Here is a 72089-nt window from a genome sequence, read left to right as displayed (position 1 = left end):
CACACATACCCATGCACGCTTGCACGCACACACACACACTGTTTCCACCATATTTCTTCCTCAATCACTGTGGAAAGGAAAGGTCCTGATTTGCATGGCGGTGCACGTAGTCTGTGCTATTGGGAGAGTACTACCCTCTACAGTGACATTGGAGTGATCGTTGAGAACAGACTGACAAAGCAACCCAACACAACATCCAGGCCAATTCTGTTACGGTAATAAAATTGTAACGATCAGTACTTTCTTCTCTTCTAATTGCCCCCAGCATCAACATCTCCTCTGAGTTAGGGTCTGATGACCAGTTGGCAGAAAGAACATTTAGGAGATTACTTAGAAACATGAGTTGAGGTGAATAGAAGCCAGATGGAGAGAGGAAGAGGGGGAAAGGTGAGAGAGAAAGAGAGAGAAAAGAGGGGGGGTGAGAGAGAGAGAGAGAGAGAGAGAGAGAGAGAGAGAGAGAAAGAACAGAAGACAGAGGGGAACACCTTCTCCAGTTGCTCACTAACATCGCAATAATCTGGTAAAACAAACCAGGTTGTGGATTACATTACATAAAAGGTGTATGTGTTTTTCCACGACAGATCACCTGTTGATTTATTTATCATGATTAAATTCCAACGCCACCCAGGAAAGATTAATATTTATAGTGTAATGATTGCGTTGCCCTACTCATGGAAGGTCAAGAGGAGTGATAATGTTTGATCTTTTCTGAAAACAACCTCTAACGTCCTCAAACAAAGTCAATGGGATTATGTAAGGACGTCCAGTTCCTGGTTTGAGATATGCATGCCAAACTCAGTGTTCCCTAATGCAAAACGTTCAATGAAATCAAAATCACGTAATTATTTTCCACATTCATGCTTAAGTATGATACCTCTTTCTACCCCCTTCCACCATGTCGGTGTATGTCAAGTCAGAAAAAACATGTTATTTCCTCAAGTAATAAAACACTGATAACTAGATTTACATTAGATTTGTGGCAGTTAACAGGGCAATAAATTGCTCAGTAACAGAAACAGGCAGGTGATTAATTTAATCTGATAGACTTAGCCACAAACCCTGAACAGTAACAGAACGCTACTCTGTTAGCAGAGTAAAGACGGCTCAGATCTGGCCCAAGTCTGTTTTCTATGTGTTGGCTTTGTTGCCATGAAAAGTCCAGACCTTGGCCTGCATGCGGACATGGCCCAGGTCCTAACCACTTTTATACCAAAGAGGGCCCAGTAGCTACAGGAGCATATCAGTGCCCCATTCCTCATACTAGAGTTGGCCCACAATTGCCAACTCTCAGTCAGGGCTCTCAGTCAGGGCCCACACCATGTCTGGCACATGTACATTTAACAGATGCCTTTATCCAAGGCGACTTACAAGTATGTTTGTCTAAAGTAAGTGAATCATCTATACACCTGTCATCATAAGAAAAACAAATCTATGGTCTGGTCTTTTCCATAATAATAGGCATACTGTACAGTGCCCATATACAGTATGTGAGCATCATGAGATACAGGCAAAGAACTATTCATAATTTGCGGCCATTCGATTGAAAAATGATATTCTTGGTTATTATTATTATTGTCCTGTACTATAGATCATTTTGGTCTCCTCCTCCAACTCTTGGAGAATATCCAAAATTAACTGAGTTGGGATTTCTCTCAGTCCTGTTACAGTCCAAGTTTTCCAAGTCTGCAGCAACTCTTCAATTGAATTAACCATGAATTATTTGACCTTTCAGATGTTTTCTGATGTTTCAAAGACACTGGTTGAATAAGCATTGATTTAACTCATTTCTGATTTGATGCTGATGTGGACCACATGACTTTTCCACACAAAATGGAAGCTACAGTATATGACTTGATTTAAAAGGAAAGATTAACAATGTTGAATTACAGTACATTACATTAGTTGGCGTCATATAATACTTGCCATTTCTGGGCACTCAGCCATATGGACCTGTCTGCAGCCTTCAACACAGTAAACCATCCTCTCAGAATTGGGTATCTCTGGCTCTGCACTCTCCTGGTTTGCATCCTCCCTGGCTGGTTTCTCTTACCAGGTGATGTGGAGAGGATCACTGTTATTACATCTCAATATACAACTACACAGGAGTAACATTCTTTGGCATTGGTTCCTCAACATTGGCATTGCAAGATCACTGTCCTCCTCACAAGCCCTCACCACTGGGGTCCCCCAGGGCTCCGTCCTAGCATTACTTCTTCTTCTTCGGCGTATGGGTAGTTGTTTTTCCTCTCCACTCCACCAGGCTCGGGGCCGAGGGGCTACCCTTTTACCACCCCGAGACCTGGTTAAGGGGCTCACCCGGGCTATATTTCTGGACACCCCTCCAGAAGCCACGTCATCGTCTCGTCATCTAATACCGACAGACCATATCTTGTAATGTAGATAGTAATAGTTATTTGTCTGTATTATCTTGTAGATAGTACTAGTTTTTTTTTTTTCCTGTCTGTCTTACATGTAACGATGAATTGAAAATCAAGGACCCCAATTGAAATAAGCCAGTGGCTTTCTTGGGTTTTTATCCTTTTAGTTGACCTTGTATGTAATATGTACTTTCATGTACCTACTTCTGCAAATCTTCTAATAAAGTTTTCAATCAATCAATCAAAACCATGCATCCCGTTGGGTGGGTGGTACACCGGGCAATCCAGGATAATATGGTCTGCGGTTTGGTCCTCTGCGCCACACTCGCACGACGCATTACTAGCATTACTGTTCTCCCTCTATACCAAATCTCTTGCTCTGTAATTTCCTCACATGGTTTCTCTTGCCACTGCTACGCAGATGACACTCAACTCTTCCTGTCTTTCCCCCCTCTGACTCACAGGTGGCAACACGCGTCTCAGCGTGTCTTGCCAACATTTCTGCTTGGATATCAGCCTACCATCTCAAGCTCAACCGTAACAATGCTGAGCTACTCTTCCTCCCTGGAAAAGCTTGCCCTCTCCCAGACTTCTCCATCACAGTAGAGAACTCTATGGTGACTTCCTCACAGACGATCAAGAACCTTGAAGTGATCCTCAATCCTTGACAACCACTCATCCTGTGCAGCGAACATCACAGCGACGGCACGCTCCTGCAGATTCTTCCTCTACAACATCAGGAGGATACGTCCATTGCTCACCAGAGAAGCAGCTCAACTCTTGGTCCAGACACTGGTCATCTCCTGCCTTGACTAGTGCAACACACTCTTGGACAGGCACCCCGCCTCCTCCATCAGACCTCTGCAGCTCATCCAGAATGCTGCGTCCCGTCTGACAATGAAGGCAAATCCCAACAGAAAGGCTAAAAAATGAAATTTCACCCAGTGTAATTCTGCCCAACAGTTCTGCCTAACAAACATTTAACAATATATGAAACTAGGCACTCGTATCTGCCCAACTGAGGCATCGAAAACGGCATCAGTTTAAACGTAATTTGTCCTACTGTTCACCTTATTATTGATGAGAATACATTTCATGACATGCAAGTATTGTTTCATAATTACAGATCCAAAATATGTTCATAAATATGTTAATATTTATATAATATAAATATATATGTTATTAAATATGTTTCCCAATTAAACTGTACAACATATTTGAGGAGTTGTTTTGCAAAAACAAATATCTTCATTTGTATTTATTATCCTAAATCTTATTTTTTTGGTGTGCCCAGGGAACTCATATAATCTGTGAGGTAATATTTCTATTTATTTTACACAATGCTAGCAATTTCAAAGCATTTCTCGAGTTTCATCCTTGTGCCATCAGAGTCGCAGTTGCTAATCTCTCCAGTTTATGTGCGTATGTAACAGAGTTGGGAATGTATGTTTAGTTGTGATGAATGTAGATGAGTTTCGCCGTGCTTTGAGCAGCCCTGGTTGTTGTTGGAGCCCCCCTTTGGAGTTTGGGTGTACTGCAGGTCTGCACGTTCGTTTGTCCTTCTCTTGTTGCCGTACTTGCGGTGGTGCGTCAGAAAATGGCCGCCAGCTTAATGGGTATGTGCGCATGTAAAACGCTCCTCGTGTTTTGTTGTTTGTATGGAGAATCTTGTAATGTAGGGTGAAAATGTTGGTGTAGTACTGTGCTGTTTGTTTTTACATGTATTGTGATGTATTGTGATGATGTGAAACAGAACATTTATTGTATGTTGTTTTGAACGTGCAGATTCACAAGCAGACCAGAGAAGAATTGTGTTCTATATGTCTTCTCTGCAGGTATGTCGCTCCACATGTTGTTTGTAATTGTTATTTGTAATGTTTGAGGGAAGTTTGTGTTCTTTCTGTGAACAAACTGTCCTGATGTGAAATGTACATAGACGGTGGACCGAGAAAATGGCCGCCAGCTTAATGGATTCACAAGCAGACCAGAGAAGAATTGTGTTCTATATGTCTTCTCTGCAGGTCAAATAAACGAATTAAATGAAAGAAGTTTGGCTGTTTGACCATTGTTACACTGGTGCCGTGACACGTCGATCTCAAGATCAGCTGAACGCCGATCTCCGTGGATGCTGCGTGGATGCCAGGTCTTAGTGTGATAGATCAAGTGTGGTCAGAGTATTATAGTAAATGGTCATTCAGTCTGAGGTCTGTGATTATATCAGTTTAAAAAGTGCTTTGATTGTTTTGGTTTTTATGTCCTGCTGTAACTTTAAAAAATTTTTTTAAACATTATTATTATTATTAATTTTTTTCATTCAGTAATATTACACAACGCAAGTCTGTACCACTATGGCTCAGAGGCCAGGTTTTAATGATGAGATTTTTGCCAGTCCAGTGTTGCCTATGGGGAGGGGTGCATGGGGGGCATGTCAGAGCAGAGCAGACAGTGCTGTCATAGACATTGACAGTGACATCGACATTGACAGTGCTGTCAATAGTAGGGAGGTGGGGTGTTCCCAGTTGTTTACTGACAGTGGTAGAGGCACAGGGTCAGGTCAGGACCCAGGTTGTGCTGCTGTCGGACAGTTTACAGGGGAGGCTCCTCCCACATCCACACCCAGTGTTAATGACACTGAAGCTCTTCATCACCTTTCAGACATGATGGGTCAGCTAGGTGCTCAGATTGGCGAGTCCATTGTAACCAAGTTAATTTCAGCTGGTGTAGTTCACTCAAGTAGTATGAGCAGTGCACACCTCAACTGCACATCGCCTCCAGATCCTGTAACTGATCCTAATGTTGTTAGACAGGAGGTTCCGTGCGTTACTGTGAATGTAACATCAGACAGGGAACCACCAATGTTCCGAGGTGATAGTTCTGATAAGTGTTCAGTCCAGGACTGGATTGACATGTCTAAAGCTTATCTGAGAAAGCAGAAATGTCCAATGCATGAACAGGCTGAGGAGATACTGGCAAGGCTGATGGGTAAGGCAAAGGATGTTGTGAGGGTTGGTTTGCGAAGCGATCAGACACTTGATGTGAAGCAGAACCCTGATCTCATCTATGATATCCTTCTCAAGTACTTCAGTGATGTGTCATCATGCCTCCCGTTGTCAGATTTCTATGCCACTCTACCCAGACCCAATGAGAACCCTGTAGACTACTGGTTGAGGATCAACAAAGCAGCTGATGTAGCTGGTGAGGGCCTTCGCAGACAAGGTAGGAGGATGGAGAACGTGGGTGAAGAGGTAGCACGGATGTTTGTCAGGCATTGCCCGGACTCTGGACTATCCCGTATTCTGGAATGCAAGGCTATTGAGGAGTGGAGCTCACGAGACATACAGTTGAAGATTGATAATTATCAGAGAGAGCTGAGAGCCTCTGGCAGGACCGGTAGTTCTGTGCCATTGAAGAGCCATGCCACCGCCCTCCACACTGTGCAGTCTCATCCAGAGCCTTCGATTCAGTCTGTGTCTGAGCAGTGTTCCACCCAGTACCCCCCTGCTCCTGCCCATAGTCCAGTGTACCACACACAGTGTCCGCCTTCTACCCTCATTCCTTCCCAGGACCATGCTTTAGGCCAGCTTCCGTACCACTCCTCCGCGACTGCTGTGGCCCAGAACACTCAGCAATCTGAAGACAGGATTCTTGCTCGCATTATGGAGAGGCTGGAGCAGATGATGGGGAAAGTGCAGCAGCGTGACAGTGCTCCTCGTGGCGGAAGATACCAGGGTGGCGCCCGTGAGAAGGCCTGCCGAGTCTGTGATGACAGTAGACACACTACCATCTCACACTGCATGTCAGAGAGGCTGTGCTTTGTCTGTTTAGCCCCAGGTCACACAAAAGTTGAGTGTCCCACCAGGTCGTCCCGAGCACCTCAGCCTCAGGGAAACTAGGTGGCCTGTATTCAGAGGGAGAAAGTATAGGTCGCCAAGTAAACTCCCATTGTGAGGACGAATCTAGTGCTGAGACAGTGTATATAGCTCTCAAAAGCTCAAGTGATAACTCTGAAGATATTGTTTATCAGAATACGCATACAATTAGTGGTAGTGACAGCCTTTTCTACACACCTGTGACAGTTGGTAATACAGTGACTCTAAATGCTATGCTAGACAGTGGGTCTATGGCTTGTACAATGAGTAAGACGGCAGAGGGAAAGCTTAGAGAGGTTGGAGTTGCTACAGAGCATAACCAGTTCAGTTCAAATGTGGTGCTTGTTGGCTGTGGTGGTCGCCGTGTCAAGCCTGAGTCAGCTTTCAACGTGGAAATGGAGGTGTATGGCTGTAGGATTATGGTTCCCACTCTGGTAGTTGAAGGCCAGCATGATGAGTTGATACTAGGCACCAATGTTATTAAATATATCCTCCGGCAGTATAAGCAATGTGATGGCTACTGGAAGGCTGTGTCTACGCCCTGTCCTGCTGGCGATCCAGAATCTGAACAGTTTCTCTCGATGCTCGCTGGTCTGAACCGTTGGCGAGGTGACGTCATACCTGACAAGATAGGCACAGTCAGGTGCAACTCAGCCGTGTGTCTTGAGCCTGGTCGGGAGTACCTGATGTGGGGCAAGCTACCCAAGTCCACTATTGTGTCTCCTGGTAGCGCTGTGATGACAGAGCCCACATCGTGTCGCTCAGCTCCAAGAGGGGTTCTGGTGGCCAGAGTTGTTACTCCTTTGTGGGGAGACGGATGGGTTCCATTGAAGCTGATCAACTCGTCCGACAGGCCCGTCTTGGTAAGACGCAATGCTAAATTGGCCGACGTCTTCTCCTGCATTGCGCTCGAGGACATGGATGAGACCGGACCTGCTGAGGTCCCACTACTCAGTTGCTGTCAAGTAACCCCGTCCAGTGAAAATGCGGCCCGCACTGTTGATGAGGAACTGAAGTACATGGGATTGAGTGGGCTCGACATACACTCCTGTGACGTGTCTGAACAGTGTAGAAGCAAGATGGCTGACCTGGTTGTGCGCTACAAGGACATCTTCTCACGCCATCACCTGGATTGTGGAGAGGCAAAGGGCTTCATACATCGCATTCACCTCTCAGATCACAGGCCATTCCGGCTCCCATTCAGACGAGTGCCCCCCAGTCAGTATCAGAAGTTGCGCCAAGTACTGAGTGAGATGGAGGAGAAAGATATAATCAGGAAGTCAACCAGTGAATATGCATCTCCGTTGGTTCTTGTATGGAAAAAGAACGGAGATCTCCGTATCTGTACAGACTTTCGCTGGCTGAACAAGAGGACCCTGAAGGATGCTCACCCTCTCCCTCACCAGGCCGACTGCTTAGCTGCACTTGGAGGTAACTCCTTGTTTAGTACTATGGATCTAACCTCAGGGTTTTATAACATGCCACTACACGAGGATGACAGAAAGTACTCTGCCTTTACAACACCTATGGGCTTGTATGAGTATAATCGCCTCCCGCAGGGCCTCTGTAATAGTCCTGGGAGCTTCATGCGTATGATGACTAGCATTTTCGGAGACCAGAACTATCTGAGCTTACTGGTTTATCTGGATGATTTATTGGTGTACGCCCCTGATGAGAGGACAGCTCTGGAACGCTTGGAGATGGTGTTCAGTAGACTGCGTGGTCATAACCTGAAATTGGCCCCCAAGAAGTGTTTTTTTCTCCGGAAATCCGTCAAATTCCTCGGCCACATAATTAATGACAACGGTGTGTTGACTGATCCCAGCAAAGTTGAGAGCATCGCAAAGATGACAAGTGCTGACCTGATGGAAGCGGACGGTGTAACCCCCTCACAGAAACGAATCAGATCTTTCTTGGGGATGATCAATTATTACCAGCACTTTGTGCCTAGCTTCTCCGCTATTGCAAAGCCTCTCTTCTCTCTGTTGACGGGCCAGAAGAGAAAAGGGAAGGTGAAACAGTCCAAACAAAGGTCACAAAGCAGGAAGTTGAAGGTTACTGACTGGACCCCCGAAACGGAGCAGGCTTTCCAGAAGCTGAAAACGGCGCTGGTTGAGACGGCTGTCCTGGCTCACCCTGATTTCAGCCGTCCCTTCATGCTGTCAACGGACGCGTCCCTTGATGGCATCGGTGCTGTCCTGTCGCAGATCCAAGAGGGTGAAGACCGAGCGAGGCCAATCGCATTCGCCAGCAAGTCCCTCTCTCAGTCTCAGAGAAACTACCCAGCCCATCGGTTGGAATTCCTAGCCTTGAAGTGGAGTGTCTGTGACAAGTTTAGCCATTGGTTGAAGGGGCATGATTTCACTGTTTGGACGGACAATAATCCATTGACTCATATCATGACGAAGCCCAAGCTGGACTGCTGCGAGCAACGATGGGTGGCTAAGTTAGCGAGCTATAACTTCGACATCAAGTACGTGCCAGGCCCACAGAATGTTGTCGCTGATGCCTTGAGTCGTGTGCCTTTCGTCAAGCAGAGAGTCAGTCACAGATTACTTGAAGAGCCCTACAAGAATCTCCTCTCCGAAGTCCAGGATGTGTCGAGTGCTTCTGTACAGGACGCCTTCCGGTCGTCCAATGATAGTGGTGACACTCCACGCCAGGCAGAGAGTTACGCTCAAAGTGTCCCATCACCTCTGCATGTCCACGCTCAGTCTATGGAGATGGATGAAGTGTCTGTTGTTCTACAGTCATATGACGATCTGTGGGAGGTCGGAGCAAGAACGCGTGCTGTAGCAGTCTTGCACCATTTGCCTCAGTTAGTCCCAGGTGGTCAGGACTCACTTCCTGCTTACAGTGAGAAGGAACTCCGGGATGAACAGCTCAGAGACAGAACTCTCTCTCGAGTCTTGTACTATGTGGAGAGACATCGGAGACCCTCCAGGAGAGAGAGAGATAAGGAATCAGTCACAGTCATGAGGTACCTGAAGCACTGGGAGAAACTTGTTGTGAGCAATGGGATACTCTACAGAGTCTCGAGGGATCAAGTCGTGAAGTCAAAACGCCGCCAGTATGTGGTTCCTGAGTCTAAGAAAGTTGAAGTTCTGAGAGGTGTTCATGACCATGCCGGCCATCAAGGTCAGTTCAGGAGTCTTGGCTTGGCCAGACAGAGGTTCTTCTGGCTCAACCTCGACAGAGACGTAAGAGACTACGTCCGTAACTGCCAGCGGTGTATTGTCAGTAAGACTGTTGAACCTGCTGCGAGGGCGCCTTTGCAGAGTATCACATCAACCAGGCCACTTCAGCTGGTTTGCATTGATTTCTGGTCAGCGGAGGACTCAAGGAACAAGTCAGTTGATGTGTTAGTTGTTACTGACCATTTTACAAGAATGGCCCAGGCATTCCCCTGCAAAGATCAGTCAGCCAAACAGGTGGCGAGAGTTCTATGGGACAAGTTCTTCTGCGTCTTTGGGTTCCCAGAACGTATCCACAGCGACCAGGGAGCTAGCTTCGAGAGTCAACTAGTGAGTGAGCTGCTCAGAGTCTCCGGTGTCAGAAAGTCGCACACAACCCCGTATCACCCGATGGGTAACGGTAGTGTGGAACGTTTCAATAGAACTCTCGGTAACATGATCCGAGCGCTTGAACCAGAGGCAAAAATCAACTGGCCGAGGCGTTTGCAAACTCTGACGTTCATGTACAATAGCACAGCGCATGAGTCAACTGGCTATGCACCTTTCTATCTGATGTTTGGGCGTACTCCTCGTCTCCCTGTCGATATACTCTTCCGGACAGTCCTGAATGATCCAGCTGTGGTCAGCTACGACAAGTATGTGATGTCTCTCACGAAGGATCTGAGAGAAGCTATGGTCATAGCCCAGGAACATGTCATAAAAGAACAGCACCGTCACACAGAGCTCTACAACAGACGAGTGAAAGGGCCCACCATTGACGTCGGAGACCGTGTGCTGTTGGCGAACAAGAGAGAGAGAGGAAAGAGAAAGGTGGCTGACCGTTGGGAGTCTACTGTATATACTGTGGTGGATAGGAACTCTGAGACTCACACATATAGGATACAAGACACTGTCACTGGACGAGAGAAGGTAGTCCACCGTAATCTATTGTTGTTGGTGAACTTTCTGCCGGTGTATGATACGAGTGTGATCTCTGACCCAGTTTCATCCCTGTCTGCTGTTCATACATCAAATGAGCCAAGTGACATGTCTGTGTCGGAAGTGGAACAGGATTCCTTGCCTGGGGAAGTGAGTAGAGGAACCGCGTTCGAGTCGGAGAGAGTGGATTCCTGTCCTGGGAGTGAGGGAGGGGAGGTTGAAGACATGGAGTATGGGGGTAGAGCTGTTCGGGAGAGGGATGTTCCCTTGACTGTTCCAGAGCCCAAGGATCCCAAGGGAAGAACCCTGGAGTGGGTCACCCAGTTACCATTCCCTGACCACTCACAGACAGAGGCTACTAACACTGTAGTGTCTTCAGTCTCGTTTGCCCCTCAGAGGGTTCCCGAGCAGATGGCTGAGGAGCAAATGGTAGATCAGTCCATTAACTCTGATTCTAGATTTGTGGTTAGCGCTGATGATTGTACTGATGTTTCTGGTAACACGAATCAGATAGATGATGCTAGTGACACACAGCGTACTGACACTTTAGCTTCTGTCACACAGTGTGAACATCCTAGTACAGTCACACAGGTCAAGTCCAAGTTTGGTCGCCTTATCAAACCAGTTGACAGATTGATTTATACTATGTCAGGACAAGACATTATCCAAGACACTAAGTCAAACATTCGAGCTGTTTGTAGGTCAGTGTTTCAGGCTTCCCACAGTTAGATAAGCCGAAGCTCAGTTCAGTGCATGTATACACTGTGCACACTGACATCCTATGACATATAGGTTTGTTCGTTATTCTGATTGTTTCATAAGAGGTTGTGGCCTCTTGAAGGCTAGTAATACACAGTGAAAAAAAAAAAAGGGTCTTGTGGGGTGTAGAACGCATCCTACCGCCAGTAGTTGGTTGGAGAGATAGGTTACCTCTCTTTCCACTTCATCCTTATAGGATACTTTTCAAGTTGGCTGTCCTGTCCTTTGGCGGCCCTATGTAATAGTGTAAAAAGTAAAAAGTAGTATTTAAATGTATAGTTGCTGCTCAAGGTTGGCGAAATTCAGGGGAGGTGGGTGTAACAGAGTTGGGAATGTATGTTTAGTTGTGATGAATGTAGATGAGTTTCGCCGTGCTTTGAGCAGCCCTGGTTGTTGTTGGAGCCCCCCTTTGGAGTTTGGGTGTACTGCAGGTCTGCACGTTCGTTTGTCCTTCTCTTGTTGCCGTACTTGCGGTGGTGCGTCAGAAAATGGCCGCCAGCTTAATGGGTATGTGCGCATGTAAAACGCTCCTCGTGTTTTGTTGTTTGTATGGAGAATCTTGTAATGTAGGGTGAAAATGTTGGTGTAGTACTGTGCTGTTTGTTTTTACATGTATTGTGATGTATTGTGATGATGTGAAACAGAACATTTATTGTATGTTGTTTTGAACGTGCAGATTCACAAGCAGACCAGAGAAGAATTGTGTTCTATATGTCTTCTCTGCAGGTATGTCGCTCCACATGTTGTTTGTAATTGTTATTTGTAATGTTTGAGGGAAGTTTGTGTTCTTTCTGTGAACAAACTGTCCTGATGTGAAATGTACATAGACGGTGGACCGAGAAAATGGCCGCCAGCTTAATGGATTCACAAGCAGACCAGAGAAGAATTGTGTTCTATATGTCTTCTCTGCAGGTCAAATAAACGAATTAAATGAAAGAAGTTTGGCTGTTTGACCATTGTTACACGTACGCATGGATCAGAGTGTGCGTGACATTCTTCCGCCAAGTTTGTTTTTATAAAGTGGCACACGCCTAATTCTGTGCATACACAACCTTTATAAATGAGGCCCTTCAGGCACACACTTGTCTGCTGACTGGGTACTGTACTGTGCTGGAAGTGAAATCTAGGTTGACACTTTCACTCTGGATAGAGAAGGTGAATTTGTAATGCAGTTTCTTCAGTCTCTTATCGTGCCTGTTGGGTTCCTAACTGAGCAACCTTCCTGGCTGGCCTGTGAGCTGTAAGCCATACCACCACCCTCTCTAGCGGTTTAGGCGGTACATATAAGAGGTGTTAATGTGCTTACTTCTGACAGACTCCCCCCAGCATTCTGACTCGGCATTCTTAGCCTATCTGCACTGGTTCTGACTGTCAACACTGCCCAGACCCAGGAATATATAGGACCAGACAGAGTTCAAGTATCCACAGAGAGGCAGCCGCCGCAGACTGTCATGCTCCTGTCATGCTCCTGTCATGCTCCTGTCATGCCTCGGTCTGGCCTTTAACTGTAGGAGAGTCGTGCTTGAGAGAGTGGAGAGAATGTGTAATGTGTGTGTGTGGTGGTGGGGGGGAGGTTAATGACCCCACCCTCTCCGATCTGAGAGGCTGGGGCTCAACAAACCCTTCATCTAGAGTATTTACTGAGGGATCCTAGTATGAAGTGACAGGACAGGCCATGGAGGACATTAAGCTCTTATTGCCCTCTTTAGTCATATCAGTCCTCAGTTGATATCCTCTCCTTCTAAACATTAACCCGGCAGCAGCTGCCTTTATCTCAGGGGCCTGGCAGGAATGTGTGGTGGGGTGGGTTGCTACAACGTTGTTTCAATGTTAGAATAATCTGACCGCAGCACTATGTGACACTGGAGGGTATCCAAAGTGACTCACACCAAAATGCTGCCCTGCATCTCCGCCACAGTTATGTGAGAGTGTCTAGGTTGCGGAAGGTAGTGTGGCGGGGTGGGTGGCAGGTTTGCCATCCTCTTTGTTACACTGCTGCCAGCCAACAAACAACCCCCGCCTTCACCATCTCTAAACCAATCACTGACCTTCGCAACTGTCACTGCCTGGGAAGGTTGACCTATTAGAATGAACCTGTTCATTAAGCAATGACCTTTTTGTGTCTTGTCTGGAATTGTGATCACGTCTGCTGCCCTTTCCGGAATAAGCCACAGGCACCAGACACAGGTGAAATGTTGACATGCTATTGACACTCCTCATTGTCTGTCTCGTGACCAAGCGATCTCTAGAGGACAAGAGTTTTGCAGTGCAGACTATGGTTGTCACCATACCAGAATTGTCCCCTCTGATTCTGATACCAGTTCAGTGTCACAATACTCAATACTGATACAGTACAGCAGAGGGGAAAAAGCCTCAAAATAAGACAAACAATGAATTTATTACAATAGCCTGCATTATATTTCTATATTTCTATTAATCTTTTTTTTAATGTTTTGTTTAGTTGTCTACTACTATACATAGATGGGAAACAAAGAAAAATACCTCACATTAGGCACAAAAGGATGAACTAATTAAGTATTGTTTGTGCCTCTTTAAATCAGACATTATTTGGCTTTCACTCGCTTCTGGGAAGTCACTGAATAATACTATTGGATTCAACCAGTCTCTAATTAAAGTTTGAGAAATCAGCAACATGTGAATGTCACTCTGCAAACTCCATACTGTACCTCTCAACTCAACTTGGACCTAGATGTATTTTCTTTGCCAGTAGCCAATCAGCCAAAGTCATGCATAGAAACATTCTAGTAAAATATATGTTACGGTACATGTGGGAATGCGGTACATGTGGGAAAACTAGGGTTAGGGTTAGGTGCTACGTCGACTTGGTACATGCTGGCATGTCTAACCCTAACCCTAATCCTAACCCTAACCCTAACCGTAGCACCCTAGCACCTAACCCTAACCCTAGTTTTCCCACATGTACCGTATTCCCACATGTACCGTAACATATACAGTATATTGCACTGTTTAGAAATACAGCCCTGGAAGCACAACTTTTGACACAATGTTCACAAATGCAGCTGGCAGTGCGACAATTGTAGCAATGTTGCACTGTGTGTGGCCGTGGCAACAAGACTTTTGTAAAAAAAATGCGTCATACTTTTTAGCACATTCATTACTACTGTAGAATTGGACCGAAAGCTTTTTTTTTGTATCGCGGTACTATTGTGGTACCGGTCCTACACTAGTGCAGACAGACATAAGGTGGCACGGAGAGGAATGTGATCATGTGTGTTTGAGAGTGTTTGGGAGTGACATGTTGAATGCACATGTGTACACACACAATATCAGACACAGTCTTTCAATAACATACATACTGTATATAAGAATGTGTAGTAGATCATCATTGACATAAACACAATTATCTATGTTAACATTCAGACAAACATACCATATTACCAGGAGCCAAAAATGCACTTTTGGTCTCCCAAGTTTATATACAGTATCTCGTCGATGGTAAAATGTATGTGTCGTTGTGTGAGAGCAGAGCTGATAGAACTGATAGAGCTGATAGAACTGTTTATCTTCATGTGTAAAGTGTCCCCCTGTTTGAAAGGAGAGCCAACTTTCCTATTTTGACTCTCGTCATCATGCAGACATGTAGGAGGAGGGCCAGAGCAGGACCAGTCAGACCTACGGTGAGGAGCTTTGGCCGCTGTCCATGGAGCTCTCTCACAGACACCATGCCAATCATGCAAAGCCTTTTTCTACCAGTAGCATTTATAAAGTACACTCACCGAACACTTTATTAGGAACACGATACTAATACTGGGTAGGGCCTCCCTTTGCTCTCAAAACAGCCTTGATTCTTCATGGCATTGATTCCACAACATGTTCCTTTGACATCCTGGTCCATGATGACATGATTGCATCACAGAATTCCTGCTGATTTTTCAGGTGCACTTTCAAGATGGGAATCTCCCGTTCTACCACATCCCAAAGGTGTTCTATTGGATTCAGATCCGGTGACTGAGAAGGCCACTGAAGAACACTGAACTCATTGTCATGTTCATGAAACATGATTAAATGCTTGGATCTGGACACAACCTGACACATCGTTGATGTAATCTACAGTGCTAATAGAAATGTAGGAGATATTTATACATATATCATATACAAACATGACATATTCTCTGACAATAGCTGCTTTTCGACAGTGGTGCCAGTGTGTTCCAAGGTTTACCAGCGGCCAGCAAGTGCTCAAAGTTGGTTCCCGACTTTCACCAGCTGCTGTCACATATGTACTGTGTGTGACCCTAATCTAAGAGTACTGTGACCTGAGGAGGGCAGATGGGATAGTATACCCCTTGGCTGGTGTTCCCTCAGTATTAAGTGAACTACCCCCCTGAACTACCCCCTTGCACTATAATGTCCATCCAGTGTCTACATACAAACACAAAACCCTTCTAACCCTTTCTTCTCCTAGCACGACGACTACCAATGGCCGCTTGCCTGAGCTAGATTACTTTTCCTGCTGCGACTGGTTGATTGATGATTCACTTATTTAGTCAAATGTACTGATTGTAAGTCGCTTTGGAATAAAGTGTCTGCTAAATGCCAAAAATGTAAATGTAACTGACTGAAACGAAACAAAAAACCCCGACTTGAGTTCTCTTTTCCAACGTTCCCTTGTGTTCTCAGTATAACTTTGATACAACTTACATCATAACACCCTTGTGGAAACCATATCAGAAATGTTTCTTGGTATGATCTCATTGTCTTTGTAAATAGCGGTTGATTTCGGACCACTTATAGGCTAGTTCTTGTCTCGTGGTAGAACTTGTGGTGAGTAGACAGACCGACGGACGTCAGAACGAAGGACACTGGATGTCTGCACGAACACGGGATGTAATGCATCAGTAAAGTGTGGCCCACACACACACACACACACATACCCCTCGGCGTCTCAAATATGTATAAATTCTATAGCTCTATAAACACCCACTTGAACGTTGAAAGACACTAATGTCAGTGTGTCAAAGCTGTGGTCAGAATGAGTCATCAGTGTGGTGGCTTGGAGGGAGAGAAGATGTAATTACTGAGTGTTTGAGCCTCATACTGTTGTCACATGGTATTCTGCTTTTCCACATGACTGCTAGCCTCAGTACTCGGATGTCATTCGGCACTACTGTACATGGTTGATCTCATTCATGTAGCATTAGACCCATTCTTATTGGTGGTTCATGGTTGATCTCATTCATATAGCATTAGACCCAGTGTTCGAGTTATGTGGGAGCCAATGGGAGCTGAGCTCCCATAAGGAAGGTCTGAGCTCCCATGAAAGCAGTAAAATCATACATCTGTGGGGGTCGCTAATAATACATTACCACAACCATTATTTGATAAAAAAAACAATGTCAATGTAATGAGTATTATTTATATTTATTTATATGATAAATATTCTAAAATAAACACGTTTTCCAAAAGAACTACGCGCACCATTAATCTCCTGTGAATGACAGTAGGGCTTTGACTGCCTGCACTTTACCACCAAGACACTATGGGGCGCAGTAGAATATTGTGCAACAGCAGAATATGATCGTTGAGAGCTTGCGAACGTGAAAACACGATTATTGAGAAGAAAACATTCAGTAGCTAGCTATCATGTCGCCCCAAAAAAGGCCTCTGCTGCCGACCGAGTCGACAAGCCTGGAAAGTTTCGGGTTTTCATCCAAGAAACCAAACTTGAATTCAGCTGCACCTGTTATGACACCTAACGTTGAAACTGTTGAAATAGCAGAGCTCAAACAAAAGCAAGTGCTTCCGAAGAAAGTAGCAGAACTCACCACCAGTATAAGGAGACAGCTAGCTAGTTCGTTCAGGGCAGCTTATACTGTCGCTAAAGAAAGGATGCCTTATCCAGTCGGCCCTACTCACCGATCCGATCATTCATGTGCCCAGATTGTAGAGCACATTGCACAAGAGATGAAAAACAAATTAATTTCTAATGTCAAATAATCACTTGATTCCCGTATTAGCATAACATTAGATGAAAGCACAATTCATGGACGAGCATACATGATTATTTATGTCAGGTGCGATGTCACTGGAAATAGAGATGTGGACAATGTGTCGTGCTAACAGTGAAAGTGAATGGACTGTATAGCAAAAAACAACAAAATTATTGGCCGAGATACCCGTGACTATCGCTTATAGCTGTTGTTTCATGTGGTGCTGTTGATGTGGTGAAATGAGTAGCCTATGGCTAATTAAAACTCGTAAGTCCCATCGCTGTGTGGGCATGATTCGCGCGCGTGCATGAGTACATTTCGCACTGTTATTTTGGAGACCCCCACAAAGCTCAGCGTATAACTCGAACCCTGATTAGACCCATTCTAATTGGTTGTACATGGTTGATCTCATTCATGTAGCATTAGACCCATTCTTATTGGTGGTTCATGGTTGATCTCATTCATGTAGCATTAGACCCATTCTTATTGGTTGTACATGGTTGATCTCATTCATATAGCATTAGACCCATTCTAATTGGTTGTACATGGTTGATCTCATTCATGTAGCATTAGACCCATTCTTATTGGTGGCTCATGGTTGATCACATTCAAATAGCATTAGACCCATTCTTAATGGTTGTTCGTGTTTGATGTATATATATATATATATATATATATATATATATATATATATATATACTGTAACATTAGACCTATTCTAATTGACCTCTAAACGTGATCTATATCACGTGGCTCTAATTGCTTTGTTCCTTATCTACTGTACCTATAATTTTAGCTTATGGCCTTTGAGTTCAGCTTGAGGTAAAGGCAAGCGATACTGTTCTCAATCTAGCTCGTTGAGATTGCATAACAACGCATTCGAATGATTGACGTGTTGAAGAAATGCTGAGTCGCTGAAAAACTAATCACTTTACTCATTAGATCTCTTGAGAGTGAGAACTCTTGTAGGAATCGACCATAGTGAGAATGGCGACTAAACAAGGGGATGATTGTGGCATTGAGGCTAGGCGGAGCATGAAGCGTACAATATTGCGAGACGCAGCCGTGCAGCACTGCATGTCCTCTGGACTAACTCCAGTAGGGCCATGGGCGGACCATACAGACCACCACCCTCTCTCTCCCCCCCAACATCCCAACAACCCCAGAGAGGTATACGCTGTGGCTGGGCTATTCAGACATAAGTCTTTTAGACTGCTAATGTGTTGTTGTTTTTTTGCCTGGTAGTTAATTTAGCAAGTTATTGACTTTGCATTGACCAGAGAGTTCACTGATTAGAATGAAACAAATGTAAAGTGTTTGGGCCTTCCAGGAACTCGAATGTTGAATAGCCATGATGTCTCATCTAATCCAATCTTTTTTTTTAATCTAAAACAATTAGATGAATCTGAATTTCACAATACCGTTCATGACATCACCGACAGTCATGTCATGACCTCCGTTTTCTTTTCTGACTGATAAGTGTCAGCGGCACATCACCTGTTCCCTCCACTGAATCATTCAAAGTTCAGTCTCAAATCTCTGAAGCGAACTATCAACCGTGCTCACACCCACACCTCAGTGACAGGTACAGCATGGAGGTCTCAGCCTGCCTGTGTGTGTACGGTGTGTGACATCATCATCATCAAGTTCAAGGTCTATTCAGCTGGAGTACTTTGACATCCTTCCTCCCCATATCAAAGCATGCATGCCCTCTGGACTGTGAACGTGTCTTCTGAATCTAAACTCAAAACTGTTTTCGAGTCCAACCCGTCAACTTATCAGTGATTATACGGTTAAATAGCAGCCTCTCTGATTTGCTTCCACTTGTTCTTATTCTGTCATTGAATGAGGGTGTGGCAGAGCTATTCTGTCTGCTCCATTCATAAGAACATTAGCCCAGAAACTGAGAGGGCTGTGTAGTTTTACTAGCATATTCTGCTCCTTAGCAAACACCTTCTATGTTCTATCTAGATGTATTTGTTAGTATACTCTATGCTAGTTTCCCTAACATAGTCGACACCTCACTACTTAGCTAGCATTCTATAGGCAAGACTATAGAGTTACTAGGCAGGAAGCATTAGCATGTCAGGTTTAGCAAGCATAGTCTATGCCTCTTTGCCTAAATGCACTATGCTACTTTGCTGGCATGCTCTGTGCTACTTTCCTAGCATACAGCAGGTTGCTCTTTTTCTGCTCTCTCCACCATGCTCTGTGCAGTTTAGCTAGCCACACTCAGTGTGTCTCTTCTCTGTGACAGAGTGGGTTACTGGCAGGTGGCTCTGACTTTGACCTACTCCCTCCTGCCAGCAGGCAGCTGACGGGCTGGCCTTGTGCCACGCAGGGACTTAAGCCTCTGCAACGTGCAGTGGGTCATGTAGACGTCTGGAGGCAGGCCCAGGCAGAAAGGCAGGACTGGGCCGGGTAGGGCCGTTATAGGAGGGGGTTAACCAAGGCTGTCCACACCACACTGGACTAGACAAGAGCAGCCACTGCTGGGCAAGCCTAGAGCCCCATTCATAAAAACGGACATTTTGAATAATATACATTTCTCTCTGTCTTGTTTTAAAGTGCAAATAATGATCAACAACATTTACATGAATATTATCTGCTTCAGTCCCTCTGGATATGTAGTGACTGGCTGATCAGGCCACCCAGAGAGTGATGATGTGGCTCACAGGAGAAATGTAATGGAATTACTTAACATGCCATTTAGTGTGAATGTTTGTTTAGTCAAGTCCACTCAAGCGTGACACTGTATCGTTATCACAATTGCTTACGTAATGGGTCATCCAAGATGGTTAATTGGTTTGGTTGTACGTGCTATTGGTCAGGTCTGGCGTGTCAGCCTGCATCATTGGCTCCGTTAACGGTTACACTGAAGAACCTGATGTGCCCATTTCCCCTTCAGAGTCCTGTCAATCATTTTATCAATCAATCAATTAATCTATCTATCTATCTATCTATCTATCTGTCTGTCTGTCTGTCTGTCTGTCTGTCTGTCTGTCTGTCTGTCTGTCTGTCTGTCTATCTATCTATCTATATATCTACAGTATATATCTGTCTGTCTATCTGTCTGTCTGTCTGTCTGTCTGCCCAGCTGCCAGCCTGTCTATCTGTCTATCTGTTTATCTATGCATGTATCTACGTACAGTATATATCTATAATATAGATTAATCGCGAGTGTTAACGCGTTGACATTGACAGCCCTAATCTACATATCTTCATCGTTTTTAAACATGGAATCATTTGGAATCTACTCATCACAGAATATCTAACTTCAAGGGGAGAAGGACTGCAATAAAAAAAAAAGAAACCAAATCCACAGATCGCAAGTCTTGTATTTGACACAAGACTCACACCTCCAACAGCTTTGTCTCCCATTCCTCCCTCCTCACCTTTCCCCTTCTCCCTCAGCACACCCCTCTCTCCAGCAGAGGCCCCAATATTTCAACAACATAAAAGGTGTCCGTGAGACAGCGTTCAGCCTGGGTGGAAATGGATGTCAGCTCCGCACCAGCGGGTCTCTAGAAAACCAGCGTGAGAGTCTTTCATCTCGCTTGTACGATCTCACATGGTGACGCACAACCCTTGACCCCCAGCTCCCTGTCCCCCCCCACCCCTCCCTTCCCCACCCTGCCCTCAGACTGAGGGTCAGCTGGGTTGGAGGGGTCAAAGGGCGGAGGGTGAGGTGTGGGTTGGGAAAGGAGGGGGGAGGGAGGGAGGGGTGTTGGTGGTGTATTAAGCGCAGTAAGACACAATGATAGGCTGGATTACCGCAGACGGCAAGGTCACTCCGGTTAAGCTCCTGCGGGAAGTTTTGGATCAGAACGGGGTGATCCGGTGATCCGGTGATCAGTATTCAGGCCAGGAGAAGAGCACACAGAGGCAGAAAGCATTAGAGAGGACACACAATGCATAAGCGCAAAAACAAACAAGCCCTACACAAACAACACAAATGTCCCTGTCATGATAACACCTGGGTCGGCCAGTCTTTCCATCGAATTTGAATCTGTGTTGAACATGAACTCCCCCCATTTTTGTGTACTATGCCAACACTGCAGCCCATAGGACGTTAGAGATACTGCAACCTCAGACACAAGTGCCAAAGCATGGGCCAAAGCATGGGTTTTGGTTTTAACACAACACAGGCATACATTGTGGGAGACATAGCTTTCCATAGAGAAAGAGCTTTAGACCAGGCCATTTAAATACCAGTTCTCCGAAGAATGTACAGGATTTTACTATCTACACAGGTCTTGGCCTGGAAATCACCCAGATGTCCTATATTGAAAACCCCCAGTGTCTTAAGAAATATTGTAAACCGCATGAGATGAGAGGAGGTTTCATTTACGATGGAGAGCTCTGTCAGGATTATTGTCTTTGGCTTATATGAGATGTAATATGGAAGCTACAGGAAAGGATATATTCTAATGCTACGGGTCAGAGATGCGCTCTACTCTGGCAGAGTGTATGTTTATTTTCCCAGGGAAAGGTTCCTTATGGAAGCACCCTTTCTTGCTTAACTCCTTAAGGCTGTCATTTAGCACATGTATGCACACATGCAAGCAGGCGGGCAGGCAGACATGTAGGTATGCATGTATGTATGTATGTATGTATGTATGTATGTATGTATGTATGTATGTATGTATGTATGTATGTATGTATGTATGTATGTATGTATGTATGCACGCACGATGCACACACACACATACACAGACATGTATTTGGTAAAAAATAATAATAAAATAAAAAAACAATTTGCTAACTTTCTTCCTTTCTGGCACTGAGATGAAATGCAGATTAAAAACATTTAGTATTAAAAACATTTAGTATTTAGACAATAAACGTATTTCATCCAGTCACTTTGGATAAAGACGTCTGCTAAATAACACACCCACACACACACACTCACACACACACACCCACACGCACACACAGACACACACACACACACCCACACGCACACACACAGACACACACACATGCACACACACATATACATACTCATACCCAGATACACACACAAACACACCCACACACATAAATACCCCCTAACACACACACACACACACACACACACACACACACACACACACACACACACATACATCCGTCGCACACCCATTTAGTGACTCCAGCTAAAATAACAGCAGGTTTACCCAGCAGCCGGTAGGAATTCCAGTAAAACAGCAGAAAGTCTCAGAAACACCCAAATCCTATTTGCGGACCAGTCTCCTGGTTTATTTGAACAGATGACTTTCCTTCAGAGGCCATAAATAAACGCAGGCCAGGACGCCGCACTATGGCAAAGGCCGCTGAAGGGGCGTAGACCTGCGACAACTAGATTGGTTCATCTTCTTATAGATGATGGGTTGTAGACGTAGGACAACTAGACTGGCCAGTTGGAGATAATAGAGCAAAGACATGGAACAACTAGATTGGCATCCTCTTATACTGTAAATGAAGGAGATGGACAAATAGACAGACTCATCAGCTTATTTGATCAAGTGCATTCATGCACAATGTCACAATGTTCCCAAACAACAGGACAAGGTGGTTAAGATGATGATCCAGCTTTACCTCTTTAGTTGGCCATCAGGTTAATCAAAGTTGTCCCAGCTGATTCTCACTGTTATAACAGTGCTATACAAATAACAGATATTATTATTATTATTATTATTATTATTATTATTATTATTATTATTATTATTATTATTATATTCCTACTCCTCTTCTCTCCTTTCCTACAACAACAGACTTTAATGTGTTTCATCAACCTGCAGTTCCCTGCAGGGAGGAATAGACAGAGTAGAGAGGGAGGCTTTTCTTCAAAGGAGCAGTGTGAGTTGGGATGGCACAAAGAGAGAGAGAGAGAGAGAGAGAGAGAGAAGCTACGTGAGCACAGTCACGAACGTAGTTCTCAATACCAGCCTGTCTCCCTCCCTCGATTCTCTCTCTCTCTCTCTCTCTCTCTCTCTCTCTCTCTCTCTCTCTCTCTCTCTCTCTCTCTCTCTCTCTCCCTCTCTCTCTCCCTCTCTCTCTCTCTCTCTCTCTCTCTCTCTCTCTCTCTCTCTCTCTCTCTCTCTCTCTCTCTCTCCAAATGAGACAATGAGAGGAGTGTTGGATTTCTGAGACGAGAATCCGGACATCGGAAGAGAGCGGAGGGGTTTGATTTCCACATCGTCCCTAATCAGATACTGCACGTGACCAACATCACCGGTGTCAGCCAGTGTGTGTGGGTGTGTGTGTGTGTGTGTGTGTGTGTGTGTGTGTGTGTGTGTGTGTGTGTGTGTGCGCGTGAGTGTGTGTGTGTGTGTGTGTGTGTGTGTGTGTGTGTGTGTGTGTGTGTGTACGTGTACTATATAACTGTCTCAAAGCCTCTCTATAATGATGTTTACAATACAGTGTTTCGGTCTGAACATTTTTACTTGGATAAATGATGATCTATATTTAAACACAAAGGGACCTCAAAGTCAAAGACGGTGGCAGAGTTTAGTTTGCAGAGCAGAAGCTGCCTTTGCCAAGCTCCAGTGGGTTCAACAGAATGACTGACAAACGGCCCCTTCATCTGATCACTGTGTAGATGTGTGTGAGTGGTGTCTGTTTGTGTGTGTGTGTGTGTGTGTGTGTGTGTGTATTTGTGTGTGTGTCTGTGTGTGTATTTGTGTGTGTGTGCGAGCGTGTGTGCATGCGTGTGCGTGTGTGTGTGTCTGTGTCTGTGTCTGTGTTTGTGCCTTCATTTGTCCACTGTGTACGTATGTAGATGAACCAGGAGAGACCGGCCCCTCTCACCAACACAAAGCATTTTCACAAAGTCTCCCTTGCCCTCATCCTACATCAGCAAAATCAATTCTAAATATCCTTCATCATTACCCACATTTTTGGTTTTGGTTTTCAGCACTGTGGGTTGGGGTATGATTCTTTCGTATATTCGGCTCACTTTGTTAACTGACAGAGGCACTGGGTGAAGAGTTTACGAATGTTTGTTGTCTTAGTCCGGGTCCACATGGCTACAGTACAGGGCTTTACACAGCCCAGGGCCGACCCTAACCGTACTGCGCTGGCTTGTTTATTTTCACATCACATCACATTGTCCAGCACTGTTGCAGTAACTACAGCGGATGCGTAACCAGACCATGCCAGTGCAGTAAGCTTGGGTTTGGTTCTGTAGGGTCAGTAGGGTATATGTACAGTATGTATGTGATGCACCGACTGTATGACGAGCAGAGCAGGAGGCTGGGATGGAACTTTGTCGCGCTGAGATTTCTGGTCCATGTTAGGACAAAAGACTCTGCTCTAACGTTTCTTAGTCGATGGTTAAGGAAATGGACATATGATCTTTAACAGGGCTTAACAGGGGCTTTCATTAAAATCCCCCCGGATCAATATGACGAACACCTCAGTGTCAGAAATCCCAATTCACCTTCAAAAATGGTTATGGTTATGGTTTTGGGTATAGGCATAGCCTCTTCCTAAAGCACTGGGTCTTCAGTACAGTCCACCCATACCAGGGCAAGGAATCTCGTCAACCAGGGGAGGCTGGGGAAGGTGGAAATCAGAGGACGGGCTCATTTTAATGCATGGAATGGAATGAGGAATGGTATGGAATGGAATGGTATTCCTCAATCCATGCCTTACAGTGAGCCCGTCCTCTGATTTCTAGCTCCACCAGCCTCCACTGTAGTAAAACAGTAGGCCTACACACATCCAAGCCGAGGCGGGGGCCCCTCTCCCCATCACAGAGCTGCATGGGAACACCTGCGTGACTTCCTCCGTGCAAGACGAGACCTGGGCACCGCATGCCTCCTGTTTTTACGAAGCGGTAAAGAGTGAGCCGAGCGCGGTGGGACGGCGGTAGCGCGGGGTCCGTGTGGCGGTGTGGCGGTGTGTGTCATATGCTGCACAGCGGCCCGGAGGCCCCGTGAGAGCACTCCCTGCTGCGAGGCATCTGCTGCGTGACCCGGCGTTGACGCTTCCTGCTGAGTTCAGGAGGATCTCTGGAGTAAAGTGTAGAGGAGAAGACACAGCTCTCTGTGTTCCATACTGGGAGGATGTGTAGAAGGAGGAGACGTGTGAGATACTGGGTCATGTATGGAGGATGTATGAGAAGTGTTTCAGCCCTCTGTGACTGAGATATGCAGCAGTGTAGCATAGACAGCCCATACACCAGGCCCTCTCATCAGAGGCATAGACAGACATGGTGGAACATGATGGTAAAGGAACACATATTCACACAGTATTCACCTACAGTATATCAGCAGTATAAAGATATTATGTATATCCTGCCTTTGTTTATTGCATGAGGAAACAACCCCATAAAGTAATACACAGAAAAAGCATTGGGACAGTCATGCTGTATATCAAGAGAGGAGACAGGGCGTGCCAGCACCCCTGCCAGTCGAGATACCCTCTTCTCGGCCCCGCGGTGGTGTAGCGGTCTACGCACTGGCCACTAGTGCATGCTGCCCACCGGGGCCGGGGTTCGTATCCCGGCTCGCCAGATCCAGATATGGCCGAGGCACACGGGAAGCGGCATATTGGGCGGCCGCTTCCGAGGGCGGTATAGGAGTATTTCTGGACTAGGATCCGTCGCGCAACACCGCCCCCTGGGTGCCGGAATAACGGTGCTGGGCTCGAGGAGCCAGTCAGCTAGTCTGCCTGGCGGCCTCTTCTGGGACTGCCGGCCACGGGGTCGTGCGGCGGATCCTATGCAATAGGCAGGGGATAATTGGATGCTAGGTTGGGTTCAATTGGCTACCAAATTGGGTGAAAAAGGGATAAAAATCTGAAAAAACAAATTTAAAAAAAAAAGAGATACCCTCTTCTCACATAGGCAGAAACTGAAACAGGGGGATGGCAGAGGAGGAAGAGAAGAAGAGGAACGGGGATAACACTCCTAGGTGAGAAATGTTATGTAAGAATTTGAACTATAAGTGGAGGCCTGTGTTTGTGTGTGTGTGTGTTTGTGCATGTGTTTCCATATGATGTTTGTGTGTGTTCCTTGCATGTGAATGTGTTCATAATATCGTGTGTGTGTGTGTTCATGTGATGTGTACATGTGTGTATGTGCACACTTTATATCTAAGGACACGTGTGTGTAACTCCCAGCATGCTCGCTGTCTCCCTGGTGGACTCATCCGTAAGTGATGGCAGCTGGCAGAAGGGCGCTGATCCCCACCGACCCCGTCCTGACCTTAGGGGGGGCCGTGGGAAAGCTGTGGGTGGACATGGGCCACTTCTCTTGGCTCAGCAGGGCTAGGGGCCAGAGGAGGCCCCAACAGGGCCACAGATAACTGCACTCAGCCGCCCACATTTAACATTGGCACTGGAGACCCGGGTGAGGTGTGGCCAGGCATTTCTACTGCTCTGGATTGAGGCTCTGAAGCATTTTTGCTAAAATAGGGTCTGTCTATATTCAAGATGTGAAATGTTGGTTATGTGCATTAAATCCCAGGTTTGATACTGTACAGTATATGCACATTGTCTTCCAACCCGTCCTTCACTGGACAGTTGGAAGAAAAACATGTGTGATACCATTCCTCATTCCACAATGACCAATCTACCTCCACCAGCCTCCCCTGCTCTACTAATCTAGAGCATGGTATCCCATCCCCCTTTGATAAAGGTGGATAAACCTAATCTATACCAGTATATCCATGCCTATGTCTCAAGGGTAAAGAGAACTTGTTTGAGATGGCTGAGAACCTCTCAGTCTATACTGCTCCCCACTGGCAGAGAATGGTACTGATTGCTATCGATCATCTTTAAAACGCATCTTTTAGCAAAATTCCTAGGCTTATATGTACAGTAATTAATGCGAGTCAATTGATCTTTGCAGGAGGGAAGGATGTTTCTTTTATATGGGAATAAACAAGCTGACAACATGATAGAAAATAATCTTTATAAATCTTTATACATGTTCAAGACATTCTTTACTTGTCCTGGTGTAGCGAGGACATCCTGTATTTCTTGCGGACGTGTGGGTATCGTCCTTCTCCTTCCTGTGACTGGTCATAGTGCATTGTCGGATAGACGTACCACATGACGACTCCAGAGGGGTTGATGGAGACAGTGATCTCTGTGGTAGCTGACAACCCAGTCACTGTTTTCCCTGAGAACACGTCATACGCCTGAGAGAAGGAGAGAGCAAGAAAGAGCGAGAGAGAGAGCGAGAGCGAGAGCGAGAGAGCGAGAGCGAGAACGAGAGAGAGCGAGAGAGCGAGAGAGCGAGAGAGAGAGAGAGACAGACACAGAGTGAATCATGTCCAATGAAACCATTAAGTCATTATCAGTAATGGGTATTAAAGGTCATCCCATCCATCTCAAATAAAACAGCGCTGATGTAAATACAGTTAGAAATCACACACTAATCCACTTTGTGGAATTTCCTCATGCAAAAAGCTTTGATGAAGCTGGAAAGGCTACACACCTCATAGGTACCATCTGCATAGTTGAGTTTGGCCAGGGAGGTGTTGTAGAGGTAAGGCATGTCTTGGCGTAGGCTGAGAAACGCCAGAGCGCTGGCTGAGTTAGAGAGGGGGCGCCAGAACACCTCAATACGACTCTTCTCCTGTCAGAGACACAGGCCGACGCATTTTAGAGACAGACTTTGCAAGACTTGCATAATTCTTGAGTGTAGTAGGACACTCCAAAAAAAAAGTTCCTCAGGTGAGTAATGCTCACCTGTAGCAGGCGTCTCCCCTGGACACCCATTGGGTCCTGGTTGATGGCGATAGCAGGTTTGTTTTGCAGAATGGCCCTGAACTCATTGCTTAGGGATCGAAGGTCATTGGACATGATGAGTGGAGCGGCCATGATGGCCCACAGAGCCATCTGAGAACGTGATTGGTCGATACTCAGGCCAAAGTTGCCGATGATCAGCTGTTTGAGAGATGCCAATGTTATTCATATTTGGTCAGTATGAAACAGAACAAGACAGTGAATGTTGATAAGGACACAGAGTGACATTGGGCCAAGAGAAAAGAAACATTAGATACACGTTATACAGAGGTTGGACAGACCATGTCCGGGTCATTCCAGTGTCCAGGCCCGGCAGCAGGCTGCAGGTCGTCCTGATGGGTAAAGAACCAGTCCATGATGCTTTGCACACTCTCCCACGAGTCCTGGATGTCATCATAGTTACGCCATAGGTTACATATGTCCCCTAGCAGTGTGTAGTTAACCTGAGGGAGAGAGACATTGACAAAAAGAATGTGTGATAAAATGACATGCAGTATATTCATAAGTGTCTCGTAAAATATTGTCTGTTGATAGGCAATCCACTGTGTTTCTATGGGGAAATTACCAGACCTGATGATCTAAGATATGGATCAAAGGGTGAAAGAGCAACAGTTTCTACTTACATCTGGGTAGGCAGGCCAACTACAGGAGTAGGCAATAGGACGACCAGTGGCATTCAAAGCCTTGGACATGAGAGGGTACCCTGTAGGACAGAAGAAACAAACAAACACACACACACACACACACACAAAATCATGAGAAATTCACAGTATTCCCCCCATTTTCATTGCCCCATCTCTCCCTACCCACCCTGGTATTCACTCTCTCTCTCGAGACAGTCTGCCAAAGCTAATATATGCTACCATTTGAGATAGTTACCAGACCCAGATTAAGCCCAGTCCTGGACAGAAGACTGTTCAATGGATCTGCATCTCTCTCACCTTGCCATTGCTCGATAACACTTGAGTAGCAGCCGTCAAACTTCAGCATGTCCACGCCCCAGCTAGCGAACGTCTGGGCGTCAATTTCTATTTTATCCAGCGTGGTACCAGGGTACCCTTCACATGTGTGTGTACCCAGGTTCCCATAGATGCCAAACTTCAGACCGCGGTCGTGGATGTACCTCGCCAGCTTTGGAATGCCCCCTGGGAATCTGTTGAAAAGAGAGGTGACTTAAGGCTTTAGGTCTCTTCATGCTGGGGGGCACATAAGGCCTCTACAGGGTCCCTCATCTGTCTAACCCTGTCCTTGGCTATGTTGGAAGCTAAATGTCTATAAAAAGGCGTTTCCACCCCGAAAGTAGTCCCTTTGCAACAGGTACGAAAGGAAGCTCGCTCACATGCTGAAGTTTGACGACTGTCTATGTTTACAAGTGAATTAACTGACCAATCATGAAGCTTAATTAGAAACTTTAAGTTAAGGCCTCTAGGTCTCATAACTAAGGCCCCAACTCAATGAATAAAAGGTAGAATTAGAGGTATTAATTAACCTTTGAGGGTCGGGCTGCAGCCGACCGTCTTTGTCCCGTAACATGGAGGCCCAGCAGTCGTCTATGATGATGTAATCATATCCCAGCTCCCTCCACCCGTCCTCAGCCAGTCTGTCCGCCATGTCTCTGAACAGATTCTCACTGTGAGGAGAGGGTACCATATTCTTGGTTTAGTGGTCTATCAGCATTATAACAGGTTCTTAAAATAAATGTCATAAAAAAACAACTCTCAATTACGTTGCTGTTACTATATAAAACATCATTGTTAAATAAATGAGACAATTTCAAAATGCCTTTGCTAACAAATCCATCATTTACATCAGGGCCTTATAAAGTAATGTGACTGTTAGTTGTTACCTGGTAGTTATTATAAAGAGTCTGATTTAGCCCCAGGTTAGAGAGAAAGAGTGAAACTGTAACTGAATAGCACTGATATGTATGTTTTTTATTGTGTGATAGTAAACATGTCAACATGTGTCTATCTATATACACAAGAAGTATTGTCAAATGTACCTGATGCAGTTCTTGGAGTCATTCTTACAGTCGATATTACAGCGGAAGCGCTCCCAGGACATCCATCCCATGGGTGGGGTCCTCAACAGACCATTGTCCAGAGCAAAGGTAGCCGAGGATAGTGCCAGCAGCAAAATCACTCTGAACAGCTCCATCTCTAAGGTGTAATATAGAAACAACAAACCTATCAATTAAATAAAAGCAATGTTACCCCATATATCAACATACAAATGTGATGTTACTGTGTTACTGTGTTACGACTATGTTATGTGTTTTCAAGGAGAGCTTGCAAATAAAAATGTCATTAGATTGCCATGCACTCCCCTACATCCCAGTAGGCTACATATTACCATAACACTTATAAATCCCTGCAGCCATACTTTTATATTTTACAGTAGGCTACTGTATCACAATGTATTTTACTGTATTGTATCAACTGTATATGTTGAAAGTGTAATCAGATATGGAATAATTGTGTGGTTTGGCAACTTAACTGTACAACAACAAAACAGACTAGTCAGCATTCACAAAACAGCTATGAAAATTGTAGGTGAAAGAGACTATGATAGATCCTAAATAAACTATATGAAAAAGCTGTCCTGGACAAGGCTAACAAGATAATCGCAGACCCCCAACATCCGCTCTCCACAGAATACGAAGTTCTCCCCCTAGGTAGAAGGCTTCGCATGCCAAGATGTAATTATAAGCTCTTAAAACTATCATTTGTCCCATTCTCCATTAAACTAATCAATTCGCTCAAGCAGAAACGATGATTAGGACATGATCACCAGCACCTGCACTTTATCTTAGACACCACTTGAAGGGCCATGTGCAATATTCGAAAACACCACTTGAAGGGTTATGTGCAATATATATTTATACCAAATGATGCCATGTCCAGGTGGAAACTGCTGCCAATGTCACTCAATGTTTGTTGCTGTCCTGTTGTTTACTTTGTCTACTGTATGTTGTATGTATCGTCTCTGTTGCACTTGAAGCATGAAAGTACCATGCCCAAGACAAATTTCCCCTCGGGGACAATAAAGTATAATCAATCAATCAATCAATCAATCAATCAATCAATCAATTACAATGAAGTCAAAGTGTGTGGCTCAGTTGGTAGATTATATGGTGCTAGCAACGCTAAGGTTGTGGGTTCAATACCCCCAGAACCATACTAAACATGTATATTCTCATCGCTCTGGAAGTCACTTTGGATAAAAGTGTCAACATCAAGAACATGCACCATCCTGCTGGAAGTAAACAGATTTACAGCAGAGACAATTCCACCTAATAGAGAACTTTCAATAGAAAAGCACATCACTAACAATAGCAAATATCACTTTTGTGTCCGTCTCTCACCTGGTATTCTGTGTTTTAAGGTTTGTGGTATGCAAACCAACTAGTTTGGTGCCGATAGCTCTGGTTTGAGTTTCCTGCTTCTCTCTGTAGAAACCTCCCATCTCTTCCTGATAAACAACAGAACTAGAGTCACGTGACTGCTCTGTCACATGACAACCAATGGGAAGGCTTGCTGGCTCACACGCTCAGCATAGCAGAAGCACGTGCTCTTATTTCAGCAGGTGCATTGTATCGTGTCATTCCAAGTTCACTTTATTGGCTACATTATTGGATTTCCAGCATGACAACAATTTAAACTGATCTACTGTAGTCACACAACACACTTTTTAAAAATGACTTATGTTGCATGAGAATAAACAGAGCAGACAACGTAATAGAAAAGGTCTCTATCCAATACATGGGTTTAAAGTGAGGGCATGACATTAATGTCTCCAACTAAAATATGCATATATATTTCAGGATGTGTTACATCCCTGGGAATAATCACTTTGGATCTAAAATAAACAGTTTTCAAAAACATGAATTTCTCTTGGCTCAACTTGATGAGGGGTAACTGAAAATGTTCACCTCATATAGGCTAATGCTATATCAAAGCAAGACAAATTCAACACCAAATTAGTTCTTAAAGGTTTTATTTAAAGATAAAGTTTACAGCTTCAAAGGCTAATCTTCTTCAACAAGTCCTATTTAAAATGTTCATAACAAAATCAAGTTCAAAAGGAAGAATAAAATTGACTGCAATATTCCTCACAGAACCGGGCTACTACTCAACATCCCCCTTGTCAATGATGCAGGGGAATATGAACTTCTGCTCCCTTCTGGCTGTTCCATCGAGTTTTTTGCGGTTTGGGTAGTTTCTTGAGCACATCATCATTCTCTTTGAATACAAAGATGGACTTTCCATCCACAGAACTCCCACGACTTCGCCTCAGAAACGTTGCCTCAACCTTCTCCACCAATCCAATCTAATTATAGGATTTGTTTTTACCCGCAAAGTTCACAATGATGAAGTCACCAGGAGACAGATTCTTGTCACCATCATCATCATCACTCTAATGTACCATTAGATTTTCACTTTGTCATTAGATTGCTCTATTGCACCATAGTCTAAACTCTAAAGAACTAGAACTGAAGAGTACTTCTCCCTTGTAGTTGCCACTGTTACTGAGGAAGGAGATATTTATTAATGTATTTATTTGACAAAATTGTATGTCCTATATATCTATTACAGTAAAATGTCTACCACGACATTTTTGCGTAATTTCTGCACCTGGTTCAGAAGTCCCCTGAGAGACATGAAACTACCTAGACATGGGGAAGTCTGTCAGATAGATTTACATGAGCAATGAAGCATACAGCCACACTGGGCTAAGATGCCTTCAACTGAAAATGAGTTTGTGAAAGGCTAAAAGACTCAGCAATTAGCATTTAGTGTTGGCAACAAATAGATATTTGGCTAATGTACTGTAAACAGTGAGGAGACTGATCAGATATAGTTACTGATTGTATCGTGCTTTTGCTGCGTTGCTTTTTATTTCATTTTGAAAAAGATGACAAAGATGTTCATTCCTACCAGGTGGCTGGAGAGTTGAGAGGCATGGTTTGCATGTTGTTTCATTTCTCAGACTACCATTTAAATGGTTTCTGCTCATCAAAGAGATCATCTTAGATCATCACACCTCCCAGAGAAATCATCAGATTCAACATGAAACCAACCTGGAAACTGTCGTTTGTTTTAGCTTTGTGGACTAAAATGTGAGTTGGATTTAGATTTAGATCTTCCTGGAAAATAATCAATGTTAAAACATAATATGTTGTCTTTTGTGTGTTTTGCTTATTTAAATTAGTTTGTGTGAAGGCATGGCTCCAGAGAGCTGTCAAGGTTAAATTATCCCTTTCCTACACAGCTGTATGGAACCCAGTGGCGGCTGGTGCTAAACATTTTGCGTGGGGCACAGGTTATGGGGGCATGCTCCACGGGGAAGAATATCAACTTTAAAATCTGGATTTACAGTCGATTTTAGCATGAGAATAGCTCTACCCCCCTGTACAGACCTCGCCATCCCCTCTACCCCCCTGTACAGACCTCTTCATCCCCTCTACCCACCTCTACAGACCTCTTCATCCCCTCTACCCCCCTGTACAGACCTCTTCATCCCCTCTACCCACCTCTACAGACCTCTTCATCACCTCTACCCACCTCTACATCTCCTCTACCCACCTCTACAGACCTCTCCATCCCCTCTACCCCCTGTACAGACCTCTCCATCCCCTCTACCCCCCTGTACATACCTCCTCATCCCCCCTACCCCCCTGTACAGACCTCTTCATCCCCTCTACCCCCCTGTACATACCTCCTCATCCCCCCTACCCCCCTGTACAGACCTCTCCATCCCCTCTACCCCCCTGTACAGACCTCTTCATCCCCTCTACCCCCCTGTACAGACCTCTTCATCCCCTCTACCCCCCTGTACAGACCTCTTCATCCCCCCTACCCACCTCTACAGACCTCTTCATCCCCCCTACCCACCTCTACAGACCTCTTCATCCCCCCTACCCACCTCTACATACCTCCTCATCCCCCCTACCCCCCTGTACAGACCTCTCCATCCCCTCTACCCCCCCTGTACAGACCTCTCCATCCCCTCTACCCCCCTGTACAGACCTCTTCATCCCCTCTACCCCCCTGTACAGACCTCTTCATCCCCCCTACCCCCCTGTACAGACCTCTTCATCCCCTCTAGTGAGTGTGTGAGTGTGAGTATGTGTGTGTGTGCGTGTGTGCGTGTGTGCGTGTGTGTGTGTGTGTGTGTGTGTGTGTGTGTGTGTGTGTGTGTGCGTGTGCTGAATACATAAACAAACAAGCTAAAAGACGACAATAGAAAACGTACCATGCTGACGATATTACTAAATGTTTGAAGTAGCTTTTATCTTAGCTGACTCTCTTACCTTCAGGTCGAGTTTGTGTATTCTGGCTTCGCAAAACACCAACAGTAGCAGCCTAACAGCCGCGGAGATTGCGCGGAGATTGCGCGGAGATTGCGACCACAAACGAAGTTTGACTTCGGTAATAGGTCCAGTTGTAATATCCTCAAGCAGGGGAGGCTGGCTCCCCACCAAAGGGAGAAGAGAGAGATTTTTTTTCTATGACTTCTAGACAGTGTTGCTTCTGAATATCATAGTCCAATCAGCTAGTGTTCTGTGGCGTATATCATAGTCCAATCAGCTAGTGTTCTGTGGAGTATGTTCCAATCAGCTTCAAGTCCCGCCCCTTTCGGTGCATGTCCCAAAACCCCATAGACAATTGACCGAATGGCCTGAAGTTACCAAAATAGATTTTACATGCAAGTCTACGAGAACAGCCTAGTGCAACTTCGAGTAGACTGAAAGTTGCCCCGAAAGGGGCGGGACTTGAAGCTGATTGGAACATACTCCACAGAACACTAGCTGATTGGACTATGATATACTCCACAGAACACTAGCTGATTGGACTATGATATTCAGAAGCAACACTGTCTAGAAGTCATAGAAAAAAAATCTCTCTCTTCTCCCTTTGGTGGGGCATTGCCCAATTGCACCTAATGAACCAGCCTCCCCTGATGGAACCTCAAATATGCATTGTAACACAATCACAGATGACTGGCAATTATTATTATGTAAATTATACCGTGGTCGTGTGGTCATTAAACCATTCATTCATTCATTCATTATATAAATCCTGAAAATCATTTGTTTATCCAATCTGTGAGTAGTAAAGTCAAATCCACCCTCCAGTTAATTGATCATGTCCAATGATGAAACAGTTGCATCAACACTCATCCCAACACACTGTGTATTCTGTCATACATGTAGAGTGTCAATATCTATGACATTGATTCCCCTCAGATTGGAATATCATATAAACCAAACTACATCAATAATGTCAATAGAGCCATAAAAACATCTACATATTCAAAACAATATACACATAACATGGAAAACATAATATTGCATTACTGTTACTACTACAACCACTACCAATCCAACTGAGTGATGGTGAAACAGTGAAAACAATTGTGTGTTTGTTTTTTTCTTTCATATTAATCAATAGAAGTTTCCCAAAACGTGATATAGGAAATCATCGGAATGCCTACAGATGCTGACATACGGTAATTTCCCTTTGTTTCATAAATGACTTGATTAGACCAGATTCATTTGCATGCAGTTTTGCTTCCTGTTTCTTCAAATACAGTCCCTTCCTCTGAACACCTCAACAGTCCATAGTAGACCAGACTACTCTAGACTACCACAGACTTCAAGTCCTCCTGTATCTTACTGAGCAAAATGTTACAAACTATTCCGCTCCTCTGTTTTTTAGCTCTGTGGACACAAGGTGAGTCTGATTTAAACTGATTCATGTTCATGTTTTGTCTTTGTACTGTATGTGGATTCTATGCTATGTTATCTTAACTATGAATCTTGACAGAGTTCAACTTCTCCAGCAGTTCATAATTTATACTGTATCATGTCTCTCTTGTTATATCTGCAGGTTCATTGGGGGTAATCACGGTGGACCAGTCTCCTCGAGTCATCACTGCCAAGCCTGGAGACACTGTCAACATCATCTGTACAGCCTCACAAAACATTAAGGATGATATGTCACTGCACCAGTTTAAATTAGGACAGGCACCCAAAGGCCTCTTTCATGACAGTGTTGGAAGGTATTCTTGGACTCCTAGTCGATTCAGTAGCACCTATACTGCAACTGTCACCACCTTCACCATCACTGGGATCCAGGTAGAGGATGAGGCTGTGTATTACTGTCAACAGGACGAAGAACGACCATTCACACAGTGAAATATCGCCGTACAAAAACCTCTGTGATTCACACACAGCAGATCAGTGGGCTCATGCGGTCAAGCTTCAGAGAACTGTTCAGCTTCAGTGATGACTGTCCCACACAGCTGCATGGAATCTACAATAGCTCAACAACAGACTCTATCTCTACTGTACCAAAGATGGACATTCACGTTGAGGAGTATTGCATTTGGATTGACAGAGTATGATTCCTGTGTGGATAATACAGCTGACAGATTTGAGTGTGAAGATTGCCCTCTGTAGCCTAACAGTGCAGAGGGAAGATGCTATATCTCTATTTGTTGTGGAGAGAGGGACATACTGTACTATACAAAGACAGTTTTGCAGTTATGGTAAGCATTTATCATTAGATATTATTGTTGAGATGTCAGGATTCTATTTGCTAAATAATCATCCCCTGTTATATTAATTTATTTAGTATATCAGTTAGTTTCTTAGTTTCTTAGTTCTTGGATGCTTGAATAATTAAGCGTTATCGCGCCTAACAATGATTCTATAATGACTTAGAGGGGTTTTATCTTAAGATAATGGTTTGGTAAAACTCTGTCGTCTGATTTCACAGTGCCGTTCACGCTTCACGGACCAGTGAGCTTCATGAAGGGGAGGTTTTTGTACGGCGTCCTCGTCTGTTTGAATCACTGTGATACACTTTCGGGCAAGGGACCAAACTCATCGTTACAAGTAAGTTGCTGTTCAATTAATGTTCAATGTAATGTTAAATTAAAATGTTAAATTAGATTACAATACGTTTTGAGACTCTAGGCTACTGTGTTATGAATCATTTCATTCATGAATTAATGAATCACTATTAGAAGAGTCCTTAGAAGAATTCCTCTCATATACTGTAATTTAGATTATTTATCAACATTTGCTGCTGTTTGATGTAGTATTTTACTGTGCAACGTTGAATGTTTTTTTCTATGCGCTATCACCATAATTCAATGATTTCTATTTCCATTTGTGACATGGTCTGGTGAAAAGGTCCGCATGCCGGCAATTCTTACTTACTTGACCAAAAAGCTTTTGTGTTTTCTGTTTTTATTCATATTACGAAAGTTTAAGTGTAGAGGAGCCCTCTCAATATGACAAACAACAGTTTAAGAATCACAAAATACTTATCGGATTAATTAATAACTTATTTTATAACTTAAAATTATATAATCTGCTGTCCTGCTTCAAGGCTACTGGGTTAGTTCAAAAGCAAGGACTGTGTGATCATCTAATTAAGCGTAGTTATGTGTTTTTAGCATGTTGATGCTCTATCAGCATGTTGTGATAAATGTGCTAAACATGCAGTTAGATGTTCATAGTGATGTTCTTTCTTAGCTGCTAGCTAGCTACAAACGCAATGGTAGCAAACATGTCTATTTTGATTCCGAACAATTTTGTCCTTTATTTGGTTTGAGGTGTACCAACATTTAAATAAGCACATCTTCTTTAACTAATTTCAGATGTTAATGTATGACACATGCTTACACAAAGCTTACAATCTGCACTTTCACAATCTGTAAAAAAAAAAAAAAAAAAAAAGACTTGGCCCTACGTGGTAACTTTTTCACCAAACCTTCGTCACATTTAGTTTTTTCCCTCAGACCGTGCTCCGTCCCCCCCTCAGGTCAGTATTCTTGCTCCATCTCGCAAGGACCTGTCCAGCACTGGCCACACCTCGCTGGTCTGTCTGATCAACAACTACTTCCCAGATCAACTCACAGTCACCTGGACCATCGATGGGCAGAGCCCCATGGGGGACAAACAGGACGGCCAGTCAGTGCGTCAGTCTGACGGGACCTACAGCACCAGTAGCACACTCACCGTCTCCAGCTCTGTCTGGGAGGCCGGCCAGAACTATGTCTGTCAGGTCCAGCATGAGAACAAGGGGGCACCCATCACTGCAACCCTGCAGAAGAGCCAGTGCCAGATGGAGTAGGATGAGTAGCATCTGAAACGCTGTTGATACTTTCGCCATAGCAAATGGTTTCAGACCAGCTTCTGTTTTCACTTCTGCTTTTCAGTTGAATGGTTTTGTTACTATGATTACTGCATTAGATAAATACATGCTTCACTCTTTAACACCAGGGACAGCGACGGAAACAAGTCACAGACTTTATCCCTCTATCCCTGACAATCACAAATGCCTATGTATTCAATTTTTTTTGTCAATAAATCAAATCAAATCAAATCACTTCAGTATTTCAGGATAAATTGAGATCATATCAATTACTGTATATTTTTGGTTCATTTGTTTAATGTTTTTTCTTCTGAAAATTACAATTTAGAGGGGTATTTCATTTATTGGTCACTATACATCAATGACCCATTATAAATCATAACTTTAAACACACAGCATTCAATCATGGTGATAGTAAGCGTAATCTTTTGAGAATGCACCATGAGATATATATTTTAAACCATACTAATAAACCTTGTGTTCATTTGAAACATTTGGGTTATGTCTGATAAGCTTATCAAGACCACAGTCAGGTCACATAGCAGGAAGTGTTGGTATGAAACACGTTCTACAGCATTGCTTATGAATGTCACTAACACTATACCATAAAAGTTCATACACATGTTTTATTTTCTTTATATATCTTTTTTTCAGTTTATATCCAATGGGTCTCTCATGAATACTACATCACCATTTGACTTGATAACATTTGTTTTTCAATGCTTTTAGGGGAACAGTTAAGTCAGAATTCCTCTTCTAAATGTCTATTCAACACAGAGCCTCATTCCCTTGTTGTGTCCAATTAGAAAGTTGAGAGAGTCTGTCAAAAGGGGTTGGTCATAGCAAAGACATAAGCCACTGGCACCTGTAGTCCAATGTTAACAAAGTGCCACTTCCCCATGCCCAATGCTCCTACCGCCATGCCCACTGTAGTCCCTATGGTCCTGCCCATGAGGACCACCCAAATGCCATGGACGCAGCTGCCCCCACAGACACCCCTGCTGCCCCTACCGCTCCCAACAGTGCCCCCGCTGTCCCCCCCACCCCCAGCACTGGAGCCGAGGCCCCCACCACCATCAGGATGACCCCTGTCACTCCAACTGCTCCCACTACAACCTTCCCCTCGCCCCCCCCTCGGCACAGAAGACCACCCACTATGGCACCTAAACCCAGCTGGCACAGTTTAGCCACAAAGAACCCAGCACCCAACGCCTCCAGAGAAGACCTGTGGTTCATCCTGGTGCTGATGTTCTCCCTGGAGAGGTTCTGTCCTGCCACTCGCATTTTGATGGAATCCGACAGCACTTCCTGGCCGACGTGCACGGTGAGAACAGCGATGGCAAACGTGGCAAACATCCCCATGCAAGCCATGATCATCCAGAAGTTGAAATTAGATGATTTTATCAATATGAAAAACATGAAGAGGACCAATGCTAGAAGGACCGCGAACACAAACCGGTAGCCACCAAACCCGAACATGCCGAACCCCGCTGTAACCATGGCGGTCACAGTCATCGGAATCCCTGAAAACGCCAGGAACTCCACATATTTCACCACTACATTGTTGATCTTCTCCCGAACCGTCCTCATCTCTTCCTCCACCTCTCGTCTCTCTCTCCATGTTCTCTCCATCTCCTCCCTCTCCTTGCCCTGTGCCTGCCAGACAGTCCTGTGCTCCAGGCCCTCTCTTCTCTCTTCTCGCTCCTTCTCCAGGGTGATGATCCTCTGTTCCATCTCCACAGCCACCTTCCCTCTCTCCTCCGTCTCTCTGGCCTCCATCTCTCTCTGCTCTTTCTCTCTGACCTGGGCGCTCTGAGTCTGCCCCAGGATGCAACATCTCCTTGCCTCCATACGAGCTTCAGCAGGAAGTGCAGAGCAGGTTTGAGCATGGTGAATAAAATCAGAGCCCAGAGAAGCCCCTTCAAACCTGAACCCACTGTGATGCCTTCAACTAGGACCCCCAGAATGGCTCCGCTGGCTGTGGTTCCGAAGGCCCCCACCAGGCCTGCTACTATCCACACTCCTATGGACTCTGCTTGAGACGCTCCTCCACCACCACCATGTGCATTAAATCCCAGGTTTGATACTGTACAGTATATGCACATTGTCTTCCAACCCATCCTTCACTGGACAAACATTTGTGATACCATTCCTCATTCCACAATGACCAATCTACCTCCACCAGCCTCCCCTGCTCTACTAATCTAGAGCATGGTATCCCATCCCCCTGTGATAAAGGTGGATAAACCTAATCTATACCAGTATATCCATGCCTATGTCTCAAGGGTAAAGAGAACTTGTTTGAGATGGCTGAGAACCTCTCAGTCTATACTGCTCCCCACTGGCAGAGAATGGTACTGATTGCTATCGATCAAAACGCATCTTTTAGCAAAACGCATCTTTTAGCAAAATTCCTAGGCTTATATGTACAGTAATTAATGCGAGTCAATTGATCTTTGCAGGAGGGAAGGATGTTTCTTTTATATGGGAATAAACAAGCTGACAACATGATAGAAAATAATCTTTATAAATCTTTATAAATGCATGTTCAAGACATTTTTTGCATTGAAAAAGTTTGAAATTGAAAAAGTTATTGCAGAAGTTCAGAGGAGAATCCTTTACTTGTCCTGGTGTAGCGAGGACATCCTGTATTTCTTGCGGACGTGTGGGTATCGTCCTTCTCCTTCCTGTGACTGGTCATAGTGCATTGTGGGATAGACGTACCACATGACGACTCCAGAGGGGTTGATGGAGACAGTGATCTCTGTGGTAGCTGACAACCCAGTCACTGTTTTCCCTGAGAACACGTCATACGCCTGAGAGAAGGAGAGAGCAAGAAAGAGAGAGAGAGAGAGAGAGAGAGAGAGAGAGAGAGAAAGAGAGAGAGAGAGTGACACAGAGTGAATCATGTCCAATGAAACCATTAAGTCATTATCAGTAATGGGTATTAAAGGTCATCCCATCCATCTCAAATTAAACAGCGCTGATGTAAATACAGTTAGAAATCACACACTAATCCACTTTGTGCAATTTCCTCATGCAAAAAGCTTTGATGAAGCTGGAAAGGCTACACACCTCATAGGTACCATCTGCGTAGTTGAGTTTGGCCAGGGAGGTGTGGTAGAGGTAAGGCATGTCTTGGCGTCGGCTGAGAAACGCCAGAGCGCTGGCTGAGTTAGAGAGGGGGCGCCAGAACACCTCAATACGACTCTTCTCCTGTCAGAGACACAGGCCGACGCATTTTAGAGACAGACTTTGCAAGACACTCCCAAAAAAAGTTCCTCAGGTGAGTAATGCTCACCTGTAGCAGGCGTCTCCCCTGGACACCCATTGGGTCCTGGTTGATGGCGATAGCAGGTCTGTTTTGCAGGATGGCCCTGAACTCATTGCTTAGGGATCGAAGGTCATTGGACATGATGAGTGGAGCGGCCATGATGGCCCACAGAGCCATCTGAGAACGTGATTGGTCGATACTCAGGCCAAAGTTGCCTATGATCAGCTGTTTGAGAGATGCCAATGTTATTCATATTTGGTCAGTATGAAACAAAACAAGACAGTGAATGTTGATAAGGACACAGAGTGACATTGGGCCAAGAGAAAAGAAACATTAGATACACGTTATACAGAGGTTGGACAGACCATGTCCGGGTCATTCCAGTGTCCAGGCCCGGCAGCAGGCTGCAGGTCGTCCTGATGGGTAAAGAACCAGTCCATGATGCTTTGCACACTCTCCCACGAGTCCTGGATGTCATCATAGTTACGCCATAGGTTACATATGTCCCCTAGCAGTGTGTAGTTAACCTGAGGGAGAGAGACATTGACAAAAAGAATGTGTGGTAAAATGACATGCAGTATATTCATAAGTGTCTCATAAGATATTGTCTGTTGATAGGCGATCCACTGTGTTTCTATGGGAAAATTACCTGACCTATAAGATTAACATAACAACTTGATCAATCAATCCTGAGCCAGAATGATCTAAGATATGGATCAAAGGGTGAAAGAGCAACAGTTTCTACTTCCTCTTACATTGGGAGGGAGTCCATCTGTGTAGGCAGGCCAACTACAGGAGTAGGCAATAGGACGACCAGTGGCATTCAAAGCCTTGGACATGAGAGGGTACCCTGTAGGACAGAAGAGAAAACACACACACACACACACACACACACACACACACACACACACATTATAATAATAATAATAATAATGCATTTTATTTGTATTGCACTTTTCATTCAAAAGAATCTCAGAGTGCTAAAGAGAAGAAGAAAAAAAAAACGTAAAAACATAATAAGCTAAAAACAAAACAACCTAAAAACATAATAAGTTAAAACATAGTAAAAAAACAAACAAAATAAATCACAAGAATGAACACAGGTTCAGCAGTCAAAGGCCTTTTTGAATAAAATAAAAAAAATAATGAGAAATTCACAGTATTCCCCCCCATTTTCATTGCCCCATCTCTCCCTACCCACCCTGGTATTCACTCTCTCTCTCTTGAGACAGTCTGCCAACGCTAATACATGCTACCATTTGAGCTAGTTTACCAGACCCAGATTAAGCCCAGTCCTGGACAGAAGACTGTGTTCAATGGATAATCTCCATTCAAAGAGCTCTGCAGTCCAGGAGCAGGTACAATCTGTTTCTGGGAATCCTCTCCTTTAACTATTAATGTATACAGGTTGCAATTCACCCTTTAGGGCATCATGTCTCTCTGCATCTCTCTCACCTTGCCATTGCTCGATAACATTTGAGTAGCAGCCGTCAAACTTCAGCATGTCCACGCCCCAGCTAGCGAACGTCTGAGCGTCAATTTCTATTTTATCCAGTGTGGTACCAGGGTACCCCATACATGTGTGTGTACCCAGGTCCCCATAGATGCCAAACTTCAGACCGCGGTCGTGGATGTACCTCGCAAGCTTTGCAATGCCCCCTGGGAATCTGTTGAAAAGAGAGGTGACTTAAGGCTTTAGGTATCTTCATGCTGGGGGGCACATAAGGCCTCTACAGGGTCCCTCATCTGTCTAGCCCTGTCCTTGGCTATGTTGGAAGCTAAATGTCTAGAAAAAGGCATTTCCACCCCGAAAGTAGTCCCTTTGCAACAGGTACGAAAGGAAGCTCGCTCACACTGTCTATGTTTGCAAGTGAATTAACTGACCAATCATGAAGGCTTAATTAGAAACTTTAAGTTAAGGCCTCTAAGGCCCCAACTCAATTAATAAAAGGTAGAATTAGAGGTATTAATTAACCTTTGAGGGTCGGGCTGCAGCCGACCGTCTTTGTCCCGTAACATGGAGGCCCAGCAGTCGTCTATGATGATGTAATCATATCCCAGCTCCCTCCACCCGTCCTCAGCCAGTCTGTCCGCCATGTCTCTGAACAGATTCTCACTGTGAGGAGAGGGTACAGGACATTTTTTGTTTGTTTAGTGGTCTGTCAGCATTATAACAGGTTCTTAAAATAAATGTCATAAAAAAACAACTCTCAATTACGTTGCTGTTACTGTATATAAAACATCATTGTTAAATAAATGAGACAATTTCAAAATGCCTTTGCTAACAAATCCATCATTTACATCAGGGCCTTATAAAGTCATGTGACTGTTAGTTTTTACCTGGTAGTTATTATAAAGAGTCTGATTTAGCCCCAGGTTAGAGAGAAAGAGTGAAACTGTAACTGAATAGCACTGATATGTATGTTTTTTATTGTGTGATAGTAAACATGTGTCTATCTATATACACAAGAAGTATTGTAAAATGTACCTGATGCAGTTCTTGGGGTCATTCTTACAGTCGATATTACAGCGGAAGCGCTCCCAGGACATCCATCCCATGGGTGGGGTCCTCATCAGACCATTGTCCAGAGCAAAGGTAGCCGAGGATAGTGCCAGCAGCAAAATCACTCTGAACAGCTCCATCTCTAAGGTGTAATATAGAAACAACAAACATATCAATTAAATAAAAGCAATGTTACCCCATATATCAACATACGAATGTGATGTTACTGTGTTATTGTGTTACGACTGTGTTGTGTGTTTTCAAGGAGAGCTTGCAAATAAAAATGTCATTAGATTGCCATGCACTCCCCTACATCCCAGTACATATTACCATAACACTTTAATCTTGAAACTTGTAAATTCCTGCAGCCATACTTTTTTACAGTACTGTATCACAATGTATTTTACTGTATTACAATGAAGTCGAAGTGTGGCTCAGTTGAATGAATGAATGAATGAATGAATGAATGGTCTTTATTGTCATTAATACAGTACAGGTACCATACAACGAAATGTAGGAGGGGGGGCTCCCCTGGTACTAGGAAAAAGACTAAAAACAAGAGGGCCAAGGGTAAAATAAAAAAGGGAAAAGAGCTGGTTTACATAAATAAAGGCTATGTACACTATCTACTATACTATACTACTATACTATAAAACACTGTGCTGTACTCTATGCTATACATATCCTAACTTTTTCCTATATCTGAACCTTATGTACACAAGGGTTGACATATTGCACATAATATTTGTTGCACATTCATTTAAAGTGTCGCAGTTTGCAGGTTTGAAATGTTCACAGTTGTATTACAATATTGCACTTGATTACAATCTAGTAGCTGCCATCAAGTTGTCTAGATTGTCCAGGGCCTAGAACCTAGGTCTTTGCTGCGTTGAAAATGCCTTTGCTAACAAATCCGTTGGTAGATTATATGGTGCTAGCAACGCTAAGGTTGTGGGTTCAATACCCCCAGAACCATACTAAACATACATATTCTCATCGCAGTGGAAGTCACTTTGGATAAAACTTAAAAGTGTCAACATCCAAAACATGCACCATCCTGCTGGAAGTAAACAGATTTACAGCAGAGACAATTCCACCTAATAGAGAACTTTCAATAGAAAATCACATCACTAACAATGGCAAATATCACTTTTGTGTCCGTCTCTCACCTGTTATTCTGTGTTTTAAGGTTTGTGGTATGCAAACCAACGTGTTTGGTGCCGATAGCTCTGGTTTGAGTTTCCTGCTTCTCTCTGTAGAAACCTCCCGTCTCTTCCTGATAAACAACAGAACTAGAGTCACGTGACTGCTCTGTCACATGACAACCAATGGGAAGGCTTGCTGGCTCACACACTCAGCATAGCAGAAGCACGTGCTCTTATTCCAGGTGCATAGCTTCTGACATCCTAACAGTATTGTATAGTGTCATTCCAAGTTCACTACATTATTGGATTTCCAGCATGACAACAATTTAAACTGATCTACTATAGTCACACAACACACTTTTTAAAAATGACTTATTTTGCATGAGAATAAACAGAGCCGACAACGTAATAGAAAAGGTCTCTATCCAATACATGGGTTTAAAGTGAGGGCATGACATTAATGTCTCCAACTAAAATATGCATATATATTTCAGGATGTGTTACATCCCTGGGAATAATCACTTTGGATCTAAAATAAACAGTTTTCAAAAACATGAATTTCTCTTGGCTCAACTTGATGAGGGGTAACTGAAAATGTTCACCTCATATAGGCTAATGCTATATCAAAGCAAGACAAATTCAACACCAAATTTGTTCTTAAAGGTTTTATTTAAAGATAAAGTTTACAACGTCAAAGGCTAATCTTCTTCAACAAGTCCTATTTAAAATGTTCATAACAAAATCAAGTTCAAAAGGAAGAATACAATTGACTGCAATATTCCTCACAGAACCGGGCTACTACTCAACATCCCCCTTGTCAATGATGCAGGGGAATATGAACTTCTGCTCCCTTCTGGCTGTTCCATCGAGTTTTTTGCGGTTTGGGTAGTTTCTTGAGCACATCATCATTCTCTTTGAATACAAAGATGGACTTTCCATCCACAGAACTCCCACGACTTCGCCTCAGAAACGTTGCCTCAACCTTCTCCACCAATCCAATCTAATTATAGGATTTGTTTTTACCCGCAAAGTTCACAATGATGAAGTTGCCAGGAGACAGATTCTTGTCACCATCATCATCATCACTCTAATGTACCATTAGATTTTCACTTTTGTCATTAGATGGCTCTATTGCACCATAGTCTAAAGAACTAGAACTGAAGAGTACTTCTCCATTGTAGTTGCCACTGTTACTGAGGAAGGAGATATTTATTAATGTATTTATTTGACAAAATTGTATGTCCTATATATCTATTACAGTAAAATGTCTACCACGACATTTTGCGTAATTTCTGCACCTGGTTCAGAAGTCCCCTGAGATACATGAAACTACCTATATGGGGAAGTCTGTCAGATAGATTTACATGAGCAATGAAGCATACAGCCACACTGGGCTAAGATGCCTTCAACTGAAAATGAGTTTGTGAAAAAAGACTAAAAGGCTAAAAGACTCAGCAATTAGCATAGTGTTGGCAACACATACATATTTGGCTAATGTACTGTAAACAGTGAGGAGACTGATCAGCTATAGTTACTGATTGTATCATGCTTTTGCTGCATTGCTTTTTATTTTATTTTGAAAAAGATGACAAAGATGTTCATTCCTACCAGGTGGCTGGAGAGTTGATAAGGTAAGGAGCTGGTTTACATAAATAAAGGCTATGTACACAATCCACTGTACTATACTGCACAGATAGTCAACTAGGGTTGTCATATTGCACAAAAGTATTTTTTCACGTTATTTAAAGTGTCACAGTTTGCAGGCTTGAAATGTACATGTTTGTGCCTCAGCACTAGCTGCCATCCAATCCGTCCAGACTGTCCTGGGCCCAGAACGTAGACCTTTGCTGTGTTCAGGGCCTTGACGGCCCTGTGGTAGAAGCAGTTCTTCAGTCTGTTTGTCTTAGCGGCCGGGGTCCTGTACCTCCTTTTCGAGGGCAGCCTGATAAAGTGTACGTGCCCAGGGTGGGTCGGGTCCCTGGAGATCTTGGAGGCCTTCCTGAGACAGCGTGTGTTGTACACCTCTTCCAGAGAGGGGAGGGGGGCGCCGGTGATCTTCTGTGCTGTTCTCACGACTCTCTGTAGCGCGTTTCTCTCCGCTGTTGTGCAGCTGTAGAACCAGTTGCAGATGCCGTAGGTGAGGATGCTCTCCACTGCGCCGCGGTAGAAGGCCACCAGTATCTCCTGCTTGTTGTGTTCTTTCCTGAGGCATCTCAGGGTATATAGCCGCTGTTGTGCCCTCTTGATGGTGCCTTTTGTGTTGTCCTTCCAGGCCAGGTCATCCATGTCCCAGGAATCGGAGGGTTGAGACTCTCTCCACGCTCTCTCCGTCGATGAGCAGGGGCTGGATCTCGGACTTTTTCCTCCTGAAGTCTACGATGAATTCCTGGGTCTTTGACTTGTTTAGCAGCAGGTTGTTAACCTTGCACAGCTTGCTCAGTTGCTCTACCTCATCCCTGTACGCCGCCTCCCCCCCCCCCGAGATACATCCCACCACGGTGGTGTCGTCTGCAAACTTTACGATGTAGTTGCTGGGGTGGACGGGGGTGAAGTCGTGGGTGTAGAGGTTGTAGAGGATGGGGCTTAGCACGCAGCCCTGGGGGGACCCAGTGCTGAGGCTGAGGGCTGTGGAGGTGTGGGGGCCCACCCGCACCCTCTGGGGGCGGTCGGTCAGGAAGTCCTTGATCCACGCACATATAGAGTGTGATAGACCCAGGTCTAGTAGTTTGGTCACTAGCCTGTCTGGAAGGATGGTGTTGAAGGCGGAGCTGAAGTCCACGAAGAGCAGTCTCGCGTAGCTGTTTCCCCTCTCCAGGTGAGATAGAGTGGCGTGGAGAGTCGTCGCTATGGCGTCCTCTGTGGACCTGTGGGCTCTGTAGGCGAACTGGTATGGCTCCAGGTTGGGCGGGAGGCGTGTGAGTATGTGATCAAAGAGATCATCTTAGATCATCACACCTCCCAGAGAAATCATCAGATTCAACATGAAACCATTGTTTCTTTTAGCTTTGTGGACTAAAATGTGAGTTGGATTTAGATTTAGATCTTCCTGAAAAAGAATCAATGTTAAAACATATATGTTGTGTTTTGCTTATTTAAATTAGTTTGTGTGAAGGCATGGCTCCAGAGAGCTGTCAAGGTTAAATTATCCCTTTCCTAGGCAAGGCAAGGCAAGGCAAGTTTATTTGTATAGCACATTTCATACAACAGGGGCAATTCAAAGTGCTTTACATACATTATTTAAAAATACAGCAAGAGGAGCATAAGAAAATAAAAATTACAATGAATAAAAGCAAATATAAGAAGTAAATAGATAAAACATTTAAAAAGACAATAGTTAATGGAAAAAAGACATTGATAGAAGTGTTTGTGTTTAATCATAACTGGTGCAAAACATGAAGGTTTTTAGCTTAGATTTAAATATTTTAAGGGTTTGGGCCTGTTTGATTTCTTCAGGGAGTTTGTTCCAGGAGCATGCAGCAGCGTGACTGAGACATCCTACACAGCTGTATGGAACCTGTATGGAACCTCAAATATGCATTGTAACACAATCACAGATGACTGGCAACTATTATTATGTCAATTATACCTTGGTCGTGTGATCATTAAACGATTCATTAATTAATTATTTAAATCCAGTTAATTGATCATGTCCAATGATGAAACAGTTGCATCAACACTCATCCCAACACACTGTGTATTCTGTCATACATCTATATGTATATATATATGACATTGATTCCCCTCAGATTGGAATACCATATAAACCAAACTACATCGATAATGTCAATAGAGCCATAAAAACATCTACATACATCTACAATTCAAAACAATATACACATAACATGGAAAACATAATATTGCATTACTGTTACTACTACAACCACTACCAATCCAACTGAGTGATGGTGAAACAGTGAAAACAATTGTGTGTTTGTTTTTTTCTTTCATATTAATCAATAGAAGTTTCCAAAAACGTGATATAGGAAATCATCAGAATGCCTACAGATGCTGACATAAGGTTATTTCCCTTTGTTTCATAAATGACTTGATTAGACCAGATTCATTTGCATGCAGTTTTGCTTCCTGTTTCTTCAAATACAGTCCCTTCCTCTGACCACCTCAACAGTCCATAGTAGACCAGACTACTCTAGACTACCACAGACTTCAAGTCCTCCTGTATCTTACTGAGCAAAATGTTACAAACTATTCTGCTCCTCTGTTTTTTAACTCTGTGGACACAAGGTGAGTCTGATTTAAACTGATTCACGTTCATGTTTTGTCTTTGTACTGTATGTGTATTCTATGCTATGTTATCTTAACTATGAATCTTGACAGAGTTCAACTTCTCCAGCAGTTCATACTTCTTCAACAGTATCATGTCTCTCTTGTTATATCTGCAGGTTCATTGGGGGACATCACGGTGGACCAGTCTCCTCGAGTCATCACTGCCAAGCCTGGAGACACTGTCAACATCATCTGTACAGCCTCACAAGACATTCACGATGATATGTCACTGCACCAGTTTAAATTAGGACAGGCACCCAAAGGCCTCTTTCATGACAGTGTTCAAAGGTATTCTTGGACTCCTAGTCGATTCAGTAGCACCTATACTGCAACTGTCACCACCTTCACCATCACTGGGATCCAGGTAGAGGATGAGGCTGTGTATTACTGTCAGCAGGACGAAGAACAACCATTCACACAGTGAAATATCGCCGTACAAAAACCTCTGTGATTCACACACAGCAGATCAGTGGGCTCATGCGGTCAAGCTTCAGAGAACTGTTCAGCTTCAGTGATGACTGTCCCACACAGCTGCATGGAATCTACAATAGCTCAACAACAGACTCTATCTCTACTGTACCAAAGATGGACATTCACGTTGAGGAGTATTGCATTTGATTCCTGTGTGGATATGATTCCTGTGTGGATAATACTGCTGACAGATTTGAGTGTGAAGATTGCCCTCTGTAGCCTAACAGTGCAGAGGGAAGATGCTATATCTCTATTTGTTGTGGAGAGAGGGACATACTGTACTATACAAAGACAGTTTTGCGGTTATGGTAAGCATTTATCATTAGATATTATTGTTGAGATGTCAGGATTCTATTTGCTAAATAATCATCCCCTGTTATATTCATTTCTTTAGTATAACAGTTAGTTTCTTAGTTTCTTAGTTCTTGGATGCTTGAATAATTAAGCGTTATCGAGCCTAACAATGATTCTATAATGAGTTAGAGGGGTTTTATCATGGTTTGGTAAAACTGTCGTCTGATTTCACAGTGCCGTTCACGGACCAGTGAGCTTCATGAAGGGGAGGTTTTTGTACGGCGTCCTCGTCTGTTTGAATCACTGTGATACACTTTCGGGCAAGGGACCAAACTCACCGTTACAAGTAAGTTGCTGTTCAATTAATGTTCAATGTAATGTTAAATTAAAATGTTAAATTAGATTACAATACGTTTTGAGACTCTAGGCTACTGTGTTGTGAATCATTTCATTCATGAATTAATTAATCACTATTAGAAGAGTCCTTAGAAGAATTCCTCTCATATACTGTAATTTAGATTATTTATCAACATTTGCTGCTGTTTGATTTAGTATTTTACTAAACGTTGAAAATACTACAGTATTTTACTAAACTAAACAACGTTGAATGTTTTTTTCTATGCGCTATCACCATAATTCAATGATTTCTATTTCCATTTGTGACATGGTCTGGTGAAAAGGTCCGCATGCCGGCAAATTCTTAACTCACGCAAATGACCAAAAAGCTTTTGTGTTTTCTGTTTTTATTAAGGATGAAGCTGCCACATTGATTTAGCAAGCAAAAGTCATTGCGGCTTTTTTTCATTGCTGTCTCTCAGGCTTCAAATCTTGGGGGACGCTGTTTAGTTACTTAATATTACGAAAGTTTAAGTGTTGAAGAGCGCTCTCAATATGACAAACAACAGTTTTAGGATCACAAAATACTTATCGTATTAATTAATAACGTATTATTAATAACTAATAATTAATTTTATAACTTAAAATTATATAATCTGCCGTCCTGCTTCAAGGCTACTGGGTTAGTGGGCTTGTAAACAAATGTGTTCAAAAGCAAGGACTGTGTGATCATCTAATTAAGTGTAGTTATGTGTTTTTAGCATGTTGATGCTCTATCAGCATGTTGTGATGTGCTAAACATGCAGTTAGATGTTCATAGTGATGTTCTTTCTTAGCTGCTATAGCTAGCTACCAACGCAATGGTAGCAAACATGTCTATTTTGATGAACAATTTTGTCCTTTATTTGGTTTGAGGTGTACCAACATTGAAATAAGCTTCTTCAACTAGTTTCAGATGTTAATGTATGACACATGCTTACACAAGCTTACGATCTGCACTTTCATAATCTGTAAAAAAAAAAAAAAAAAAAAAAAAATGACTTTTTGTTTTTTCCCTCAGACCGTGCTCCGTCCCCCCCCCAGGTCAGTATTCTTGCTCCATCTCGCAAGGACCTGTCCAGCACTGGCCACACCTCGCTGGTCTGTCTGATCAACAACTACTTCCCAGATCACCTCACAGTCACCTGGACCATCGATGGGAAGAGCCCCACGGGGGACAAACAGGACGGCCAGTCAGTGCGTCAGTCTGACGGGACCTACAGCACCAGCAGCACACTGACCTTCTCCAGCTCTGTCTGGGAGGCCGGCCAGAACTATGTCTGTCAGGTCCAGCATGAGAACAAGGGGGCACCCATCACTGCAACCCTGCAGAAGAGCCAGTGCCAGATGGAGTAGGATGAGTAGCATCTGAAACGCTGTTGATACTTTCGGCATAGCAAATGGTTTCAGACCAGCTTGTGTTTTCACTTCTGCTTTTCAGTTGAATGGTTTTGTTACTATGATTACTGCATTAGATAAATACATGCTTCACCCTTTAACACCAGGGACAGCGACGGAAACAAGTCACAGACTTTCTCCCTCTATCCCTGACAATCACAAATGCCTATGTATTCTATTTTTTTTGTCAATAAATCAAATCAAATCAAATCACTTCAGTATTTCAGAATAAATTGAGATCATATCAATTACTGTATATTTTTGGTTCATTTGTTTAATGTTTTTTCTTCTGAAAATTACAATTTAGAGGGGTATTTCATTATTGGTCACTATACATCAATGACCCATTATAAATCATAACTTTAAACACACAGCATTCAATCATGGTGATAGTAAGCGTAATCTTTTGAGAATGCACCATGAGATATATATTTTAAACCATACTAATAAACCTTGTGTTCATTTGAAACATTTGGGTTATGTCTGATAAGCTTATCAAGACCACAGTCAGGTCACATAGCAGAGGTGTTGGTATGAAACACGTTCTACAGCATTGCTTATGAATGTCACTAACACTATACCATAAAAGTTCATGTTTTATTTTCTTTATATATCTTTTTTTTTCAGTTTATATCCAATGGGTCTCTCATGAATACTACATCACCATTTGACTTGATAACATTTGTTTTTCAATGCTTTTAGGGGAACAGTTAAGTCAGAATTCCTCTTCTAAATGTCTATTCAACACAGAGCCTCATTCCCTTGTTGTGTCCAATTAGAAAGTTGAGAGAGTCTGTCAAAAGGGGTTGGTCATAGCAAAGACATAAGCCACTGGCACCTGTAGTCCAATGTTAACAAAGTGCCACTTCCCCATGCCCAATGCTCCTACCGCCATGCCCACCGTAGTCCCTATGGTGCCTGCCCATGAGGACCACCCAAATGCCATGGATGCAGCTGCCCCCACAGACACCCCTGCTGCCCCTACCGCTCCCAACAGTGCCCCCGCTGTCCCCCCCACCCCCAGCACTGGAGCCGAGGCCCCCACCACCATCAGGATGACCCCTGTCACTCCAGCTGCTCCCACTACAACCTTCCCCTCGCCCCCCCCTCGGCACAGAAGACCACCCACTATGGCACCTAAACCCAGCTGGCACAGTTTAGCCACAAAGAAACCAGCGCCCAACGCCTCCAGAGAAGACCTGTGGTTCATCCTGGTGCTGATGTTCTCCCTGGAGAGGTTCTGTCCTGCCACTCGCATTTTGATGGAATCCGACAGCACTTCCTGGCCGACGTGCACGGTGAGAACAGCGATGGCAAACGTGGCAAACATCCCCATGCAAGCCATGATCATCCAGAAGTTGAAATTAGATGATTTTATCAATATGAAAAACATGAAGAGGACCAATGCTAGAAGGACCGCGAACACAAACCGGTAGCCACCAAACCCGAACATGCCGAACCCCGCTGTAACCATGGCGGTCACAGTCATCGGAATCCCTGAAAACGCCAGGAACTCCACATATTTCACCACTACATTGTTGATCTTCTCCCGAACCGTCCTCATCTCTTCCTCCACCTCTCGTCTCTCTCTCCATGTTCTCTCCATCTCCTCCCTCTCCTTGCGCTGTGCCTGCCAGACAGTCCTGTGCTCCAGGCCCTCTCTTCTCTCTTCTCGCTCCTTCTCCAGGGTGATGATCCTCTGTTCCATCTCCACAGCCACCTTCCCTCTCTCCTCCGTCTCTCTGGCCTCCATCTCTCTCTGCTCTTTCTCTCTGACCTGGGCGCTCTGAGTCTGCCCCAGGATGCAACAATCTCCTTGCCTCCATACGAGTTTCAGCAGGAAGTGCAGAGCAGGTTTGAGCATGGTGAATAAAATCAGAGCCCAGAGAAGCCCCTTCAAACCTGATCCCATTGTGATGCCTTCAACTAGGACCCCCAGAATGGCTCCGCTGGCTGTGGTTCCGAAGGCCCCCACCAGGCCTGCTACTATCCACACTCCTATGGACTCTGCTTGAGACGCTCCTCCACCACCACCAGCACCCCCATTCCCACTGCTAGCACCCAGCAACACGGATGCTACCACTGAGGCTAGTATGACCCCAGCCACAACGGAGGTCATGGCTGTGGTGAGTGCGGTGGCTCCCAGAAGAGTCCCCAGCCCCAGGGGGCCCACAGTCTTGATCCCCTCAGACACTGGCCTCAGCAGGGGTCCAAAGGTCATCTCAGACATGGCCTGGTCCACAGGCTCCTCGGTGGCGCCCAGAACACATCCTCCCACTGCTCCCAGGACAAACCCTAGGGCTGTCTCCACCATGGGGCTGCTGACCTCTGAAACACAACGGAGAGAGAGAGAGAGAGAGAGAGAGAGAGAGAGAGAGAGAGAGAGAGAGAGAGAGAGAGAGACAGAGAGAGAGAGAGAGAGAGAGAGAGAGAGAGAGAGAGAGAGAGAGAGAGAGTGAAAGTTGTTGTTGAAGTGTGGATTTGAGATATAATCATCCGTAAGGCACATGACCAAAATGTATTTGTATGTTGTAGTTCTTGACAGGGTTTATACAGTTTGTGTTTGTTTGTACTGTGTTAATGAATGGAACCACTCTCTTTTCAAGAATCTGGAGCAAGGTGTCAGCAACAGACTTGCTGATCAGGTTTAACCAGCAGAGTGTCATGATCCTATCTCGCATGGTTTAAACACCAGCTACAGTGAACGCATGTAAGACTGGAAGTATAGAGGTAAGTAGTTTGCCAGATGAATTCTGTCTTTCGGAATTTCCTATACAGTATGTATGTATGTATAACCGCTCTATGACGTTACAAGGTAAATAAACACATGGCCAACATCCCGCAGTGTAGTGCATGAGCAGGCTATGCTAACAGACTGGCCACATGAAAGTGTCCATAAGTCATTAAGGAGTACAAATACTTGCACATTCTATTGCCAACAGGGTACTCCTGACGGGGAGACTGATGAGGGTCATGTGTCTCCATGGTTACACTTACTGTCAGCCAAGCTATTCAAAAGCAATCTTGTTCACACTACCTCAGCATTGGCAATCCGTTTACCATTCTCTGAAAGGTTCAGTAAGGCGGTTCAATAAAGTACAGTTCTTACCCAGCTTGGACCGGGGCATGGTGATACAGGAAGCAGAATTCCTTCTCCCTCCAGAGCTTATAGTGCTAATAACTCTCTCTCTCTCTCTCTCTCTCTCTCTCTCTCTCTCTCTCTCTCTCTCTCTCTCTCTCTCTCTCTCTCTCTCTCAGGTGAGAGGGTGGCCACTCTCTGTGTATGATTGCAGCAGATGAAGGTGCTCCTCTCCCCCCCCTATAAGACAAGACGTGACTGGACACACCCACTATCTGTCATAACCACTACCCTCCCACCGTGCATCACATGAGTATCAGCGAGCATACTTCTTTTATCTGGCATCTGCCCTATCTCCTCCACTTTCCTGTCCTGTCACTCATCTCAATACACTCACCTCACACAGTGGCTACTGGGTGGGGGCAGAGGGATTCCAACTATGTTCTAGTGGGGTGTGGAGTTGGAATCACATGTATGGGGATGTGTGTAAGGGAACGAGATGGAGGAGATTAGTAGGTAGGTATTGTAAGGAAGAGGAACTATCAAATCAGAAAATCACGGTCCAAATATCCCCAATTATCACCATAGAAACAACTGGCAAGAGGTAACTCATTCATTCATTTATTTCAGCAGGGTTGATGATACAGCTGTCAGACAATCAAAGAGGCAGTTCTTGAAGAGGAAATTTTGAGAACACAGAGGGAAATATGATCCTGCACTGACAACCATTTTTGATATAATTGTATATATATCCAGGAACGCACTTTGTGAGTGGCAGGGAAAAGGGGCAGGAGCCGTTGCTCCTTTCACCCCTACCTGTGCGCCTCTCTGTTAGAATATAGATTTGTCGTCTTTATGATAGTTATCACTGCTGCCAGGAGAACTCCATACGATCCTGCTGATCCCAGTTGAGCTGTGAAGACTCCGGCTGCCCCCAGCACCATCGCTCCCATTGCAACCATTCCCAAGGCAGCTGAACTCAGAGTAACCACTGTCATCATCTCATGCCCATCCCTGCGTCTGGCTCTGGTCATATCCTCTGCGCCCATCACTCTTTCCGTCACCAGCTTTGCGGCTAACGTTGCAGCCAGAGCTGTTGCTACGTTCTTAAATGCCCCAGGTGACTCTCCGAAAACGCTGCTGCATATGACTGATCCGAATGCTTCCAGTACAAATCCCTTCCCTGAGTATTGTTTTGCTGTTGACACACCAGCTGCACCCAGAGATACCCCTGCTGCCCCTGCCATGCCAAGTAGTAACCCAACAGTTCCTCCGGCACCAAGGTACCAGTCTGAAATATTCAGCACTACAGCCACCATGATGGATATCCACACAGACACTCCTCCAACCATACCAGCGTTCAGGGAACTGACTGATACTGCCCCCAGGACAGAGCCTACCAGCCCGGCTAACAGGGCAGTAGTGTGCACCAGTGATTGAAGCACCATGGCTGTTTCATAATGCAGCCGCCCAGTAACATAAGAAGATCCAGGATGCTGTCCGAAAAGCATACTGGCCATGGCTACAAACCACCCGTAGAGAACCCATAGAAAGGTTACTGTGCTGACTTTGCCCAAGACGATCTCTGCCAGAAAGGATAGACTGCGTGCAGCAGGTAAGAGAACTATTGATGAAAACAATACGAAAAAGGGAATAACGTCTGCGTCACGCCAATCCACCCCAGCCATTACATTTCCTAGCCAAACTCCGAGCAGCATAGTCATGAATGTCAGAGTAAGGAACACTATCAACAACCCTGTCTCCGTAATAGCCACGTTTTTATTTATTGGAAATAAGGAGAGGCTGAGAAGGACTCCCATAAGACACAGCCCTATTGGTCCCATCATCAAGACGGTTGTTAAAGCATATCCCAGGACTGCTCCTCCTATTCCAGGTCCCAGGGCCAATGACAGTCCAGTTAACCCCATCCCTACACCTGATCCAACTCTCCTACTCATGACTAACATCATAGTCCAAGCTCCTAAAGTAGTACCACATGCTAGGGATAAGAAGACAAGGCCAAGTCCTAGACAGCCCAGTAGTGCAACCAGCGCAGGTAATCCAGTTATTGTGGCTGCCGCATCAACTGAGTCCACAGGAAATACGTTCAATCGAATCATCACCTCCACGGCCCTTGAGGCTTTCGTTACTGCCAGCATCAGAGAGTAGCTGCCAAGGCCCACTCTCAGCAACACCCCAAGAGTTGACTTCACCTCTGTAGAGAAGATACAGAAAGCAATTAGTAAACTTACGGTCTCTAGAAGTTCACACACACACACACACACACACACACACACACACACATACACAGACACACACACACACACACACACACACACACACACACACAGACACACACACACACACACACACACACACACAGACACACACACACACACACACACACACACAGACACACACACACACACACACACACACACACACACACACACACAGACACACACACACACATACACACACGCTCAGTCAAACAAAGGAATACACTAAAAGAATAAAAGCTGAATGAAAAGTTAGTTAGAGATGCTAATGTATTCTTACCCATGTGGGAAAGTCAGTTTGTCTGATAATGGATCGTTGAATTAGACACTGACAACAGACACTGATGTATTAGATTAGTATGTATTAGATTAGTATGTAGAACGTTTATCATAAGAGCTGCTCTGCGATGATGCTGCTGAAGTAACGATAATGCAGGCTGACTTGATATGCTGGAAAACTGAAACTGAAACCAGATGTATTGTATGAGTAGTCTTTCTTGTTAGACTTTAACCTTATCAGGTACACTGATGATTAGCTTGGCCATACAATGAGGCACGCCTACCACCAAACATTGCCCAAGTCCCAATAAAGTCCCCAAAAGGACATCAGCTGTAGGGATCTTTCAAGATTATTTCCTGTTCCTGAGAGCTCACGGGCGATCCAGAGTTGATGGAAGTGTGACGACCACGCTCTGGAGGGAAATTCAAAACAACAGACAGATACATTTGCTACAGGAATACTATGGATTAACAACAACCGTACCATGAATGTAACTATCATGGGTTGATATATGGATGGAGATAGCGATAGTATCATGGCAGGTTGTAAATAGAAAGAGGAAAGATAGGAGCGACAGTTATGGAAGTTCAATTATTGGTTTGGAGGTGGGTGACATGGCCAAAACAGAGAAGGCTACCGAGACAAGTGTGACGAAGGAGGATGAACAAAATGAATGGAAAGTGATGGTAACGTTAAAAAAAAAGTAGGGGGGCATGTTCACCCACTTAAACTGACGAGAGCAATTGAGAAAGAAATGAGCAAGATCAAGTGTGCTAAATATTTAAGTAACAGGAGTTTTTTGAGAAAGGAGAAAGGATCAGTGCTTATCCAAGAGAATGCAGCCAAGCTTAGAGTTGCTATTATGATATACCTTTGGCAATGACGATGGATGAGATAATCCAGGAAGTGAAAGGAGGAAAGGTGGTGAAAGGTAATAGGCTACAAATGCAAAGAAAGGGGGTGAAAACGGATAGCCTGTCAGAAGTCCTTGAGTTTGAAAATGTTATGCCCAAGAAAGTAAGAATGGGATATTTGAGTTATAATGTCAGAGAGTTTATCCCAGTACCACTGTGATGTTTCAAGTGTCAATGAATGGGACACACAGCATAGAGCCCATCTGCTTCAAGATTCGACATGCTGCGCGTTCAGAGATGCTCTTCTCCATACCCTGGTTGTAAAGCGTGGTTATTTGAGTTACTGTTGCATCAGAGAGTAGCTACCAAGGCCCACTCTCAGCAACACCCCAACATCTATCAGCTCGAGCCAGTCTGGCCATTCTCCTCTGACCTCTGACCTCTGCCATCAGCAAGGCATTTCTGCCCAGAGAACTGCCGCTCACTGGATATTTTCTCTTTTTCGAACCATTCTCTGTAGAACCTAGAGATGGTTGTGTGGGAGAAATCCCAGTAGATCATCACTTTCTGAAATACTAGAACCTCAAATAAAACCAAAGGTAGGCCTACATATAATTAAGACGAGGACTAACGTTTAACCAATATTGCTTAAATAATAATCTCTCCTTCTCCAAAGGCCCCGTGCCTAACTAGAACTATATAGCCTACCTAACTACCTACCTAACTATTCAAAGAACAGAGCAAGAGCACAATACCCTATTCAGATTAATACTAATATACACTAGGCTACCCATCAAAGGTTTGAGTACACCTGTTTAAAAATCCATGATTAAAAATACCTGTATAGGCTACGTGTTTCTAAAATGTAAAATAAATGTCATGTACTTGCAGGTTGCTCTGAACTAGTGGGCTTCTCTCGTTCATTTCTCACTACCTGGCTGCAGGTGCAAGACATTTAGCTGGGACGGGAATTGAATTTGGAAGGGATTTTTGTGGTGGGTTAGATCGTAAAATAGTATACACAGGATTAGATCGTAAAATAGTATACCGCTACTAGTAGCCTATACAGAATTTAAAGCCCTGATGTTACACACTCCGGTACAGTAGGTGGCGGTATGCACCTAGACACGTTGGTTGCGACTCGCCATTAAATCAGTGAAGAAAAAGAAGAAGAGGGGAACTTTCAATCCGTTGCAAAGTTGTTCTACGGAACGGTTTTAGTGCTACACATAAGCATTTCCGGTACAATGATGGCAGCCGTGGAAAAGGCACATGCGGAGATCTGCCCAGCAGATGTAAAAGGTAAACTTTGATCCTTTTACATGACATGGCAATGTTACAATGTTACAATGTTACAATGTTACAATGTTACACTGCGAGCAGCAAGTCTCGCTCTTTGGCTACATTAGCTAAAAATTATAGAATGATAATAATATTTGTTGCACTAGGAAACTATTGCTGTCTAGCTAGCAAGTATTAATTATACTTTAACCGTATTGTTGTTATAGTATAAATATTTGGTATCTGGATCAAATACATTACTTTTCCATTCATCACTCTGTGGGTTGAAGTCGAAGTGGTCATAATGTGGTTGTATTACAGTAATAGTCTGACATAGAGGCCTAATGTTTAGAGCATCAAATTAACTCCTGTTGTTTTTTTAATGAATGATGGCTTTGGCTAGTACAATTATCTATCTATCTGTTTTGGGTAGCTAGTTAGTCTCAGATTGTTGCGTAGGGAGTAAAGAGGAGTAATGTAAGGAGAGCTGACTGGTAGTTGGTCTGTGTGTCACTAATGCCATATGTTCCTTCCTTAGATGAGGATACTGAGCCCCAGGACGACAGTGGTTCTGATGGAGGAAGCGGGGGAGAAGGGTCAGATGAGGGAGGGAGTGAGGGGGAAGGATCAGATGAGGGAGGGAGTGAGGGGGAAGGATCAGATGAGGGAGGGAGTGAGGGAGAAGGATCAGATGAGGGAGGGAGTGATGACGACGGAGGACTGAGCAACAGCGGGAGCGACGGGGAACAGGCAGAGGATGAAACCGGAGGGGCAGAGGAAGATGGCAAGGAAGACAACAAGCAAGCAGGAGAAGAAGAAGAAGAGAAAAATGCCAACCCTAACGCTGGATGGGCTGAGGCCATGGCCAAGATTCTGCAGAAGAAGACCCCAGAGAGCAAACCCACCATCCTGCTGAAGAACAAACAGATGGACAAAGTGAAGGAGAAGGAGAAGAAGGAGTGGCTGGAGAGGAAGAAACAGGTACAATCACTCTCTCTCTCTCTCTCTGTGTGTGTGTGTGTGTGTGTGTGTGTGTGTGTGTGTGTGTGTGTGTGAACTGGAAAAGGCAATCTAACATGCTTGGGTTTAGGTCAGTGATCAATTATGTATTGAACAACCGTTGGGTATCTGACTAGGCTTAGCCGAAAGCAGTTAATAAGATAGCAAACGTGTAAATCACGCGATGCCCTCCTCAACTGGATTGAAGTGAAACTGCAGCCTTAAGTCTTATCTGTCTGTGCTTTTTAACGTGTTCCCCTCCGGTCAACAGACTGACAAGAAGCGAGCGTGGGAGATGATGAGCCGAGTGAAACCTGACCTAGTGAAAGACCGCGAGAACGAGAGGAACCTGCAGAGAATCGGTACCAGGTACACAACACATTGACCTGTCCAAAAGCTCCAGCTTACTTCTGAATGAGGATACCGTAGTTTGACTTTTGCCACTGTGACAAAGCACATTGAATAGAGTGATGCCAAAAAAAGATCGGATATAGAAAATGATTCCGTGCCTAAGCCCTATAGGAACACTGCGGAAATTAAGCTTATGAAATTTGTGTCATTTTGAAAGAAGGATGTGAACAAGGCCCGCCTTGGTGTGTCTCTCTCCTCTGTGTCCCTCAGGGGAGTAGTGCAGCTGTTCAACGCTGTGAGGACGCACCAAAAGACCGTGGATGACAAGGTGAAGGAGGTGGGAGGCTCTGAGAGGAAGAAGGCCAAGCTCCTCTCCTCCATCTCGAAGAAAGACTTCATCAACGTCCTGCGGGGGACGGAAGGGCCCGGCGAGGTCAAGAGCGAGAAACAGACGGTGGGTCTCACCTTCGGGTGTCTCAACAGTATTTACGTTTGCAACGATTGTGTACATGATCTCCATTAGTTGGTCTGTAACATTACCATAACATTGTCCATTGACGTTACAATATGTGTCAGTTAACATGACAGTTTAGCTTAATCTTTGTCAGTGTGAATGATTAGTTGCTCTATGAGTGTTTTCTTGGGAGTGTCAACTAGGGATGCTCCGATTTATCGGCCACCGATTTAAATCGGCCGATTTCACTCCAAATGACTCGATCGGTGATCGGCAAAAATGGCCGATCGCAAAAGCCGATCTTTTAAGTTATTTTATTGTGGGAAAACGTTATTTCTATGTTGCGATAACTTCTCAACAGGATTTTACAGGGTTCGTTCAAACTATCGTAATTCTTGAACTATACGTGCAATCGGAAAAAAAACAACAGTTTCTGAAAGCAGAGAAGTTGCACTCTCTAACCATTTAGGGTTATTACGGTAGTTCACCAAAAAAACTAATGCATTGACCTCTAAGCGTCATAGGAGCTGGAGAGTGATTTCAAGAGAAGCGGTATTTTATACTTTAGTGAGTTTCTGTACATACTATATGATTGTGATTGTGAAATGTCATGAGGTTAGTTCTAGAGAATTTACCTGATAGAACATCGACATGCTAGAAACACATAACTACACATAATTAGATGATCATACCGCCCCAAACACAAACACGTCCCAAAACAAAAGTATTTACAAAAGCCTTACCAAATAGTAGTCTATGGCAAACGAGAATGGTGAATCCAATCCATAAAGTATGTAGTGATCGTTAAACTGTTGTTTATTTTTCGTGTTATGAAAAAAAACGAGTCGGCGAGTAGCGTAGTTCTAGGCTGCGTTCGTAAATTCGCCCTGGAAATCTGACCAGCAGTCATGGAATGCCTCTTGTCCAATCAAATTACTTGGTCCATTTATGACGTTGAGCCCAGTGTGCCCTCCGGCGCTCTCAGAGCGAATTTACGAACGCAGCCTAGAACTACGCTACTCGCCGACTCGTTTTTTTTCATAACACGAAAAATAAACAACAGTTTAACGATCACTAAATACCGTCAGTTAAGCTGCGCCCAAAACCCTGATATGTTGCCACGTGAAACGATAAGACAAGAGGCCACGATACGATAATCGCCGTAGGAGGCGATTTGACTGTAGGCATGTGAAGTTATAATTTCTTCAAACTTGCAGTGGTAGCAACGGTGTGTGTGGTTTACTAAATATAGCGTGCGTGTGTGTGTAGCTGTACGTGTGTGTGTGTGTGTGTGTGTGTGTGTGTGTGTGTGTGTGTGGCCCTCCTGTGAGAGGTGTGTGTGTACGTGTGTGTGTGTGTGTGTGTGTGTGTGTGTGTGTGTGTGCCATATCTCAGTATGTAGGCTATGCAGTGTAAGTAAGTGTGTGAGTTTATTCTGTTATTTATGCTATTATATCTAGTATTGTATTGAGAAGCAATGGAAATGAATCAAGAATTGATAAAGTAGGCTAACTTACATTATCATTGTTCTATATGCAACAGAACAGATCACCCAGCATTGCTAATGAAAATAATCAATGAATGTGAGTCTAATACCAATACTTGCTCAATAGGTCTTCAAATCTATTAAAAGTGTTCTTATAAAGGTCTTAAATGTAACTTGTAGAAACCTGCTTACATTAATTATGGTTAATGGGTTAATTATGGGTGTTACGGTCAGGGCCATCGCTACTTACACGCGCATCATTGTTAGACTGTTAATGATAGAGCTAACCATCTACGGACAAAAAAAAAAGTGTCACCTTTTTGGACCATCGCCAGTTTGCACCCCTGCGTATGTAAACCATGAAGGCCACGTTTATGATGTCTTTTATACAGCCATATCGACTGACTTGGGTCTGCGTTTGCTTGGTGCCTAATGGATCAAGACTTTTGTCTAAAAAGCAAAATATATGTAGGCTTAGGCTATTATCCAGTCAGTAGGCATACAGTTATGTATTTTTTAAAAGATCGGTATCGGTAGATCTTGAGGGGAAAAATCGGTGATCGGTATCGGCCCCAAAGATCCAGATCGGAGCATCCCTAGTGTCAACTGTTTATATTAATGTCAACTGTTTATAAACATTCATGTAGTTTCTCTGTATGTCCAATTGGGGGCACTGTTGGCTTTTGGAACTGGAGATGCTGTCATGAGAGTATTGTGACAGGACTATGGAAGTTGGAATTGTATTGTGTACCTGCTCTTAAGTTTGAGGACACACCTGAAGCATAAAACATTCATCTATATGTTTGTGTCATGAACCACTATACTTTTTGTTAAATCTGCGATGTATTTTGTGTTCAGGCTGGTGAGGAGAAGCCTGTGTGGAGCGTGCTCAGAGATGACTACATGATGGGGGCTTCGATGAAGGACTGGGACAAGGAGAGTGATGAGGAGGGGGGTGGTGGGGAGCCAAAGGGGGGCGCTGAGGACTTCAACAGCGATTCAGACTGAAACTACTGATCTGCGTCACAGACACGCGCGAGCGAGCACATGCAGAAGTGTGTGTGTGTGTGGACAGAACTGTGCCTTGGTGTCCATATGGAGGAACGGAGTTGAACTGTCCTGATACCCTGAGATCTGCTCCAGGCACTGGCCAGGGAGCAAGAGCAAGACTTAGGGTGTCATCTGTTCTGATCTACAGTGGCGAAGTCGTCTTCGTAAAGCTAGAGCTGTCTGTCTTTTGAATGACCCATTCAACATGTTTCCATCCCAAAATCTGTACATAGACCCTTTTTGTAACACCCCTCTAAATAAAAAGCCAGAGTATGTACGTGGTCAGTGAAGTGTTCACCTGTTCTTGTTGGTGCAGTCAATGTTGTTTGCTACTTGAATATCTTATTGCATGTTATTGTTTGGTTGGAAATGTAATTTCAAGTCATTTGGTACAGGAAATGAATGTGAAATTATATTTTTATGATCAGAACATTTTTGAAAATTACAAAAAGATGGTGGAAGTGTCCCCAACCCTGCTAGCTACAGAATCGTTATGCTGAGGGTTGTAAATGGTCATTATGGGATATAGAAGAGAATACGGACAGGACATAACTGGGATTGTCCTGCTCCCTGTCCAAAGAATGTGAGAAGAGCCGCATTACCAATGACCCTTCACAGGAAGTGTGTGTGCCAGAGAGCATGGAACAGCTGGTGACAGTGTAATGCAACCATAATGTACATAAACCTTTCCTTTAACGACGCCCAGACTGCGTGTGTCTACTGGACCGTTGCCAAGGTGATGACCCTCGCCTCGGAGTGACCCGTCCATGGGAGTCATGGCGATGGGGCAGTGACAGTTCTGCTGACTGTGGACTTTCTTTTCTTTCTTTGACTCTCTTTTCCCTCTGTCTGGCCCTTGCCACACACAACCAGTGGAAATATTTGCGGAGCGAGCGCCTTATCGCCGCGAGGAGAATGCCGCCACGTCTCAGTAGACCTGTCTCCACCGTGTGCAACGCTCATTCGTCATGGCAACACTGCGACCTGCCACTCTGGAATGCCAGCCCTCCTGGCCTTGTTGACACACAGCTAGGGAAGAGCCCACAGTGTCATCTACTAGACCTATACAACCTCTCTGAAATAACCTTACAGCTAGCCTAGAGAAGAGCCCACAATGTTCTAAAGCACTAGAACCTCTTCTGTCCGTCTATCTCTATGAGCCATCAACAGCCTCTCTGTCTCCTCCTAGAAAACCTCACAGAAAAAGAATGTGCTACTACTACTGTGGCATCTCAACTCTGTCTCTGTCCTCTCCTCTGTCCCACGGAAGCTGTGAACGCTGTGTACTGTACAGTATGGGAACTCTAATGTCGTACTGTGTGTACCGTATGTCTGTGTAGAATATGTATGCCCTATGTTAGAATTGCCTAATGGATTGAATGTCTTCATTGTCGTGTCCTGCGGTCTCTGATCTCACCTGGAGAGGTGAAGGGGTTTCCTGCCCAGGTGTGCAGGGATTATAGAGATGGGGTTACTACTAGTCCACTAATGCCAACTACAGGCACACTAGACTCAGAGGGTTGAGATGGGACCGTCTGTGCAGGTGTACTCGGATTGGGATAAAGTCTGTTTAAAGGGACAATGAGTTACCCAACACACTGACACAAGGGATAGAGAGATATACTGTAGCGTGTCCAGGTGCAAAGGCTTAAAGAAATAATGTTCTGTCCCATTGTACAGTTATACCGCTGATGTCATGGTACTGTATGTGCACTATGGTTAGCAGGTGTTAGACAGGACCTGCTGGGGCTGCCCCATGAGATATATCTCCCCCATGCAACCTGCACACACGCACCCCCCACCGCACTCACACCTCTGCTGGTCCTCACATCTGTCCATGTGGGTACTGATTTAGTGACAACATCTGGTTTGCACCAGCAGGCTGGGCGCTGAGAGAGTTTCGGAGAGCCTGTCACAGCTGATGAATGGCTGGCTTTGGGTGGGTGGGTGGGGGGTAGGGTGAGAGGGGATTCTCGGGAAAGGGGAAAAAAGCCTTGGCAAATGATGAAAAAAGAACGTTGGGATTTTCTTGGGAGGGTAAACGTAAATCAACCTGGCGCATACAGGGCGCTGGGAGTGTGGGAGAGAGGAGAGAGGGGGGGGGGGTGGGGTGGAGAGGAGAGATGGGTAGAGAGGAGTGGATAGCAGAGGAGAGTGGAGAGGAAAGGTGGAGAGAGAGAGGAGGTGAAAGGGGAACATCCAGGGACTCTCAAGGCTAAAGGGCCATTTGAGATGGCCTGAACATTTGGGGATGAGATAGGTATTTCAGTATCAGACTTGTCCTTCTCTCACTGACACTCATGCATAGGGTCCTCTTCACTTGGAGAGGGGTTCCTTCATTTACTTTTCATAAGGAGAATATGGCACACTATTGCATGTCATAACAGGAAAGATGATCAAGTGAATGAAATCGCCTGGAACTCAAATCAATTAATTTCATCGCTGATATACTTTACATCACTTGGCACATCATACAGTACATGCAGAATTTCTCAGGAAGCTCAACATTTTAACTTTGTTATTCTGAGTTAGCATCCTCCAAGTTGTTTCTTTAGAGCCATAACACAAATGGAACTTTGAAATGTTGGGCATATTTACATTACAACATATAAGACTTCATCCATTTGAATTCGGTGCCAAAACGGTGTTGAGAATTGGGTTTATTATAGAATAACCAAGGCTTCACTGGTCCTTACAATATTGTTATAGAGCTCAGTGGACGTCATATGATCCATCCGATCCGGCGTTAGGACCCCGTGGCTGCGCGCAAGGGCCATTACCCGCTGCACACTGTCCCGATGGGTACACCGAACACTCATATTTATAATAAATCGTCTCGTAACCTGAAGTTGAAGGAGTCCCCCGGTCTGAAAGTGATGACCACAACCTCGGTTTGAAGAAGGGGGAGCACGTGGTTTAGTTACTCCCGTATAAATCTCCCTCTCCAACCGGCCTGTCCCGTTGACGTTGTCTTGGCACGCGTACGCTCAGGAGAGGTGCAGGGAACTTTCAGAACCGTTATTCAGTGAGAGGGGATGGAGGGACGCTTCACGGGTCTGTCGCTTCATTGAAGGGAAATACCGCTTCTCAATAATACTACACCTACATTCTCTCTCTACATCCTTGAGTTTATTCTTTACGGTCATTTCTCCATTTATGCGTTAATTAAGAAAGTGTCTACTTTTTCCTCTCCACCCGACACCTTGAACGCGCCAGGACGTCCTGGGTTAACTGTTGAGTAATATCTGGTGATCGGAAGAGGGGATGCACATGCACTGCCCCCCGAAGCCATACAGTTAATCTGCAGATAGAGAGACTCAGAGACGACTCGTGTTGCGAGCGGAGCGCCTGGCCACGGTTGGAGATCTCGCTGCGCTCTGATGCGGTGGAGGTGTGCGCTAACCCGCAGGCTACACACGTCTGTCCTGTACGACTGGAGATAGTGAGCGAGTCGGTTGTAGTTTGTTTTCCATCCAGAGCTGTGTTTGTGTGACAACTTTGACAGGAGTTGAATGGCCACATTTGGACTTTTTCGTTGTATTGTAACTTTACGCACTAGCCTAGGCGTTTACAAGTGATTGGGAATACCAGAGTGCCGCTGTCTGCTCTCCGCTGGCCGTATAACGGATTCTACAGATAAGTTACACTACTAGGCATATTGAATGCATGTCAAGGTATCATTTCAAATAGTGTGCACACACAACACACAACGTTTGCGGTTATTATAGGCTAACGATCATTCAAGTGTAAATATTATTTTAAAAATCATCATCGTTTTTTTATTGTAATGTTCATCATTTGTTAATTGTATTTAAGTTATCTTGTCTAGATTACGCCGCTTTTATCTTTCTTTTTTTTTTTTTACAAGAAGCTGCTGTAGGGCCAATTTTACGTGTTCAAAATGAACTACTACGTTTTAAGTCTCCTCCTGACCTTGGATTTAGCCACTGTGGCCGTCAGTCTGTCTACATGCAGTACTCTGGACATGGATCAGTTCATGAAGAAGCGCATAGAAGCGATCCGGGGGCAGATTCTGAGCAAACTGAAGCTCACGAGCCCCCCGGACAGTTACCCCGAGCCCGAGGAGGTGTCCCGGGACATCATCGCCATCTATAACAGCACGCGGGACCTGCTGCAGGAGAAAGCCAACGAGCGGGCGGCGACGTGCGAGCGGCAGCGGAGCGAGGAGGAGTACTATGCGAAGGAGGTGCACAAAATCGACATGCAGCCCTTTTACCCCTCCGAGAGTAAGTGTGCGTGTGTGTGTGTGTGTGTGTGTGTGTGTGTGTGTGTGTGTTTGTGTGTTTGTGTGTGTGCGTGTGCGTCCGTGCGTGAGAGAGAGAGAGAGAGAGAGAGAGAGAGAGAGAGAACCCGTGCGTAATAGTTAAATGAGTGAAGTAAAAACTATAGTAGATGCACTAATCTATGTGTAACGTTTCGTTGAGCCCGATGTGTGTGGTAGGTATCACGTGTTTGTTTGTGATTATTTTGGAAATACTAAACAACCACCCCTCCCCTCTTGGATTTGAGCGAAGAAAACAGCCATAATGCCTGCGAGCCGCAGATGGGCCCCTAGGGCAGGAGCAGATGGGCCCCTAGGGCAGGAGCAGATGGGCCCCTAGGGCAGCAGGAGCGGTCATACATCAACAGAAAAGTAGCCTGACGTGAACTTCTCCTCCTCGTGAGATAGGTGGAACGGTTTCCTCCTGCATGCCTGGCCCCCGGCGCCGCCGTGAGAAGTTGTTCTTGTATATACAGTAGTCATACGTGGAAGCAGACCACAATGAATCACTGATCCCCACGTTGTTCCCTCTCTCTCACTCCCTCCCAGAAAGAATACCTTGTATTGTGTATGTGGGTGAATTTGTAATATAACAGGCACGTTTTCCTTAATGTTATTTTGAGTCCGAGTATGCCATGCCTGTGTCTCTAGTCTCTGGCATGGCCTATGGTGACAGGGACATTGAAGCACCGTTCACACAGTCCCAATGACTCAGTCAAACACATTAGGCCTATGAGTGGCTCACTGTAGACTCTGATTGTTAGAAGGCTGACAGGCGAATTGTTGATAACACAGACTGCTATAGCCCAAGCCACTTATCAAATCTGATAACTAATTACACTTCAAATACCTTACTATTTACATGGCAGAGGTATGAAGAACTTGCACAACTTTTATGAGACAATGGGGAGATATGGAGATAGTGTGCGTGTGTGTGTGTGTGTGTGTGTGTGTGTGTGTGTGTGTGACAGTCGTTAAGAGTTAGATTTTTATTAATAAGTGTTTGAGACCTCTTAACCCAGCTCCCAGTTACCACAATTACCTAATGTAGTGTTGACCTTACCCCCTCTAGGCTTTCAAGTAATACACCACTGTGTTACTAACTCACTTTTTAAATACACACTCATATTTTCATGGTCATGGTCGTCTAAACACAATAATAATATTAAATGCTGCTATTGTGTCATTAATTCTGAAATTGTTTTTCCCTCTAAAGATCAAATGCAAGTATACACTATGGAGGAAAAATAAATTAGGAGATATTTTATATGCCCCAAGGTATATTTTGCATTAAATATTATCCTTGGCCTGGCCCGTTGTATAAATACGCTAAATATGAATAGCCCTGGCCTGAAGCCAAGTGCAGTCAGGAAGGCATTTACAGGGTATAAATAAGACTGAGTCAACATCCAGAGAAAAAGGCCAGATTATTTTTGAATTGATCTTTATTAATCTTAACTTCTGACATGGCAGCGGTCCTTAGATCTTGGGAGAAGGAATGACAAAGAGAGAGATTGGAGTGACAAAGTGCAAGAGAGAGAGAGACAGAGAGGGAAGGGAATAAGACAGAGAGAGAAACAAAGAGAGAGAGAGTGAGAGAGAGAGAGAGAGAGAGAGAGAGAGAGAGAGAGAGAGAGAGAGAGAGAGAGAGAGAGAGAGAGAGAGAGAGAGAGAGAGAAAGGGACTCAAACTGCCCGTCACTCCCTGAACCAAAGATGATATGGGGTGGCTTTTTTTCTCAACAGTCCACTGGAGACTGTGTGTGCAATCCAGTGTCAAAGTGAATGTCTTTGCCAGCTAATAACACACAGACAAACACACACACAGACACACACACGCACACACACACATACACAAGGGTATCAACCTTATTTGGTAGGGCGCCAGGAAGTCCTCAGAGGCAGCACTGCGGGGCACAACGGCAATGGAACCCACACAAATATGTGAGAGGGGGAGAGAGGGGGAGAGGGGCTGTGGAGTGGGCCGGGGCAAGGGGGTGGGGTGGGGTGATGTGGGGTAGGGGGGGGGGGACAGAGACAGAGCCCTGGCAGAGCCTACTATGCACTATTTAAACCAGCGAGCTACAAGGCATTGTGCATGCTACAGTGTATGCGACTGGTGTCCTGGGCTGTCTGCTCTGCTAGGCTCTGCTCTGCTCTGCCACTTGCTCTGTGGAAAATTCCAGCAGGCAGGAGACCCACTGTTGCTGGGTAGTGTGGAGTCGCTGGTAGAGAGAGAACCTCTCCCCCCCCACCCACGCCCCTCCCATCTCTGCCCCATCTCTATCCCATTGCTCTCTCTGTCTCTTTCTCTGTCTCTCTCTCTGTCTCTCTCTCTCTCTCTCCCTCTCTCTCTCTCTCTCTCTCTCTCTCTCTCTCTCTCTCTCTCCCTCTCTCTCTCATTCCTCTCTCTCATGCTCTTCCCACTGTTTGTTTCCCCTTCACCTCCCACACCACAATCCTCATTTTTTGTCATCACTCACTCTCATAAGTCACTCACAGTATAACATGACACTGGAGTACTGGAGGAGAGTGGAGAGTACTGCCGTAGCGTCCTCTATAAGGTCTTCAACCAGCTGATGCAGCGTTGCCCTGTGTGCTTGCCCTGTATAGGAGCTGAACACACACAGTATACAGTAATGCTGTTCTGGCGTAGGCCTGTCTGCTCTCTAAGTTATTGTACGTCTCCAGTGGGCTATTGAGTTCCCCAGGAACACACTGAACCCACTGTGTGTGTGTGTGTGTGTGTGTGTGTGTGTGTGTGTGTGTGTGTGCGTGCGTTCATGCATGTGTGCATGTGCGTGTGTGTGTGTGTGTGTGTGTGTGTGTGTGTGTAAGACAGGGGGTTGGTTTCTGCTTTCAAGTGTGTCTGCATGTTTTTAGCTGTGTGATATTATGGCATACTGTACTGCATATCTTTGTTAAGCTGTGTGTAGTGAATGATTGGTGTATGTACGTACAGTCTGATTATGTACTGTTTTAGGTTAGAACATCATTCAAAGACATGCAGCAGTTAAAGTTAATAGACTGGTCCAGGGTCCTACAGTATGATATAGCAGCAGCAGCAAAGCCAATCAGAGTTATGCTACATCAGGGGAGGCTGGTGGAGGTGGAAATTAGAGGACAGCCGCTCATTGTAAGGTATGGAATGGAATGAGGAATGGAATGGTATCAAACATGTGTTGCATGGATTACAATGAGTCCATTCTCTGGTTTCTACCTCCAGTAGCATCAACAAAGAGTGTAACTTCTGGTACATGTTAAGGCTCTTGTTACAACTTAACAAAGTAAAGTATAAGCCTACAGCTGTCCTTGGCTTTCTATGATGGTCGATACAGTAGATGAGAGCAGGGTGTACCCACAAACATAACAACAACAACAACAACAACAACAACATTGATACACAGTATTAACATAGCTGGCTGAAGAGTCACTTAACAGGGTCAGTCAGTCAATCAGAACAGCGCAGTCTTATAACATCGCTGGGAATGTTTATCTTTGATGATATGTGGCGTTTCATTACGTTGATGTTTAGTTAAGAATCACACAGCACTGAGGCAGCTATTACCCCACAAATCTACTCTACAGAGGCCAGCGCCTTTGACATTGACATACAGCACCACGCCCTCGGCTGCAAATCTCTTGCGTTTTAGAAGTTGGGCAAATATTTCAAAGCATTTGGAACGAGGTCAGTTGTTGTGGAGGAGTGAACAGAGTCACAGTGGAAAACATACCTGTTGTAGGCGATGAAATGGAGCCCACATGTGGTGTGGTAATCTAAGGCTTTTATGTAGTGATCAGTAATTAGCTTGCCTTCAGGTAACACAATGGGGACATGACTCTTTGAACATCAAGCTTTATGTGGTTAAAAATCCAATAAAAAAACATTCAGGCGGATTTTAATCACTTGAGTTTCTGAGCCGGTTGTGTGTAATTGGCTCGTAACTACTCT

General features: G+C 44.5%; 4 protein-coding genes and 1 gene segment (V, D, J or C); 3 read left to right on the top strand and 2 right to left on the bottom strand.

The window, feature by feature from the left end:
• Positions 1-24981: 24981 nt before the first annotated feature.
• Positions 24982-31302, bottom strand: LOC308166648 (alpha-N-acetylgalactosaminidase-like; the record flags this gene model as incomplete). The annotated part of the gene is made up of 11 exons (XM_080540975.1): positions 31195-31302; positions 29833-30016; positions 29320-29460; positions 28772-28983; positions 28454-28533; positions 28112-28273; positions 27774-27971; positions 27520-27660; positions 27027-27220; positions 25920-25930; positions 24982-25133 (listed from the first exon to the last, which is right to left on the bottom strand). The coding sequence occupies exons 2-11, from the start codon at positions 29985-29987 to the stop codon at positions 24982-24984; spliced, it is 1446 nt and encodes a 481-aa protein (XP_080397101.1). The 5' UTR covers positions 29988-30016; positions 31195-31302.
• A 9267-nt stretch (positions 31303-40569) lies between these two features.
• On the bottom strand, positions 40570-45037 carry LOC308166070 (alpha-N-acetylgalactosaminidase-like). 2 transcript variants are annotated; one of them, XM_080540313.1, is made up of 9 exons: positions 44946-45037; positions 43762-43918; positions 43249-43389; positions 42729-42940; positions 42029-42123; positions 41639-41800; positions 41301-41498; positions 41075-41215; positions 40570-40815 (listed from the first exon to the last, which is right to left on the bottom strand). In XM_080540313.1, the coding sequence occupies exons 2-9, from the start codon at positions 43914-43916 to the stop codon at positions 40618-40620; spliced, it is 1302 nt and encodes a 433-aa protein (XP_080396439.1). In that variant the 5' UTR covers positions 43917-43918; positions 44946-45037; the 3' UTR covers positions 40570-40617. The 2 variants fall into 2 exon arrangements, with proteins under 2 accessions (XP_080396439.1, XP_080396440.1); XM_080540314.1 differs by lacking the exon at positions 41075-41215.
• Positions 45038-50656: 5619 nt separating this feature from the next.
• LOC308166647 (Ig lambda chain C region-like) lies at positions 50657-51701 on the top strand. The segment is given in 2 exons: positions 50657-50662; positions 51390-51701.
• A 7784-nt stretch (positions 51702-59485) lies between these two features.
• rrp15 (ribosomal RNA processing 15 homolog) lies at positions 59486-64141 on the top strand (the record flags this gene model as incomplete). Its single annotated transcript, XM_080540974.1, has 5 exons — positions 59486-59537; positions 60055-60497; positions 60787-60884; positions 61137-61320; positions 63665-64141. The coding sequence occupies 5 exons, from the start codon at positions 59486-59488 to the stop codon at positions 63812-63814; spliced, it is 927 nt and encodes a 308-aa protein (XP_080397100.1). The 3' UTR covers positions 63815-64141.
• A 3616-nt stretch (positions 64142-67757) lies between these two features.
• Positions 67758-72089, top strand: part of tgfb2 (transforming growth factor, beta 2) — a gene marked incomplete at both ends in the record, with an annotated part of 19378 nt that continues 15046 nt past the window's right edge. The window contains one exon of the mRNA XM_080540350.1: positions 67758-68103. Coding sequence (XP_080396476.1) covers positions 67758-68103 — 346 coding nt within the window. The remainder of the gene's footprint in view (positions 68104-72089) is intronic.

Source organism: Nansenia antarctica (genome assembly GCF_963989245.1).
Source record: "Nansenia antarctica genome assembly, chromosome: 10".
Lineage (NCBI taxonomy): Eukaryota > Metazoa > Chordata > Actinopteri > Argentiniformes > Microstomatidae > Nansenia > Nansenia antarctica.
Note: the sequence above shows the minus strand (reverse complement) of the source record. Positions and strands in the feature narration are given on the sequence as shown.

Coding starts and splice junctions, on each gene's coding strand:
- LOC308166070 (XM_080540313.1), bottom strand. CDS start 43,916: ATGGAGCTGTTCAGAGTGATTTTGCTGCTGGCACTATCCTCGGCTACC. Junction 42,941..43,248: donor CTGCAGCCCGACCCTCAAAG/GTTAATTAATAC, acceptor TCTTTTCAACAG/ATTCCCAGGGGGCATTGCAA. Junction 41,801..42,028: donor CAGATGGACTCCCTCCCAAT/GTAAGAGGAAGT, acceptor TCTCTCCCTCAG/GTTAACTACACACTGCTAGG.